The following is a 71,678-nucleotide window of genomic DNA, read 5'->3' as shown; positions in this document are numbered from 1 at the left end:
CTGTGCTAAAAGGTTAGGCTGTAAAGATATTAAAATGTCAATACTCACACAAAACAGACTTACAATGGACTCATTTTACAATCACTTTGATTACACAATTCATGTATCCTCTGTTGCTGTACTCTGTGTGTGTGTGTGTGTGTGTGTGTGTGCGAATGCGTGCGTGTGTGTGCCCAACATGGGGCTGGATCATGGAACCTGCAACCTTTTTTGATCATAGCCCCATGTTTCCACTCATTTAATAGCTGAACCGTTTCGTCATCAGATGTGGGAGTTTCCTAATGCACAGTGTAAAAATAACAACTGTGGAGGAGTTTATAAGTCATATGTTTGGCTTTGAGAACAGATTTTACCATCTACAGTCAAATCTTTCACCATCTACACACAGCACAGGGACCTCATTATAGACAATCATTACTGCAAAACTACAGATAAGTGGTTTTATAACTTTTAGCTATTGCTAGTAGAAGATTAGGACTCACAGCAATAAAGTTGTGAAGTATGCTGAATTTGGATGCTCTTTATTTAACACAACCTTTTTATTCATCTGACCAGTCTACAAAAAAATGGTCATCCATCATCTATTATTGACATTGCAACCAATATGTTAATATATTTAATGTTAATATATATTAATATATTTTTACAAATAAAAACAGTCAATGTCAATATTAGGTGCCTTTTATGTTATTAATTCTGAGTGTGTTCCTGCTCAAACAAACTTCTGTTAGCATTAGTACTCAGTAATTTTCATTTATTCTTTAGACCACTGATTCATCACAGGAGTTGATTCATGTACATAAAATAATATAACTCTATCATTTTCAAGGATACCTTAGAAAACCTGTGATCCACAATATGCCAAGCACAATATGCCAGTCTCACTAGCTTCTTAATTTTAGGCTTTTGTTTGCATTTTTCTGGCCTAGAAATTAGCTCCGCCCCCACCCAGAACAGCTGCTCAGCCCCACCCCCTTTTTAAAAATGCCATATGCATATGCAGTTTCAGCATTGCTGCTAGAGTCAGTGGGGGGAGTGATGAATGTTTTAATTGCAACTGTAAACTGAAAATTATGATCTGCTCCTTTACTGAAGGTCATGTAGAAGTGTGAATATTTGGAATATTCCACAAGTCACATGTTCAGCAGGATATTGCTCAACGTCCCATGTTCAACAGCTGCATCATCCAAATTTCCTGAAGATCATGCAAAGAAGGAAAATAAATTCTCCCATTCTTTTTCCCTTTTTTCAGTGATATTCTGATATTAATTGAAAAGGTCCCTTTCAACATACAACCTTCTCCACAAACTGTAGACTGAAAGCAAATAATTAATTTAAAACTTAAACACATTAGCATGTTCTTAATGCTAATTAATGCTAATTAACCACAATCTACAATAACTCTATGCTAAAACCCAACCTGTCAGGCACCCTGTAGAAAATGAGACTGTTGTCTGAGATGAAATGCTAAGGCTAAATAACATCCAGTTTTGGAATCACCCAGTTGGTTCCCGATCGGCAGCGAGGGTTTTTTTTGTTGTTGTTTGTTTTTGTTTTTTTTGAGAATCAGACCTTTTGTGGTTGGAAAGTGTGATAAGAGCACCAGCACCTTGTAGATGGAAAAAGGATGTGTGTGTGTGTGTGTGTGCGTGTGTTGTGTGAGTGATTGAGCACAGCTAGTACTGTGAATGAACAGTGTTTACACTTGAGACAACACATCAGTCAACACAGTGATATTAGTTAACATTTACAGAATACACACACACACACACACACACACAAACATACTATCAAAAGCACAGTAGTCATTAGTCAAAGCTATGAATCACTCATTTACGTTCACACACGGATACAACTACAGCATACCGCTGACTTTTTCTATATCAAACATCTCAGTCATACACAAGTCTCACACTGGGACTAACATGTTACCTCTGAAGAACGGTGCAGTGAATGAAGAATTCGAACTCTTCGCTTCCACCTGCCTCCCCTGACCCGGAGATCTCCTCCGCTTCCACCGCATCGCTGTACGCATCCGAAACACACACACACTCACTCACAGCCTCTCTCACAGACAGAAACTCATACTCACACACTAACACTGGCAGTTCATTCCCATGCCGCTCGATGTGTAAGAGTCAAAAAGAGTGTTTTATTTCCTCCTTTTGCTCTGCAACCTAAGAGTTTAAGTCACAGAGAGAAGATGCTGCTGCATGCATCTCCCTCCATCCCATTCCATCTCTGTCTCTCTCTCTGTCTCTCTCTCTCTCTCTCACTCAGATCCGCTTCATGCCTGTACATACACACTGCAGCAAATTCTGCAGTATCAGTTCTATGCCACATCTCTCTCACACATACACACACACACTCAATCACGAGCTAGGACTCTACTCCATTGTATAGCAATAAAATGCTTTTGCAATCCAGTACAAAAGGCAAATATGCCTAAAGCTTCCATAAACACACTAAGAGTAATTGCAAGGGCACTTAGGGTTTGTGTAAAAAGCTGACTCTCTCTTTATAGTATTATTAGCTCCATCAAGGGCATATTGCTGCAAACTCTCGGTTTATATTAGCATATCTTATAAACATATACAAATGTTTGAGAAAAAACAGCCGATAACAATTCTCAAGCTCTCGAATTTTTTCTTCCCTACTTTCCTTCTCCAAACACCCCAGAGAGTGAAAATTAGCAGGGAGGGAAGCGATTTTACAGGGAACAAATTTATAGGCTCCAGCAGTGAGACATTTTGAGTTTAGGTTGCGCTTCACTTCTGGAGGGCTATTCATAATGAAAACAACAAAATAACAAGGCATTAGCAAACCAAAAGCTGAGCAGCGCTCACGACTTTGAAATGTTTACCAACAGACGTAGCAGGGGAATGTGGAGCTGTGAGTGTGTACATACGCCAGGTCCGGCCAGGGCGGGGCTGAGAGGCCTGGGGCGCGCTGGAATGCAGGGGTGCCTTCACACATACGGTCCCCATCATGCGAGCAGAATTAAAACTCAGCGTGAGTTTCAGAGGCGGCACTGTTTGTTCTCTTAGTGCCCACTCACACCTCACTTCTCGTGCTGAGTAATGAAATCTGCCAACTCTGTGCAGCACCTTAACTGCATCTATTCCATATTACATCTAGTGTATAGAGACACTTTTCAAGGCATTATCAGAGGTATCTTCTCATAAAACACAGTTGGAACATAAGATAAGATGGAATAATGCAAGTATATCAAATCAGAGCACCAAAAAAGACATGGCTTCTATTTAAAGTACCAAATGCAGGCACTCATATAGAGCTAATCAGAGATCAGACTGACCACGTTCCTCTCCTCTCCTCTCCTCTCCTCTCCATATTTCATCTTTGTTTTGATTTCTTGCCCCTCCCTTCAAACCATTCCCTCCTCTCCGAGTCCACAACCATCTGGAAATAATTCCCCAACTATTACGACAGGCAGACTTGGCGTGTTTGTTGATCTTGACAAGGAGTTATTCTCTAATTAAATATAAATTTCTTTCCCTGTTAATGGTGTATTGATAAAACACCCCCCGCAATCATGTCCAGTCACAAAAAACTCTTTAATGTTGATCGTTCCTTGATGGTTCTTTGAATGGATAATGGCTCTAGATTTCTAATGCAGATTATACTTGGAACCTTTTCTAGATGGAAAACCCTCTGTTGCTCTTTCTTTATCTCCTAATCAACTTCGGTTCAAGTCTCATCCTCTAGAAAGTTTACTGAGCACTTGAAACAGTGATACTTCAGACATCTGAAATGGCAATATTTCAGACATCCTGCTAGCAGAAGTGAAATCGCACTGAAGCTCTTTTTTGCAGTTCAGGCATTTCTGCCATTTGATTGTCTATTTCCGTTATAGACACATGTGGAGGTGAGTGGGGCTGTTTTTTAAATCCCATTCCAGCCCGCTCCGCAGTTATTTCTCCTTGCACCCATGTGAGATATTTTTTGATAGACTTAAGGCCAACATTTCAATCCAAACAGGCTTCTGACCATAAATATAGGAAATCTAGATGCCGCCTCTGACAACATTTCACATGGAAATGGTGTTGTCTCTTGGTGGGGGGAGCCTCTCCAGATTGTCCCAATGAAGTTGAAGTGAAAGTGTTTTATAGGTTTCCCAATAGATGATGTGATTCTACATACATAGTCTTCTTTGTATAAGACCACAACAAAAACAGCAATGTCAAATGTCAAAGCTCTGCCATTTTATTTGAACGGACAACAATAAATGTGCACTTTTGCATATTACTGCTTGCTGTTTATGACCACTACATTGTTTGACGGACAGATACGGTCCTCCTACTGTTCTGAAAGACTATGAAAGCTCGGGGCTTTCAAAAGGTTGTTTCTGTCAGCTTTCAGATGCAGTTCTGGAGCAAGCCTTTTCATTGGTTCTTTTTCCCAAAATATATCTAACCATACCATGGGATCCCATTCCAAGTGCACAGATCTTCGTCTAACCTTTTACTAAGGTTTATATTATCACAATATTGCTTTGAGCCTTCTCAAGCGTTGCATTCAGATACCCTTCCATGTCTTTACAGGTGACATTTATTTACTTGTATTCACTCACTAGCATCCCATCTTAGGTAAACATGCATAAATATAGTTGCTCTTGTATATTAAAGAGTAAGCTGACTAACATGTCTATCATGTCACATGATGCTTGTCAACACAAACATGACTGTTAAGCAAAATAGTAAAGGTAATATAGACATGTTGTTCAGTTAATTAAACAATATGCTTCAATTTGCAAATGTATTTCTCAGACAACATTTCCGTCCACACCGTTTCCAGACATCCAGGAATTGCTTGTAAAGTGAACAGAATTATAGGCTTGTCTTTGCTGAGAAGTCTACAGGCGTGACTGCTTTCACAATTTGCCAAAATAAGGTACAGCTGTCTTCTGTTACCTTCTAAAGGAGACAGCCTTGATCTCAGAAGTGTATAATACTCTCTGAATAAAGCGCGGTGATATTTTGTCAATATTGCATGAAATTGTTACTGTGGACTAGATTGTAGCTGAAGACATGACGAGTGCTCACAATAATCACATTACGCATAGTGACGAGGCCTGCTTGTTATAGTGAAATAATCAACAACAGGGTGTTGTGATGTGTTACCACCCCAAAGTTGATTATTTTCCAATAACAGCGTGCCCTGAAGTGTTGTATTCCTCTTACACCACAGCAATTTGTCAACGAGTACAACTATTTATTTACTGAAGAACAAAAATTTTTCCCACTGGAATGTCGGCAAAACAAGTTAGCTCCTGTTATCGCTTATGTTATAGGAGCTATCAACTGCTCCTCCCTCACATCAATAAGTGAAGAGAAAATGATGTGAATTACAGCCAGCACTATTGTCATAGAAAAGTAATCAACACCTTCAGACCAATCAGTTTTAGGAATTCAACAGCACCGTAGTGTTGATATTTTTGATATACTATGCCGCATGTTCAGCACATGCCTTGTCAATACACACATTTTAAGAGCCAAGGCCTAAATAGTACAGTTCACTGAGCAATGTGCTCAGCATATGACTTAATCTAATAGAACGTATTATCTTATCCAAGAAATGTTTAGACAGGACCTCCTTTTAAAATCTATTTCTTTCATATGATGATATACATTACACATCTTTGTGCTTCTTGTAGATATCACTATGGGAACACTATGGAGAAAACCCTGTGTGTGTGTGTGTGTGTGTGTGTGTGTGTGTGTGTGCTGGTGAGGAAGGGTTGGGGAGGGATCCTAAAGGAAGCATAAGTCCGCTCTCTCCGATGATAGGAATCTGAGAAGTGGACAGAGTAAACACTGACCAGGATCCAGTGTGTGAGAGTATGATTTTTCCAAAGCACTGTCAAAATATGTAGAAGGGAAAAAAAAGGAAACAGTATTTGGGAAAGTAATGGAAAACCTGATACAGGGCCTACAAAAAAAACAAAAAAAAAAAACGGAAAGTACCCATAACATTCCCATCCACCTGACTGTTCTCTCTGCTCTCTTTTACAGTATGTGTAGCAAGACAGGACCAGGGCTGCATCAAGTAATCGACAAAATAAATAAAATTGGATAAAATAGTTGGCAAATAATGATTCATTTGGTCCATGTTATGAATCATGCTATAGTACGCACTATGCCACTTCACATCATAAGCAGTGAAGCTATCTGAGTCAATTAGTTTATGAGTAGTTCAACTATTTTTTTCTACCCTGTAGAGTTGATAAATATATTTTTAATATACAGTATGTAGTGTGTCAAGTCAACAATCACCATCCTGAGAGTCAAACCTATAATTCCAAGCATCGAAAGCTTTGGAGCTGGCCAGTGAATTTTAGCCTTTATTTTGAATTTGATTCTTCTGAATTGCAAAACATGTGAGGAACCTTTTAAAAAAAAAATCCTGATCAAGGTCACAGAAGGTCTGGGACCATATACCTATTTTTGGTATACTAATGGATTAATCATTAGGTCATTTTTGGAGTTTCAGGCAAAGGTTAACAGGGGAGCTGTAGTTTCCCTCAGACCCATCAGCTACTTTGTGGATTTTTCTATCTTTAAGACTGGATATTGCAGGAGCATAACGGCAGTCTGTTACATTGTTATAGCAATGTGTCAGAGTGGGAGTGGGAAGACGGCTGTGTTGCAAAGCTACATGGTCTGTGTCATAAGATCCAGAGCCAAAGACTGAGCAGCCAAGAGAATCTGAGGCACTGCCCAGAGCCCGAATGAGTTGCAGGAACAGGAAAAACAATCACATACTGCACATGTTCAGCATAAAACACACACACATGGTCTCCCTTCTGTAAAACCCTTGTGACTGCGTGCATACAAGAACACGAAGACTGGACTGGACTGGACAGTGCAGATAGAAGCGTGTGTTGTTATGAAACTGGTCCCGGAGGCCAAATGACTTCATAATCACGCTAATGTGGTTACTGCTATAGTCAACATGAGAGTGTAGCCATGAAAATTCCACTCCCATCCGTCAATCCCAAACATGACTTTCCCACGGGATGCCTGAGCGAGAGAGCAAGAGCAAGAGAGGGAAATGAACCTGTTGCGTAACTGTTTCTTTTCATTTCAGCTGACAAATTGATTCCTTTTGTGCTTGCTCTTGCATCTTTGGACTGGACATTAGGAGAAGGAGAAATCCAAAATCACAGAATAGAGTAGTTGGGAGAGTTTAGTGTAGCGCTGCATTAACTTGTTCTTGAGACATTCCTGTGCACATGATGCCTCAGTTCAGCTTGACTGGGCTTCTCTTGGCAGCTGGAACTCTGCCACGGCAACCAAACTCCCAGCCAAGAGAGCAACAGAGGCGCAAAAATGATTTAAATTATAGAAAAACGTTCTGTGGTGCACAAGAGGGAACTCGGGCATATGGCCAAGGCAGGAAGTTGTTAATAGTTTCTTCGGCATTTCACCTGAATTTATCTTTCCCACTAGAATGATTTCCCTCACTCTATTCAGACGCTGCCTAATTTTCCTCTCTCTCCCTCTCTCTCCCTCTCTCTACCACTCCCACTGTCTCTCCTATTCAGTCTTTCTTTCTTTCTTTCTTTCTCACTCTTATTCAATCAACTCAGAGTTTTCTTCTCCTCTGGTTCTCTCCATCTCATTGTAATTTACAGGAATACTCCAACTTTAAACCTCAAAACCTTATTCTAATGAGCGTATCGAATTGTTTTGCTTTTGTTCATTTTTAGTCAAATTCTTCAAAAAATGATGTCCAGTAGACTTCAACAAGTCATGTTTTAATCACATTTGGTTAGCATAGTTCACATATTTAGAGAAAAGTGATGTGTAGAGCCACACAACAATTCAAGGTAAATTTAATACCACAACTTTGGTATTTATTACATAGTTGCATTAGCAGTATCTGGATTTTTTTTCTGTGGTAGTCTATGCGAGGTCATTTCTGCTTTGTCTATAACTCTAAAACATCATACTGAATTATTTTTCTTTTTTTAAAACACAGGAGTACAACGATGATTTCCTGACTACTAGAAACACGCACACACGTGTACACACAAACCACAAGACACTCTGCTTAGCCAGACAAAAGTTATAGTAACAAGTCTGTGTTATGTCCAAGCCTCCTGTCACATTTATCTTTAGGCCTTTCACTCCATGCATTATTAATCTCAAGGCTAGACTCTCTTTAAGCATGCATGGCCTAAAGACTATAAGTGCTTCTGCGAAATTCTTGAAGGGAGAAAAACACATTTTTTTACATTTCTAATTTTCTACACTAAAAGAATAATGAAGGCTTGCACTGGTCATAGCACAAAGATATACCTTAGTACACGAAGAATACATTTTCGTATTAAAAGAGCATCTATATATAAATGAAAAATATAGTCCTGAGTCCATGAGCTCTCAGTCATCTCTGCATGTATACATGTTATATATATTGTTGGCATGATTTGACTCCATTTGTCCCCTTAGAGGGAAGACTCACTGCAAATCAACACAAAATTCTTCTAACTGATCAGTTTCATCCTATGAGGAAACATTTCTATCGTGATAGAGTGGTCTCTTCCAAAATGACTCCTCCCCCATCAACAGAGCATGGAGGCTCTGTTGTGCTTGAATAGTTTGATGAATTATATACATCATAAGCTATGACCTTCATGGTCACCAGATCTCGAACCAATTCAATGTCTACTGGAGATTTTGGACAGATGTGTTAGACAGTGCTCTTCAACACCATCCTTAAAACAATAACTGAGGGAATATCTTTTTGGAAGAATGGCATTCATACAGTTCCAGAGATTCGTAGAGAATCTATCAAGAAGCTATGCCTCATGCTAGTTCCGATTCCTGCAATCTACCTGCTCAACTGCAACAAGTTAAATGTAGTCTCACCACCAGATGCCTTGAATTCTGCAAGGATTCCTGTTTACAAAAAACTGCTCTTTTAAAATTGAAGACTGGAATGGTAAGAAACATTTATGGTATGATAACAGATGAAGCTGATACATCAAGCTATTTCACAAAGAGAATTAACAAAAAAGAATGACCAAAGACTGCTGCTGTAAAAGAATTCAAATTTTTGGCACGGGAAATTGCTAAAATATTTTTAAGCAGTTAAAATATTTTTCTTAAGCTCTTCAGAAGTCAAAGTATCAAAACAATACAGAAATACCACTCTTGCATTTTGCTTGGTATGCTTGTCCTGAAAAAAAATGAAGGAAACCCATTTAACAAATCCTGGCACTCATTTCAAGGTGATTTTTTTTTCATTAATATTATTATTATTATCAACAAATATCAACACACCAGGAACCCATCACATTCATAAAAGTATCTGTTTGTTGCCACCCAAATAGTTTTTCCTTAAATAAGCAAATGTTCCTAATATAGAAAGTGATTTGCAACATCAATGGCTAGACCTAGTCTAATAATCTTAACAATACTAATATTAACAGTCGATTTTTAATGTCACTTTTATAATGTCAGATTTATACAGTCGATTCAGCAAAAATGATTCCGCAGCTCTGCTCAAGGCTGAAGATTTCAAAACAAGGCATGTGTTAAAAGCCTGATCTATCAAGCATGACCTGTGTTGTGGTTGTGACACAAACATTTAGCTGTGCACGTGGGAGCCATCTACCAAACACATATTAATCCTTATTTGAATCTGTGCCTCATTTTTTCCCATCATACCCTACATGGCAGTGATTTTCTAGAAGGAATGACCAGCATCCTTAAAGAAGTAGAGTTGATTTCACAGCCGTGTTTTTGTGTATATGTTAAGGCTAAGTATAACGTGAAGGGATAACTGGCTGAATTTATGCTGCTCCTTCACCCCATGTCCTCATCAGATGCTGACACACAGTCTCCAGTGGGACATGAACTCCAGTTACCATGCTCTGAAGAAACAATCATCCCTGCCAAATAATCTGCTCCCTTTCAGGATCTGATTCAGTTATCTTGAACTTGTCTGAGCAAGTGAATTATCAGACAGTTAGGCTACGATCCTAAGTAAATACAGGTGGGTTATATTTTAACAAACCTAGTCTAGGCCTAATCATCATTCTTCTGTTCACCAGAGAAGTTTGATAAGCTCATGGAGATGCACTGGACTAAACTCGTGGTGATGCACTAACGCTCGATTGCATCACATGGCCAAAAGTGTGGAACTAAGGGCAAAGTTGGGGAGTTGCTTCCTTTGCTAAGACAAAAGGAAGTGGACAGAGGAAATATTCTGCTCTTCTTCAGCTTAGCAACACAGAGTAGCGTAGGAGGCGTCATAGTGATTGCATGCCAAAACTGTGGAGCAGAAAATGAAAAGAAGAATATGCACATGATTGATTTGACAGATGAACCTGATGGAGACGAATACGCTACAAGGAACATCCCGTGCAGTTTGTTTGCTGTTGATTATTATCTGACAAGAGTCCATTCAGCATGATTTCTGGATAGCTGTCCAGTGACCTCGGTGGCCACACAGATTTGTCTTGTTCATCGGAGTGAATCTCTTGCTTGTACTGAACTCTATGGCTATACAAGGTCTAAATCTTTTGTCGACCCATAATACAGCCTTGTGGCATTTCACTCTCTCAGCCTGGAGATTAGTTACAATGGAAATCCCACTGGAGCCAATACATGTAAACAGTACAGCTCTTGATTTTCATTAACACCACTCTGTGACTGGCCTCACCAGTTTGTTAGGACACTATTCATTCTGCTTAATCCTCATATCAAAAAAGTGTGCCTCAGAAGTAAAGCAGAGATACTTTGAACCATGGTTCTGAAGGAGGGATCTGGGGATCCTCAGTGGCCCAGAAATCGTCTAATATCGTTACAGCCGGGGAAAAGCCACAATTATCAGTTATTATGCCTATAAATAATGACAACTCACATCTAATGCCAATCTAAATAAATAAATAAATAAATAAATAAGTACATACATACATACATAATAATAATAATAATAATAATAATAATAATAATAATGGGTTGATTGTGTGGAAAGTACTAAGCGGTTCAGCTGTTAAGGGTCCCTGACTGTAAGAGGTTTGAGAACCCCTGACCTGGAGAGTGAGATTAATAGTCTTATTTATGAGAGGAAAAACTACTCTGGTGTGCTCATGCACATGTACTGTTTAAGGCAAAAGAAGCACGTACACACCACTGTTGCTCTCCTTTATGAATTCCCTTTCTCAGCAGTCTATAACAGATGAACTTGTGCTAAGAGAGCTGTATGGATTGTATATGAGTGCAGCTCAGGCTATAACGCAACAGGCTCATTCTGTAAACAACCATTTCCAGTCATGCCCAACTGCCATAAAAGTCACGCGCTCGCATACTTTTCCTATCTCATAAGCCAACAGAGTGAAGATATTTCATTACGACAAAACAAACACCGACCTTCAACTCGGTTTAACGGTGTAACAAGTGATCCATCAGAGCTCAGAGGCGTTTGAGTTGCAAGTAACAGAGCGCTGCTTACTTTTCAGCGGCGGCTTGCTGGCTGCGAGCGCAGAGACGTGTCTTTGCAAGCTGATAACTTTGCTCTCCAATGTTCCCGAGCGATGGCAAATGGACGCGATCTCTCCTTCGAGTTCCTCCAGGATGCTGACCGACTGCCTGCATAAATCGGAGAGCTGTCTGAGGATGGAGCACAGGCTGAAGCCGCACACGTCCGCCAAGTCCGTGAACGGGGCTCCGGCGCTCCTCAGCGCGCTTTTGCACACGTCCTTGGGCGCGATGATGCGCTTGCAAAACGGCATCTTCTTCTCTTTTGGTTGCTTATTAACTGCTGCAGTTTGCTGGAGGTCTGATCAGCGCGCGCTTTCCCCGCGCTCAACTCCGTGGCAGGCGCGTGAGCACAGTGCGGGCATCTTTCTTTGCGTTGCAGCTGATTGTCCACTGCGCGGAGCTCTGTTCAGCCTGCATGAGTCCAGAGACAAAGCTGCGAGGGAGGATTCAAAAGTCAGCGGCTTTGCAGGAGGATGCAGGCCAGCCACAGGTACAGGAGCTGCAGCCAAAAAGCGCATACTACCAAACTAACCAGCATGTCAGCTTTCTGACCTCTGAGGTAGGGTAGAACGCGGTTCTGGACGTAGCCACTGGAGCTGCTGTTATTCTGACACACTATTTAATACGGTAGTGTGCGGTCTGGATGTAAAAACACACACACACACACATACAAACACACACCTGAGACTGTGAAACAGTCCTCGGCTGCAGGCTGCTTTTCATGCCCAGTTGAACTTAACTGACTTTTGCGCACCGACTTTGCGCATGCGCGAATTCACACTTACGTGACCACTACTTTGTCATTCTGCTTCATCCTTAACATCAAGTACGTCGTCTGGCTTACAAACACTAAAAAGCAAACGTTTTCGTGCTTTTGTAAGCCAGATGTGCAGCTACAGCAGTTCAGATCAGCGGTAGTGATGAGTCCAAGGACGCTGATCAGCCCAGGAACCCAAGAACAAGGATTGTCAAGGAGAACCGAAATGATCCAGGACGAGGAACCTGGTGCTTTGCCCTTTTATTACAGGGTCCAAAATTCTTGCTGGTGCTGCTGGTTCAGACAGAAGAGTCCACTGGGATTACAGAGTAATCAGGTCTCCATATCTGCAGTCTCACACACACCTGAACAATTCTTCCTGAAGATCAGATTTTGTAGCATTTTGCAACACATCTCTTGCTGGATGAAAAAGCAACTTTGGCAACTTTAAGTTTTAACAGCTGCACTCCAAGACCGTAAATTCCAACACTGGAAAAAAAATGCACCCAGGTTCAACTGTGGAAAAAAAAAAAAAAAACATCCTCCAGTCCTAACACTCCACCATCCAGTCCAGATGTTGGCCCCTCCCAAAGCTCACATCTGCTGCATGTGTGCACCCCCACCCAAAACCATAACTTGGCTCACCTACATGTTTTGTTCATCTATTCTTACATTTCCCAGAACTGTAGGTTGCACAACGAGTTAAGCTAAGCAGCACTAAAGAAGAAGAAGAAGAAGAAGAGCAGGTAGATGAGCAGCATGTCTCATCAAGCATGTTTCCATCCATGCATGACTTTATGGAAGGGTGTCATGCAGCGATATTGATCAGAAACATGTGGGGGAACCGTGTCTGGCTGCTAGTGAAACATGACTGTCTCCATTGTTCCAGGTCCCCCCACCCCATTACGCACAGGCCAAACACGCAGGCAGAAATACTCCTAGAGGACCTTGAGATTGACCCCCCCGCACCCCCCTGCCCCCTCCCTTCACTGAAATGTTTTTCCTCTCATCTAGTTTTTGTCCAACCTTTTTCTTCTTCACTCTGTTTCTCTGTGCATATATATATATATTGGCCAAAAGTGATTCTGAAACCATAGAGCTCTTGTGTAATCAGATCAAAGGGCTGTGTTTTATTTTGCACAAGGGGGAGATGTGAGTGGTGCAGGAACAGTGCTGGAGTCTGGCAAGCTTCACGTTTCATTTTCAAAGGGCGCCATTGCACAAAAAAAGTCCTTTGACGAAAAAGACAACAGACCTGCTGCAAAAAGCATGTCAGGTCCATTCTCATAATAGATGCACTTACAACAATAATAATGCTTACACATTTAGGCCACCACATCCCAAGAGTGTAAATGTGGTTATGAGCACAAAGTATTGTAGCATAATGAAACAAAAATGCTTTCTAAAGCCACCTAGAAGCAGAAGCATATATATTAAACTCAAGGACACAAGATACTGTGTAGGTGTGTGTCTCTTACTCTGGACACAAGCCCCAACAGCGTGTTGGAGTGGGATGAGCCGAGCCATGCTGCAGCGCTGTGGACCATCAGGCCAAAGGCTGCAGGACAAACAGGCTGAAACGCAGCAGGACCCATATGGCCTGGAGAAGAGCCACAGCCAAGTGGAACACACACATTCACATGCAAGTATACATTCCTCCTGTGACGCAGCACCTCCTGACTCGTTAACTCGGCATATACTGGATCTTGTCTAAAGTAGCGTAGTATTAATTCTGCATGGATCTTTAATTATATGTAATGTGCATCCACACTCATCTTGGAGAAATAAACACACCCAGATTCTGACTGACATAAATTTTATGGTTACATAAACCCATACATAAAACATCAGTGTCCCTCTTCATCTCTGTGGGTCTTCAGCGGCTCACGTCAAGTTCCAGTAGAACATCACCTTTAAATGGAGTCTCTATGTGCATCTCATTCATTTTATTTCCCTTACCTTGTGTCGCTTCCACACTTCTTAGCTCCTTGCTCTGAGGAAATGAAATAGGGACAGGAAGAATCCAGGACAAACATATCTGCCTTGCTCACTGGAGCAACATTCTAAAGCAACTTCACTTATTGATGATGTAACAAATCTGCATTTCTGGGCCACATGCTGAGGGATGTAGGATTGAGGAGCTGAGGATTCAAAGAGGCATCAGGGTTATTGGGAAGCAGCCACTCACTAGGCCCTACTCAGCCTCAATCACTACAGTCTGTGAGCAACTGAACTTGATAACACCAGCACATACACCCATCAGCCATTAACATTAAAACTACTGGCAGGTGAAATTGATTATCTCATTACAGTGGCACCTGTCAAGGGGTGGGATATATTAGGCAGCGAGTGAACAGTCTATTCTCGAAGTTGATGTGTTGGAAGCAGGAAAAATGGGCAAGCGTAAGGATCTAAGTGACTTTGACAAGGGCCAAATTGTGATAGCTAGATGAATGGGTCAGAGCATCTCCAAAACAGCAGGTCTTGTGGGGTTTTCTGCTGGGAGACTTTGAGTCCTGGTATTCATGTGGATGTTATTTTGACACGTACCAACTACCTAAACATCATAGCAGATATAGTACACCTCTTCATGGCAACGTTATTCCCTAATGGCAGTGGTCTCTTTCAGCAGGATAATGCACCCTGCCACACTGCAAAAATTGTTCAGGAATGGTTTGAGGAAAATGACAGAGTTCCAGGTGTTGACTTGGGCTCCAAATTCCCCAGATCTCAATCCAATCGAGCGCCTGTGGGACGTGCAGGACAAACAAGTCCAATCCACGGAGACCCCACCTCACAACTTACAGGACTTAAAGGAGCTGCTGCTAACGTCTTGATGCCAGATACCACAGCACACCTTCAGAGGTCCATGACTTGATGGATCAGAGCTGTTTTGGCAGTACAAGGGGGACCTACACAATATTAGGCAGGTGGTTTTAATGTTATGGCTGATCTGTGTATGAGCTATTATGTCTAAAAAAACAAGACAAGGCTGAGCTTCATTTACTTTAGCTCACATTACAGCTTTCAAGGTGATGCAGCTCTCCTGAGCACATTTAACACAATTTACATTTCTCCAGATGTGCTCACTACCTTCTGGAGTGTCATGGTGACCCATTACAATACTCTTGTTTTCATTGTAAAGTGATGTGATTGCAATTTAACTTTCAACTTGCAAGTCTCTGATTTGTATAGGTGTTTGTAGCACTATAGCAGTACAACTGTTTTCATTAAAGGTGAAACATGACTTTTGGCCTCCTAATTTTAATATTGTCAACAATGATTTTTTTTTACTTTTATTGCCATATTAAAGCACAAGCTCCTTATACATTGTACTGCTGGTCTATTTGGTTTATACTGTAAATCTGTATATATTCCGTGACAGTCTAATTCTGTTTGTATTTGAGAAATAGATTATAAATCCATTCTGCATGACTTTTCATTTAGACTTACAGTTTACCGACTTCACATGTTGGACAGGTTTAGTAATTTAAGTGATCATTTTAGCCACTACTAAACAGTTCTAACGAGTACTACACCAACCCTAAGTCTAGCTATGGTTTGCTGTTGTGCACACATCTTGCATTCGCTGCAAAGTCAAGTAATGTCAATCAGCTCCTTCAACAAGGAGATTATTAAAATTAACTAAGTGGTGGATTAACTTCCACTAGGACATTATTAAACATGAGGGAATCTGTTAAGTTTCCGTGGGGACTCCTGGCCCGAGACATACAGCAATTCCCAAACTATTTAGAAAATCAGTTACAAAACTAGTTAAATTTTAATTATTTAAATGGTTTCACATATTTACTGTTATTGACAATTGACACTTATTTTTAAATCTTTTTGTATTCAACTTCAAATACTAAGCACAATTTAACTGTAAAGTATTATTGTTTATCCACGCCATGACTAAGCTGAATGGAGTACTAAACAGGAATAAAATGGTCCTTTAAGAGAAATATACACTTGTTTGAGCACTGTACATTAACTGTACATATTTTCAAAATTACTGCACCTGCAATATGTTATTAAATTAAGTTTAATGGACCAAAACTGTCACTACTGCATGCAATCTGACAAATTGCTTTGGTAACACTATGGCATATTGAAGAGCTGTGTACAAAACGTGCTGGAAATTAGATGTCTTTGCACAAATGCTTAATTTGGATGGCTTTTCCACCCAGCTTTCAACCTGTTCCTTGTCATTAGCACTAAAAGAAACATGAATAATTCAATATTATGCCATTATTGTTGTAAATATTTTTTTTTATTGAAACCAGGGTTTGGGGAAGCCAGTCATGAGTGGACTTAGCTGCTGCTCTGCTTGGCAGCCAGTCTCTTATCTCTCTCCTCAGCAATGGTCAGACGGATACCCTTTCCACGAGGAATGGACACCCATGGCTTGTTACCCTGGTTAAGTGAACAACCACACAAAAGACATGTTTAAGCAAATTACTATCAGCATTAAGAGATCAGCCTTCACAGCACTAATAGATACTAATAAGGTACTGGTTCATTTATATTACAACTGAACCTGGCTCATTATTTAAAAAAAAAAAAAAGAAAAAAAAAAAAAAAGGTATAAGAAATCCACTCAAATGAGCCTGTTTTGTGCATGTCCTTAAAGTTGCTCAGAATTGGATTATAGATGATGAATAAAGCCCATGATCACCTCTATTTTGTGTGACTTGTTTAAATTTTGATATCAAAAATATCAGCTTTAGTTTACAAACTGAATAAAATGCGTGCAGTAGAGGACATGAGACCAATGGGAAATCCAGCCAAAGAGCCAACAATAAAAATTCCTTACTGAGCCAACTTTGAACAAGAGCAAATGTAAGCAATAAAATAAAACTGAGTAACTGCAGAGCATTAAGCAGCTATTAACCAAAGACGTGTCCATTTCTTACTCACCTTGCCAATGACAAAGATGTTGGAGAGCCTGGTGGCGAAGCTGTTGCCCGTGCTGTCCTTCACGTGCACCACATCAAAGGAGCCAGGGTGCCTCTCTCGGTTGGTGATGACACCAATACGACCCAAGTTAGCACCGCCTGTCACCATGCACAGGTTACCTACGCCAAGAAAGAGAGACAGCAGACATGTTACTCAAGCAGAACACCAATGCATATTAAAGCTGTCTAGTTTTTGCAGGCAAAGCTCACACCAAATAATGCCAACATGGATTACAGTGGAACTGGATGTTGCTAGTTTGCACAAGTTTCCATTGGCTACTCATATCAGTACCGCGTGGCTGCAGTGCCCTTGAAGAAATAAGAAGTTTAGAAAGCAGCAAAATAGCAGTACTGACCGGTGTCAAACTTGATGAAGTCTGTGATTTTGCCAGTCTCCAGGTCAATGCGGACCGTGTCGTTGGCCTTGATCATGGGATCAGGGTAGCGGATGGTGCGGGCATCGTGGGTCACCAGGTGAGGGATTCCCTTAGTACCAATGAGGATTTTCTTCACCTTGCACAGTTTGTACTACAGACACACGGGGGGGAAAAAGTATTTTAATGCAAAATCAGAAACAAAACCTCTATAAAGTAGTAGATGCAAAGAAGTTGAGCATGGAGACTGGTGGAAATGGTGGCTCAGCAGTTAAGGCTCAGTTAAGCACAGCCAAGCTGCCCATTGCCACGTTGGTGTCTTTTAGCAAGACCTTGAACACTCACACCTGCTCAGTTGTATACTGTCTCAACTGTAAGCCAAATGAGCAAAATGCAAAAAAGCCAAACAAGACTGGCAACTTGCAGAAACAAACAAAATAGGTCCAATCATTTTTACTTCCAAGCAAGGGGTCAGAAATCAAGGCTGACATTAAAAAACACACAACCAATCCCACTTAAGTTGAATAGCTTTATTAACAAGCAAGTTCAACTAACATGTTAGGCCTGAACACCCCTGACATTAATGCCTTATCCCAGTTTCCTCATTTATAGCACTGAGTAGTCTAAATGTTGTAAATTAAACTCAGGATTTGGTTTACAGACACCCACAGTTGACTAATGTTATGCTAACACAGAACAGGGCTAACTGAGCTCACTGACACCAAGCCATGCTGATGGCAGTTGTGTCATCAGGACTCGAATTCATGATCTTATAAGTCCCACAGGAGCCGTTTTATCTCAGTTATAAACAGCATCTTACCCAAATTTGCTTGCCCCCCAACATGAAACACTACGACTGCTCACCTTGGCCTCCTCGTTGGTGATGCGGTGGACGGTGAAACGGCCTTTCACATCATAGATCAAGCGGAAGTTCTCTCCGGTCTTCTCAATGCTGATCACATCTGCAACCCACAACACAATATTGTAACAGTCCATCAGCTGTTCATACAACCCTCAAAAACCCAGGCCGTATAGTTCAACATTCTGGTGGTTATTTCACAAAGCTTGGCATCATACTACATCACCAGGTTTTGACAATGAATCAGATCGGATTTAATATCCTCTTGGCAATCCTATCTGAACTCCCACTAGGTGAATGACGATGGCTCCATTAAAACACCGCAACATGTGCCAGCCTTGGAGGAGGGACATCTAACAGCTCATCCATCTGTTAAACTGTGCTATCAAATTCAGCCATTACACACAAACCACTGATTTCAAAATGGCACCATCACATTGCTGAACTATGTAAACAACTGCAAATGGAAAACAACACTAAAACACTAATCCTGGTAATCTGCTGCATCATAAAGCTACTCTGCACATCACCACTAATCAGCAAACACTATCAGAGACTGAAGAATTTCAGACAACTCTGCTGAGAATTCTGTCTCAGGTTTTAATCACTGATGGATGCAAAAGTACCACTATTTAAAAAAAAAAAAAAAAAAAAAAAAAAAAAAAAACACCCTCAACTGCATCTTTACCTAATCAACAGCAAACTGTTGTTAAAATGCAGCCATATTCATTTGTCTTCACAGTAAAACCACGTTTGTCTAATACTGTAATCAAACTTTTTTAAATTTAAAATAATGTAATAAATAGATTCTTAACACGGCTATCATTGCTACTCATTTTTTTAAACTCTAAATGGTACCAGTTACAAGGTACACATACAGAGAGTATCACAGTTCATCCACATCTATGTCTACATACGAGGAGCAGTTGAATCTATGAACGCAAAAACCTGCACCTGCTTGGCATATTACCATTTACCAGTAATATTTGGACAGATATCATGTGAATGCGTCTTAAGTAATGTTGCCAGAGAACGTCTGTAATAATTATGATGCATTCACGTGGCATTAGCAATATCTGTATAAATCACAGAGATGGGAACGTCTTCACAACGTACACACAGCTATCACCGTGAAAAATTGTATTACATACACCTCATTTTAATATACACTGCTTTGATTTTTACTATAAGCACCAGAAACATAAGAATTTTATCAAAACCCACCTGTTTAAACACACGTCTCTGATAAGAGCATTTAAACATCATCTATATTTTATTGTTCGGCTTTTTTTTGGCAGGAGAACATAAGTGCAATATTAGTTTTACATGTGCAATACTTGTCACTTTCTTTTGTACTGTACTTTTGAAATCCCTATATTTATTGCTCGGTTTATTTTCATTTGTATTGCGGTGCTTTTAATTCAATTTTATTTTTTACTGTAATTTTCCTTAATGGCATTGGTTTGGGATTTTACCAACAGAATTTCATTGCATCAAACACAATGACAATAAAACTTTAAATCCGGTGAGAAAAAACTTCTACCGATCATTTTATAGAAGATAAAACATGACTTAAAAGTTTCCAAACAAGTGTGTGCGTAGTCCGTGAAAGATTACATAATTCAGATGGGACTAAAATCTGAGATACTTCTGTAATTATTACGTTATCCCACCTCCACATGTAAAACTGGTCCAATCTGAATAGGACTAATGACTCCTAGAGCAATGCTGAGATCTGACATGTACATAAAATGACCTCAGAGTTCAACTCTTTCTCACTTATATGATCTTATGAGTCAAGGAGGTTCTTGTAAGAATCTTGTACCATGGTTGGGCCATCAACTTAAATGCCTGCACATCACAACCCAAGTGATACTACCAGATATCAACTACTTAATTTCTACACTTTTACTCCCGTGACTACACCGGCTTACCCATAAATCCAGCAGGGTAGGTGATGTCGGTGCGGACCTTGCCATCGACCTTGATGAACCTCTGCATGCAGATCTTCTTGACCTCGTCTCCGGTCAGCGCGTACTTGAGCCGGTTCCTCAGGAAGATGATGAGGGGCAGGCACTCCCTCAGCTTGTGGGGACCGGTGGAGGGCCGAGGAGCCTGCGAGCAACAAAATACAGCACCACATCAGAGCCAGCTCACATTTTCCACATGAAAACTGCTTTATTCGACCACACACACACAAAACATCGTTATCAGTGTGGTCACGTAGAGCCATGTGGGGGAAAGAACACTCACAAACACTCCAGTAAGTTTGTCAAGCATCCAGTGCTTGGGCGCTGCGACGCGCTTCAGGTGCTTCTTCGGTCCTCGGGCCTAAAACACACAATAACCACAAGTTAATTTTAAGTGTTAGTCTGAAACCCTGTTTTCTTTTCATTTTCCAGAGCAGTTACTCAGAAGCAGTCCCGGCTAACGTGCTCAGCTTTCTCAGCACTAGAGAGCTAACTCATTAGCTTCATCCACACGAACACAGACACCAGCCAAGGCCTTGAGTGAAAAAACCGAGCAACACTCACTAAAATGACACTACTTTCACTAATATTTCGTCTTTTTACAGAAAAGACAAAACTACCAAAACTTTCAAGAGCAAAGAAAGAGTGAAAGTTGTAAAAACCTGTGTTAAGACGCCATGCAAAGCTAATATTTCAGCAGTAGAGAGCCACTGTACACTGAACCCGAGCAATTTCCCGTAAACATCTTTAACACAAAAATCTAACCAAACCACAATAATATAAGGATTTATGAACACACACTGTGAGGAAATATGATATTTTAATGCTTTGGTTGATTAATACTGTGTAAAACGTCTGATGATTATGGATGAAATCTGAAGAGAAGCGAAAAAAGAAATCTGCTCACCATGTTGGAGTCTGCGGAAAAGGGCCACCTACTTCCGGGGAAAGAAAGATATGCCGCACTACGGCTAGTGAAGAGGGACAGTCAGAGCGCAATGTGGGGCGTGCACGCGCTGCTGCCCTCTAGCGGCTGGGATCACAATCACGTTCAAACTCAACCTGCTGTTAATGAAGCAGGCATGTTTACAACTAAAATCTGTTTAAAAAAACACTTGTGGCTTGAACCTAAACTCTAAGATTTTTTTTAATTATTTACAGTAGACAACAATTTAAAAAAACACATTTTAAAGATTCAATTATTTGTATATAGGCTATTACTGTTAACCCTTATCTTCTGTCCAGCTCTACTTCTCTAACAAACATTAAAAATCATGTTTAAAATATTATTATGATCTGGGTTAGAGTTGTAAGGGAACAAACACACACACACACACACACACACACACACACACACACACACACACACACACACACACACACACACAGTCACACAGTCCTGGCCTAATGGACTTGCAACCCGAAGGTGAACCTGAAGGTTGTGGGTTCGAGTCTCAGGTCCGGCAGGGATTGTAGGTGGGGGGAGTGAATGGCCAGCGCTCTCTTCCACCCTCAATACCACGACTGAGGTGAGACCCTTGAGCAAGGCACCGAACCCCCAACTGCTCCCCGGGCGCCGCAGCAAAAAAGGCTGCCCACTGCTCCAAGTGTGTGTTCACAGTGTGTGTGTGTGTGTGTGTGTGTGTGTGTGTGTGTGTGCGCGTGCACTTGGATGGGTTAAATGCAGAGCACAAATTCCGAGTATGGGTCACCATACTTGGCCACAAGTCACTTCACTTCACACGCACACACATACACACACACACACACACACACACTTACCATTAAGGAGAAAAAGGATATATTGGATATATTAAATGAATAATATATCTGTATTATTAATTTCAAAATGTGTAATGAACTGAATATAAATGATAAAATGTTCTGGCTCATTCTGTACTCAGAAACTATAAAAAGTGCATAAAAGGCACTGATTTAACGAATGTACACAGGCTGCAAAGTTTGACCTTAATTCTGCAGATATTTTTGCTGCCCTTTATATGCTTTATATGTCTGTATGAACTATGACATTGCCCTTTCAGAGAAGGACATCCGTGATCCTACCTTCAAATTTATCCAAATCAAGGAATCACAAGGGACGGTTTATCTCCAGAGTACAACACTGAAAATAAACACTTCCCAGAAATAAACACTTCCCAGTATAAATTCCTACCTATGCTGCCCCCTCTTGATGAATCACATGTGAAGTGTGTAGGAAATATGGTGATACTGTGCTGAAAACATGACTCAAAATGTCTACTTTGTCTGATGTGAGTTGTTAGTGAGAATGTAAAATATAAGGAAGAGTGAATTTGGGATTTTTTTTATACATATATTTATGATATCTTGCCTCAGATATGTCAAGCTAGTGGTTTAACGTGTAATAGGTTTTATTTTTAGTCGGATATCTCTTCTTCATGAATGACAATCTCATCCAGGAAATAGCAGGCAGTCAGACAGAACAGCTTTGTGTTTATGATAGAAGATAAAGTGGGTCAGTGACTTATCTGTAAATGATGGCCTGCATGTTTGACCTCTTTCCTCATAGCTGCATTTGTGTTTGTCTTCTGTGCTTCATGTGAAAGCTGACAATGCCACATTTTTATTTCCAATATGTTATATATGGTGAGGTTATGTACTGTATATATATATATATATATATATATACTGTATAAACACACGCATACATACATACATACATACATATGTGTGTGTGTGTGTGTGTGTGTGTATTTATATATATAATACTATTACAGTTGTTGAACTACTAAATGTTTTCTTCTTCTCGCTTTCTGGTGTGTAAGCACAGACTAGCATGTGAATGAGTGGCTACATGGTGCATCACACATATACAGTTATAAAGATGTGCCATTGCAATTTTCATTATGTACTGAGATTAGACATTAAAAGTCATTAATGTCCACTAGATGGTAGTATATCGTATAACTTGAAATTTGTAAACTTTTCAATTCAAGGTGGAAGTGAAAGAAAAGTTCCTGTGTGATATTTAGTGCCTTAGTTCTTGATAGCTATGAGAGGATACCTTTTAAAATTTTCTTTTTACAACAGACTGATACATAACACTGAAAGCAGCAGCACAGTTTTCTGGTTATTTCTAAATATTGTTAACAAAAATGACACTAAACAAAACAGGACAGAAATTGATTTCTCTAATTACGACTTCTTGGAAATTCAGGTGACCCCGTTTTAAAAATCAAACACACTTCAAGAGACTTTGTCATCTGTAGCTGTAACAGTAAAGATTACAAATGTTATCATGGTATACCATAACTCTGGTACATCATCACACCCATAATCTCAACAGAGGGTGTGATGATAATTAGGCCGTAAAAAGTGTCATCAATAGTGTGTGTAATTTATTTTGCTGTTTTCTGCTGGGCCTTTCATTTCAGGTTCCATCCCATGATTATCATCAGAAGCAATAAAAATTACACTGAGTAAAGGTTTGAATTCTGTACTTTTTATTTACTTATATTTTGAAAAACAAAATAGCAGAGTACACGTATTTAAATATATCAGTAATCACATCTTTTGTAGAAAAATACACAAGATGAAGGGAAAGTGCTAAACAAAAAAAAAAAAAAAATACACAATCACCACTTATGATTCATTCAGGACTGTTAAACCGAAATAAAGAAATTACTCCATTATTTTATCAACACAGGTTCAACACATTATTTTATCAACATTAGTCAATGCTAAACAACAACGACATGACAGTAGAGTCTTTTAGATCGTTCCTAACATTTTTCTATTCTTATACAAGACAAAAACAGACACTTGATTAAACATGTACAGATATAGTGCTTTCGTAATAGGGTTCATATTCTAAACTATTTAGTTTGCGTGGAATAATCTGTCGAGTTTCTGCTGCTGTTCACAATCTTTCTAGACTTAAAGTGAGGCTACCAGTGGAAGAAATGGACACGTCCATCATTAATATATTTAACCATGGAAAACTGTCTGATAGATCGGGTTACCCCAGTGGAAAGGAGTCTTGCGATGACATGCATTTTGGAAAAGATTAGCCCATGCTGGTTTCAGGATCACCTTCCATTACTGAACAGATACACCACCCGGCTGCTCGTATGGACAGAACTCACAGATGGCAGGTGGCAATGGATGAAGCCTATCCACTAGAGACCACACGAATATCTTGTCTTTCAGAAGAAATGTATTGTGGATTCACAACTTTTATTGTAATTTCGACTTCAGGTGGTGAAGATGACCACTGAAGTTAAAAAAAAGGAAAAGTCACATATCCATGCAACTATGATACAAACAATCAGCCAGCTTCTGTAGGAGATGTTAAAAAAAAAAACACCTGGTAGCGCTTGTGTTGGGGGTCTAGTCCATGTGTGAAACTTGACTTAACTCCATGTCTGGTGACTTGTGAGAAATTCTTGCACCACTTTGAAACCAGAGCTTGGAAAGGATTATAACAAGCAAGACCTCAGTGTGAATAGCGAGAATGACCAAGTTTTAGTTTCAAGAGAGGCTCTCTGCTGGAGTCGTCCGAGTAGTCTTTTGATTGTGAGAGTACACGGTCACCTATACCTCTGCAGCTTGAACTTGAAGTCTTTACACATGAAGAGAGTCTTCAAAAAAAAAATTCTCACATTTTCATGAGCTATCCAACAGTGTCTCAGGTGCAAAAAGGAGGCAGCCAAAAAGTGATTGGGGACTTTCTTTTAGGGGGTCAGCACCCAGCAGGCACATCTGATATGAAGTCAAACTCATTCTGGCCCAGCCACAGCTCAGGAAGTTCATTAGCCCTGTCCAAACCGAGTTCCACTACCAGAGACATCAGGACGTCCTCATCCACTGGATCAGAATCTATGATGCCAGACCCTTGAGCCATCCCAGGGCCAGGGATTTGTGCTGGACTCATTGAAGCAGTGCCGAATCCTCTGTTGGGTCCAGAAGAGACTGTAGTAGAGGCAGTCAGGCTCTGATAGTGACTGTTGAGTTTCTGCAGCTGCATAGAGGCTATGAGGTGCTGGCTGGACTGCAGACAGAAGGGCTGGGACTTGGTGAGGCCTGGGGAGGAAGAGTGTAGATTGGGAGGGGGGTACTGTGGGCCAGTTTTGCCAGAGTTTGTGTAGTGCAGGAGGGTCAGAGAGTCACGGTCCTTCATGCTTGAGCTGGAGAGCAGCAGTAAGCTCATTACCCGGTGACACCTGCGACACAAAAAGAAGTTGTGCAAATAGTAATTATGAGATGGTTTTCCCAACACAGATTAACCCCAAACCAGAACTTTCAATATAGAATCCTGGTTGTTTAGTCCATTACTACAACACAGAATTCTCACTGATATTTAGTCCAATACTAGACCAGGTCTGTGACCAGAAATATGCTCCTGTATCCCAAAATATATTTGCTAACCAACAAGAACCCCCAGCTTGTCAGTTGAGTCATTCTATAATAAATCATGCTTTGTCAACTAAATTACAAAGCACTCAGTTGACTCTGGTAATTACTAAGCTGCACCTGTACATTCTTAATGGGCAGCAAATTATAAGCCCCAATCTTTGAGCAGTGAAAAGGAGCATTAGGAAGAAATAACATTAGTACACCAATTAGAATTTTTTTTTTTTTTTTTACAATTTTTAGTACAGCAATAATTTTTAAACAAGCTACCTATTAACATCTACAACCTATACCATGTACTGTGCATCATCAGTCCCCTAACAATTTGATAGCATTATAGAACAGAATATGCTGGGGGACCATTTATGAGCCTATGAATGGGGTAGTGAAGTCATGTGACCTTGTATCGCTCACATTGTGAGAGTCATGAGGCTGACTTTGAGGCACTTAATCATTTAATCATTCACATTGCCCCATTTCCCTGCATTCCTGTTTAGGCTCACGTTTTAGTGGAAAGGCATAATTGCAAAAGGCTGGCATGCAGCTGTAACAGGCCTCTAGCAAGGCGAGGAACACACAAGCTCATCTCATCAGCCCTCCCTGACGCCAACAGCTGTGGGGCATTCAGCTCAGGAGCTTCATGATAGGACATTGTGTGCATTATTCATTGCCTGGAAGCAGTTACATACATGGTTAAGCCTAACTTCATTAGCATTGACCAAATGGACATGGTGGTCCAGAGGGAGAATTTGTTGATCACTTGCAGTCTGTCAAACTGTAAACTATTGCATTCATTATAAAACATAACATATATAACTTTACTGACAATTTCATGTGCATTAACACGAGATTACTTCACTTCAGCACGAATGTAGATTACCTGTGATGAGGTCTATGACAAAAAATGTTCAATAAACTTTAAATAGCATTTCTTGTAGTCCTGCATGCCAGGATCTTTTCCCAAAGGAAACAATTCACAGTGCCAGTAATGTCACAAGCAAGACATTGTTTTAAGAACTGCTCTACCACCAGCCAAGTCTCTCTCTCTCTCTCTCTCTCTCTCTAAGTATCAATAGCCAATGAGATGGTTGGGATTAGTCAGTCATTAGTGGTGTCTGTTACACAATTAATTATGTTACAAGTTGAAGTTTGTTTCATTCACCAAACTAATATGAATACAATTTTCTGACCAATGGATCAGAAAACACACAGTGAAAATTGATAAGACAGTGATTCCTTTACTACATGAGCAGTATAAAAATATTTGAAGTTATCCATGTAGTAAAATAAAACATTATGACTTTTCTAACATATTCTTTCATCACCATAAAACTTTTCAAAAAGAAACTCTTACATATTCCAGCATCTTAACCCCTCTGATTAAAGAAAACAATCTGAGGACATAAAGCTGCAAATTCCCACTGGCAAATATATACACAAAAAAAAGAAAGAAAAGTTAACAGATGAATATCAGAGCTTCCTCACAGCTTCTTTCTATCTGTGAGAATTTACCTTTGAGAAAGTCAGCAGTGGGTTCAGTACCACACCGGATCCAAGGCTGGCTGCTGGTCACAAAATGACTAAATATCTGCAGGATAAATAAATGAGAAAAAAAAACATGCATTGACAAGTTCCTGTGAAAGATGCAAAGCTCGGTCTATACACTGCTGAAGACTTGTCTCTCTTCCCTCAGCACGATCAGTGAGTCCAGCTCCTCAATCAAAGGCACTAAGCCTAAATACACACACACACACACACACGGAGCGCGTTCAGTGGAGTCGGCTCATTAATGCGGAGCGGATCATTAGGACTGGACTCAAACACTATGAACACTCATTAGTTTCCATAGTTACTGCATGCAGCCTATTTGGTTGATATTTGCTATAATTTTGTAATTAAAAAGATCAGCAAAACAGACTACATGTTGAATAACATGTGAGTCACATGATATGAAAAATGAAAAAAAAAAAAAAAAAGTCCTACACTATCTCAGTTATTGGCTAAATAGCCTACTGTACTTTCCATACAATATATTAAAGTTAAACTGGGGAATCACTGATGTAATATTGTTATAGCTTTAAAACATGTTTTTAATTATTGCAGCCTTCTGAAATATAAATGCACATACTGCAAAGGCCAATATTGCTATTATAATAGAGAGTCTCCATGTGGGCCTTATGATGATGATAGCTGTGTGTGTGTGTGTGTGTGTTTTTTTTTAGGTTTGTTTTTCTTTTTCTTTTTTTTTTTTTAATGATTTTTTCATTAGGAAAGAAATCAGCTATATATTCCAAGCCTTAGCCTACAATATTAAATGGTATGATGATGAAGTAGCAATCCATGTCAATACAGATATCATAGGGAAGTGTTTTTACTACAGGTTCAAAGTCCAGTCCAGTGCTTTATCCGTGTTTTCTCATCGGCCACTGTGAAAGCGAGCTAAGTGGACAGATGCTGGCTATTCACACACACACACACACACACACACACACACTTTAGTAACGGCTCCAATAATAACCCAGTCAATAACTATCAAAAAAAAAAAAAAAGCTTCCAGACAATTGACACTGATTATACACTTGTGTTAATCAGCAGCACTGTCAGCAACACAACACTTCACAACAGTTGATTTTTCTTTCTCTCATTCCTATGCCTTGTCTATATGACTGTAACAGATACTCTTCTCCACAGGCACTGAGTGTCCAGTTTATTATAGATATGGGGTTGCAAAAAAGGGACAAACATAATGCAGCATCTAATTATGATTCATTTGCAGAATAGCTCCTAAATATATGAGTATGTCACGTTGCCTTATTATTAGCCTTATAAAGGATCTATAGCTCTTATTAGAGCAGCTATAATACTGAATCTGATCATGCTACTATAATGATTATAATCAACTTTGTGAAGTGCAGGGAGCCTAACAGATCTCTCTGAGTTATGATTAGAGGTTATTGTTGGGGTGGCAATCAGGGTGGCAAAGGATTATTTCACCCTGTAGACACACCCCCTGGACCCAGCCTGATATTCAGAGCAAAGATTTCAATTAGGGCTAATTTGATGAGCCTGCAGCCAATGGATAGTTGTATTTATTCCAAGCTGACAAGGGGTAATAAAAAAAAAGAATAAAATTGGTGCTAGTTTATAGTTACCCTGTAGGAAGCCTAATTTAGCTAATTATCATCATGTACTTTATAGGCTCTGTCCCAATTGCTGTGTAATGCATGTCAAGATAGTGCTGTTATTATTAGAGACGTTTAAAGAAAGATCTAAACCACATAAAATCAGTTCTAACAAGATTTCTTGATGGGGCTATATTCCCATAATGCACTGCTGTGAGGCATAAGGGCTGTTTTGACGGCTGTCCTAAACGGCACGTGCTGGTCATTTGTCTCAACAACCGTTAACTTGAATCAATCCTAAAAGGGTCTCTCCTAACAAACACTGGCGTTTGGGATCCATCCTGCATCTGGCACTTTGACTCCTGTAGTCCACACAGTTCACATGTAGATGAGGAGCAGAATGATGTCTCCTTTAGGCTACTCCTCTGGGGAAATGGGATGCAAATAAGAGAGACAGTTTACTGTTTGCTTGTAAACGCCCAAGACATGAGTCACAGGACTCTGTGCACAAAATTAGGACACATTCTAGGAAAATGCATTTGTTTTAATCTGTAAAGCAAACTTTAGAGAAAAGAAAACAGGGTGCATGTTGTAACATTTATTGATTGGCCATAACTGAGCATGTGTGTAAGAGAGAAACAGTCTATATGTGTGGGAGTAAGAGGCTGTTGCCCTGTAATAGAGCCAGATGAGCACTTTGCATAAACCCGTTGGGAAGTCAAAAGAGGAGCACGAGCAGGTGCGCACAAATTGGTGTGTGTGTGTGTGTGTGTGTGTGCGCCGTGTGAAAAAAAAAAAAAAAAAAGAACAATGCAAACCTGCAGAATAAACTGGCATTAGGCAGTGGGTTTGAGGGGGAGGACAAAAGCAAATAATATTTCAAAAATACAATAAAACAAAAGCAATAAAAGTGCAATAAAAGTATTTCAGGCAAATTTTGTGTTCATCCCTTAAATATCTCCATTTTATTTTCATCATTACAAAATTAGGTCCCACTTCTACCTACTTACTTCCACTTCTTCATAGAAGTCATTACATTACTTCTGCTGTCTCCATTTTCTCACAAATGACTATTCCCCAATCTGTAATATCTACTTATTCAATTAGTGTGAAGTCATCAGGCTTATTCTAGTGAATAGCTCATGAATTATGGGCAGTTGATTAAAATTAGAATGACATGGTAGTGCAGTAGGAAGCGTTGCCATCTCACAGTGGCCAGGGTCCCCGGTTTGAGCCTGAGATTGGGTTACTGTTGAGTGTGGAGTTTCACATGTTCTCCTTGTGTCCATGTGGGTTTCCTTCGAATTATCCCATTTCCTTCAACAAAGATATCCTTCAAAGATATGTGGTTAGGTGGATTGGCTATTCTTAATTACCCCTATGTGTGAATGAGTATGGATGGTACCCTGCCATAGACTGGCATCCCATCCAAAGAACTGAATGAATGTTTGAAATTAGGTTCTGCGGTGCAGTGGGTAGCATTGCCGCCTCACAGCTCCAGCGTCTTTGGTTGGAACTCAGGTTACTGTCTGTGCAGAGATTCACATGTCCTCCATGTGTTTCACATGTGTTTTCCCACTGTCCAAAAACATGCTGGTAGGTGAACTGGTGACTCTAAAATGCCCCTAGATGTGAATGTGTGTGTGCATGGTGCCCTGCGATTGACTGGTGCCCCATCCAGGGTGTATTCCCACCTAGTGCTCAGTGTTCCCAGGATAGGCTCCAGATCCACCACAACCCTCAGGATAAAGCAGTTACTGAAAAAAGCGGTTATTTGAAATGATCAAAGTGAGACTAGGAAACAAAAGAGATCATCAAAAATGGCCTTCCTTTGCAAACTTTATTTTTTTTACACCATGTGGTAGATCCCAGTCAGAAAACAGGGGTGAGAAAGTTGAGCATTTAGGCTATTCAGCAGTATAACAGCAAACTAGCTTCAGCACATTTCTGTGACAGTGAAAAATAACCTATCCCTCATCAGGGAATGCTGACAGAGAGCCATTTGCCCAAGATGATATGTCTGTAGACAGCAGACTAGTGGGCGTGTCTTCAAGCTGGACTGATGGGCGTGAACCCATACACGAACTCACAGACACACCCTTCATCTGTTTCTGAGTAGGCACCCAGGCCTCAAAAGGAATTTTATAAATGCATTCAAAAGGGAGAGAATTCTCAAATATCCTGTCAGGTTCATGTAAGGTGTGTGTCAAGTGTGTTAATTCATATTCACACAACTTAAAAGTGGGCAAAAGTATGTGGACACCTGACTATCACACCTGTTTATGCCCATTCCAAAGCCAGGGGCATTAACACAGTGTTGGCAGTCAATCAGTCGACACTTAAATGGAACTGCTAAAAAGGCGCTGGCACACTTTCTCCAGGTGGGAATGAATAAAGTCATTTAATTTCCTCCACAATCCATTAGCAGGTTAAGACTTTGAATATCAACGTACAATGAGCAATGGTGTTTTTTCTTACACTCTCAGAAATAAAGGTACAAAGCTGTACCTTTCCTTGTCACTGTGCTGGTACTATCAATGATACATCATTTCTACCATTAGTATTTATCTTTTCTTCAAAATGTGAATATAATTGAAGGTACCTGGACCTTAAGGACCATTCGTGTGCTTTAAAGATACACCACATGCATCTTCTTAGATAAATAACAGAGCATGTACTCTTGATGGTTCCACCCCAGTGACAAGGAAAAAACAGCTCACTACTTTTATTTTCTGAGTGTAGCCTTTAGAAGCCTTTATCATTTAAAAGACAATGTTTATATTCTGCTGTACATGTAAATTTATGAGTCTGTAGTATATTCAACTAAATAGTTTTTTTTTTTTTTTTTTTGGAGAAAGGATCCTATATACACATTTCCAGTACATAACTATCTTGGTGTCTGCCCTCCTCTCAACCCAATGGGGCTTTGTCGTTCTTTTATCCTAAAAAGTTGACCACAGAAATTTTAATGTCATTTCATTTGTTGACCGTTTGTTGCTTTCCCTTGCGGTATTTATAAAAGCAAAAATCCCAGAGACAGCTATCTTGCTGGTTTTACAGTCTGCTCTTTTTTTTTACTGTTGATCCATTTATGGCATTGAAATGGAATATCGTTTCTCAGTGCTAATAAACAAGTTAATGAATCACACTTGCAGTGCCATTAAAAGAAACCACAGCCACTGAGAAAACTATAAAGATTATAGGTGAGGAAAAGCAGCCCTGTTCCACATATGGCCATACCAGACTAACACACACAAAGCTATGAGACACACACACACACACACACAAACACACACACACACACACTTATCCTTAGGATTTTATTAAGAAAGCAATATTTACACTGCAATGTTAAAATCCACAGATTTTAGAAGAATAAAAATTCTTAAATGGGGCAACAGCATCAAACAAGTTAAGTTTCGTTGACCTACACTCTTCATTCTCATCCCTCTATCCTTTTTGTCCATCTTCCAGTTTCTGTGAGCATGCCTGGGTGGAGCAGTTTGTTATGTTTTTGGAGAGTATGAGTGTGTGTTGGCAGCATTATATGACTGACTCCATTTCACCAGGGAACACGGAGAGGCATACCATTTAAAAGAATACATAGAAAATAAAAACAAGCGACTATCTTTGACAACAAATTCAAACACTAAACATGTACTCCAACTTGAAAAGCATTTCTGAAGAGGATCCATGAAGATAACAAGCGATGGCTATCAAAACAAAAACCGCACTGACGGAAAAAGCACCAAATACCACCATTAAAATTCTTTCTTGACATGTTTTAGTCTAAGTGTATAGGATTGGCTAGGTCAGGTCTTGCTTTTCAATTCAAAATATCAATGGAATTTTAAAATTATGATAAAACCCTGTAGACTCTTCACCTCGTGACTCACTCTAACTATAGACTTCTCGCATGGGGCAACACTGGCCTGCTCATTTTCCCATTAAACAAAGCTCTTCGGAAACATTCGAGTAATGTTTTCCAAAACTCCACTCCGTTGATGGCTCCCACATACTGTCTTCATTAGGAGAGCAGAGTCTGATTTGGAAACATGAGCTTAGAGCCCAGTGTTAAACGACATTCTTCAGATTCCCTGTAAACAAGCAACAAAAAATGGGAGAGAAAAAAAAATGAGAAAGAGGATAAAACACGTTCTTATAGAAAACAGGGAACATTATCATGATTTGTTTTAATGTTACACCAACAGTGCTGGAGTAGTCATGAACAGAAAAATGCAAACTTTTCTTTGTAACACAAGTACTTATTTCAGTTCAAACGATCTCAGAGGAGTTGTCCAGAGCCTTTGACTCTTTGACTCTGTTTTTCTTCAAAAACAGGAAAAAATGTGACTTTAACTCATTCCAATGCTTTATTCCCAATAAAAGGTAGACCAGTTCAATCATAAAGTAGGTTAATAATACTTTTAAAGGTTACAGTACTGATCTGTTACTTACAGGAATTATATAAGGAAAGGAAATATGGTGACATTCTAGTTAATTACTAAGATAACTAGCAGCACGTAAACTGCAGCCGATCTTGTTGTCTTATCTCACACTGACACTTTTCATAGCCAAAGTTCACACCTTGTCAGAATGGAAATATCCGGGTTATTATATTTCCTGGGGAGGCAAAAAGGCATGCAAATATGACGGTATGTAAATCGACACTATTTGAGCCTCCTGTTTTGATTTGCATGACACTTAACACGTGTTGAAAAGGACATCCCTGTTGCCCTGGCCCGCTGGCGTTTTCATAACATTATGCCTGCCTAAGCAATGAAAAGCAGCTAACGAAGCTAATATGAAGTCCTGCGTTAAAAAAGGGAAACACTTCCACATTTCTGCCTGTGGAGCAACAGAAGTGATTGGCACGTCCTGTTTCCTATTACTCACAAGTCATCTTTGTGTAACTTTTTCAGGCAGCTGTTTAAGGCTACATGACATTATTGGTTACGCATGAGACCACAAATTCCTTCAGCTCGGATGTAACGTTGTTATAAGTGTTTAAAGTGTGCTAACTACACCCTTACATCTGTTTGGGTTTTCATTAGTTAGCTCAGTGGGGCTTTTAGTTCTGATTTGTCTGCAAATATCAGTTAAAAATTCCAACAAATTTTCATTGATTTTTCATTTCAACAGCTTTCTGAATAGTACAAGAGTTTTGTGTGCTTTAGTTGTTTTCTTCATTGTAAGTACAGCACACTATAGCTCACTTTGACTGTGGGAATAGACTGTTAAAAAAGGAAAGCAATAGAATAACGGTTTTACTTTTTTACTGGCTACATTATTTCCCGTTTGTTTTGCAGTACATAGCGCTCACACAGCCAACATTTCATTAGTCAGTCCTGCTGTTCTAGCTTATGCAAGGCCACAGTCAACAGGGATTTCAATTGCTCTAGCAATGCACTAACTGGGGATTAGCAAAATCAACCATGTGTGGTGTTTAAACACTTTTTTGTTCTCTTCTCCCCCCTCCATATAGTCGAGGGCTCAGAATCTCATAAATGTTCCCCAGATGTGCTTGGAAACCCTGCTAATGCGTAGGGGCAGAGGGCCGAGCCATTTATTACCTGTGTTAATCAATCGCAGTTTTTAAAGAATTGTTTGGCTATGTCTAAAACCACTTAGTACCACACTAAACAGTTTGCCAAAACAGCACCAGAAGCATACTGTTTTGACATTAGTATAGTGGTTTGCAGTATTGGCCCCTTGGATGAATGAATAGCCTGTTTGCAGAGCATGTGGGCTAGTGGTTATCTCGTGCTGCCCCGCTGTGTGCACTAATCTCATGGGTTTATTTTCTCCTCCGCACTCCAGGAAGTGGTATTTCACACCACCTCTGTGAACACAGCACACACAACATAAATTAGATAATAAACAAAAACTTCAAATCCTACCACAGCTAATCAAAATGCGGTCTGGCTGATATAAGCAGGAGACTTCTGCAGCAGAGGCAAATCAATTACGGATCTTTGTTTTTCCCCAAGAAGTGGTCATGGGACGGCCAGATGGAATGATACAGAAGTTGGTAAAACATGTACAAGCCAAAGTTTATTTCTAAAGCCCGAAATCACAGGCGGATCACAGTTGTGTCACAATGCTGTCTCCTCCCAGGCAACACCTTACACCATCCATGAAGGGAAAAAATTCACAAAAACTTTTAGTGGAAGAAATGGAATGGAAGAAACCTTGGGAGGGGCAATTTTACACCACAAACTGCTAGGCTCCAAGGCTGACACCAACTCAAATGGCTTTCATTTACTCCATGATCTCATTAAGCACACTTAACCAAGTAATCCATTTCATTTTCTCCCTGACACAGCGTAGATTCCGCTGCCATGCCCAGCACTGGTCAAGCAGCAGTCCATTATTCTTTAGAAAAGCTCTGTCTTGTTTGAGGTTTCCAAGGGTGGGGAGGCTCAAACACTGGCATGCGATACTGCCAACCTACTCTTAGCCGGGACACAGAGGCCAGCTGTTACACCACATTCTGCTTGCCTGGCACTGGAGATGTGTGAGAAACCCGGGCCCATACCCACATGGGGCAAACTGCATGACCTGGACAAGATTTGACAGTGTAACTACATCACCTGTTAGGTGTTTCTACCTTAGCAATGAGGCACTGCAAACAGGGGGAAAAAAAAAAAAAAAAAAAAAAAAAAAAAAATCACACCTTGTATTTGACACTTTTCATATGCTCCATTTAAAGCTGTCCAGATGGTCAGATCCTACAATCAATGTATGTGTCTACAGACACCCTGGTTAATTCAAAGCAGCCACAACCAGTCTAAATAGAAGACATGAGTGGATGTGACTAAAGACACAACATGGCAACACTGCAGGGGCCTGCCACAAAACAGACCAAAGATCACGACTCCTCTGTACTATGCACTGCTGACTAGTATGAATAGTAACAGCAGACTGACCCCAGATCTGTTCATATAGGATATGCACAACATGCCATTTCTAAAGCTTAAGAAAGAAACTGGAAAGTCTGCAGCTTAAGCCCTTTTTAATTAGTCTCTGGTGGCATGGCAGGGAGGGAGCACAGCCGCTACATTGTACACATACCACATGGGTACTAAATATAAGCAGAGGCTGGCACCGATGAAAACTAACATATTTTTCTGATCCGAGTTTGCTTTTGCTTTCTAATAATGCTCAAGCTTAGAAGCTAAAGTAGTAACTGCAACCACAGTGGACCCAGCTGTCTGAAATGTAAATCAAACATCTGTTGTTTCTACAACTTTTAGTTTTTGTAATTAGATTTTAAACAAGCCTGAATAGATAGCTTATTGCTGCCTATAATGATTTCTCAAAATTCCTACAGTAATACAGAGGGAAGATTTGCTGTTTACAGTCTGGTCAATTTTCTTGTAGACTGAAAATAACTGGGCCCAAAATATAATGTACAGATGTAAATGTGTAACATATAAACATATAAATAATGCTAGTCATCACACAGGCCAAGTCGTAATCTGCTGCAGGTTCTTGAAGGTCAGCTTAAGTTTTAAGGGTGCCTGTGACCTCTGCATGACCTTTAGCTTAATGAGTATGATCTAACGTGCGAGCAGACATTAACCAGAAGTGAGCTGAGAGTGGGAGACAGAAATACAAAGGCATACAGTGTTCGGTTAAATATATACTGAAGGTAAAGCAGATGAAACGATCACTGTTGAAGCGAGGATTGTTCTTAAATTGACTTTTACTGGCATAGGCAGCCGTTCATTTCCATTTTCAGGCAGTTGAGTTTCAAAGCCTGAACCCAGGCTAAGTCCAGAGTGGTTTTATTCCAGTCAGGCTGGTCCCAAAGGGAGTGATGTGTTCAAGACAAAAGAGCATGATGATGTTTGTCACCCATCACAAACACACACACACACACACACACACACACACATTCCACAGGAGACGAAAAGCTGGAGCAGGCATTCCTTTCTAACAAGTCAACCACACAGCAGTGGCTCAAACCCGGCTTGGTTATATACACCCAAAACACTCATTCATGGAAACAGAAAATATCACTGTTTCAATCCTAAACATACACAACAACTATGCTGACCATAAAGAAAGGAAGAGAACAAAAGAGATTTAAAGAGAGTGCCTATGAATGCATACCATACTCTGTCTGGAACTATTCTTAGGGTCTCACTAAGGATAAGCCTTGTTTACATCCTGGGGATATCAAGCCTAGATATTTTATTCATTTCCTTGATTGACTGATGCTAGTGGTAGTAGTGGACGGGTGGCCATGATTAGTTCAGGAGATTTACAGGATCGTAGAACAGGGCAGAATATTTTTGAGTCAGAAGGGACAGCTGAATGAATGAATGGCATATGGAAACGGGCATTACGCCATTCAACCGAGCATCAGTGACTGTCTACATAAACAGACCAAATGTTCTGGACTTTATATCCAGTTCCTTTGAAGAGACCAAAGTAATTCCATCTGTAGAAATGGCACTGCTCTGAGGTGTGCAGCAGGGGTGCAGTGTGGGTCCATAACAGTTGTGTTTGGTGCAGTTCTGGTTGTCATCACAACAATTACCTTTGATAGTGCTGATGGTCCGCTCCAACTGCTGGCTCTCGTTGCGATCGGGTCGGCAGCTCGGGCTTATCTCCAGAGTGTAATCCGGACCGTATTCCGTAAAGAACTGCATGAGAAATAAAAACAACTGTTGCTCAGAAAGCAGAACATTCAGTCTGGAAATCCATCTGCATGTTAATTCAATAAACTTTTATTCTGTTAAAGCTTCAGTATGACTGATCTCAGATTTTCACTGATGCTTTTTATGCTTCTCATAGCAGCAAGTATAAATGCCTTATATATCTGGGGCCCATGCATCAATAACCCAGTAGATACAAGTGTCTGTTATATCTCCATTTCAGTTTTAATTTAAATATAATCTGTGTCTAAAATGATAACTTCCAAGAAGGTAGAAAGAAGGAAGAACTATAAATGTGTTACTAATAAAATCCAGCCCCTGCAAAGTTTAAGCAATGGGAAGAAGTTACGCAAACAATTATCTAACTGGTACTGAGATTTACATTTTAGAGTGTGCATTTCAACACCAGCGTTTTAATGTGATCTATGAAAAATAAACTCATTTCCCTCTGCACACACAGATACAGCGACACATTCACATACATTCCAAATGGCCTGTAGATGGCTGTTCTCTTTGTCATCTCACCCTGTGCCTGACCTCTTGCTTTTGAAGGCCAGCCAAAAAGCAGAAAAACTTCCCCTTATTGTGCAATAGCAACAGAATTCCAATTAACGATGCATTATGTTTTTCAAATGGAAACAATATTGGCTGTTCAGTGCTGCTGTGCTAATCTGAAAGACATTGACCGCTTTGTCTATATATCGCTTTGAGATATATTTGGCATTTGTATTGGACTAGCAGCAGAGTGGGTTGTGTGTTAGTTCAACTCTGCTTTCAATTATCTCCTGCTTGTTTATCCGGCTTACCTCCGATCCCAAGGCGCTTCAACATGCAAGGGATTATAGAACCTCAACAACACACACACATACATATATATATAAAACACATGCACATACGACCAAACACATACTCTATATATACACACACATCTTAATGTGCATACAAATCCACGTTTATATGAACAAATACACACTTAAAATATTTCACAAGCACAGTCATTTACATACAGTGTAGCTATCCCCATTACCACTTGCTAAACTGCATGCACGTATACATACACACTCCTGTATTTTCCCATGAACTCAAGCTTTCCCATGAAGATCACGCTGAGACAACTCTGTCCGCTTCACCGCTGGACTGTTTGGTTTGGACCACATCAAGACCACTTTGAAGAACAAGCCGAAGCACAACAAACGCACATAGTATTTGCATTTTTTTAGTGTGTGTTACATTTGCTGCATATTGGTGTCTGTTAACGTCATACTATATGCTTGATTTCTTCCCGAACTAATACAGAGTACTTAGAACTAAAAAGAAACAAAATGTTCTTCGGCTTTAACCGAGTAAGACCTACAAAAGCAGTAGCTAAAATCAGTCACATCTCTGTAAACCTTGATGGAGACAAACTTTCGAAATGCTTCACAGGACATAGGTTCATAAAACACAACAAAGGTCAAGTTTCTCTTCTCAACAGGACAAGTCACACAGGAACAGCCATTGGAAACCCACATAGAACCCCAGAACAATACATTTAGCACAGAGGTCAAAACCCTGCTCAAAATCTCATTGTCCCTCATACACTTGTGCAAGCTGGTTTAAATATCAGCTCTTGGCTTTGGACCTCTAACCCTCATGTCACAACACCAGGCCTGCTCTGTAACTGACTTCCTCTAGACTTGTTTCCTGCATTTATCCCACTCCAGGAATTGTGGGAGCCAGCCATTTCCCCAACGGGATGGCAAAGCTTTCCCAGCCACACAGTCCTATGTGGTAATCTGAGGTCAGATAGTGAACTGTAGTGTCTTTTCTATTGACAGATGTGAATGAATTTACACAGAACAGGTACTAAACACTGTGATGTACAGCCAAAGTTCACAATGAAAGCAAACACGTCAAACAAAAAGGCCTTGCACTTGATAACAGGGGTGTGATGAATATCACAATGCGTCAAGCTTCCTCTCTCCAGACAATACAGGAAGGGGATTCATTGAGCTGGTTCTGGCTGTCTGTTTCTTAGTGTTCCTTGTAGATTTACCTAGAATTCGTGCTGGATGTGACACATGTAAACATGTCTGAATAGCCTAAGCAACTTGTGCTACCACCACAACAATGTTTTAAGTAAACTAGTGCCTGTACAAACTAGAACATCACTGAAACATGGGGACAAATGAAGTTGGGCCACCTGTAATTATAACACAGTTTACTTGAAAATGTGACAAGACAGTGGGACAAACCGAATAAACTGAATATTTGTGTTTCTTCTAGTTATCCAGGATGGTCTAATGACTGTGATTACTGTACACACTTTTACCATAACACTGTTGCAGATTATGATTATTTAATAGTACTGCACTGTTGAATTCTTGGTCCTGATTGGTCAGAAGGTGTTGATTAATTTTCTATAGCAGCAGCTCTAACAGTAGTCCCCGCTATAAGGAAAATCACAAGTTTATATTATTGCGTTCATTCGAATACATTATTGTTTCTATAGTAACAACGTGCACTAGGATTTGGTGTACACTGGTGTATGGTGGATGCTCCATATAAACTCAATATAAAGTTATTAATATGGTGAAGCTTTCTGTAAGGTGACATTTATTTATGATTTTTAGAAGGAGTCTCTAGTGTCGGTACTTTTTAACACACGAAAGTCTTCAGGGCAGTGAACACTTTGCTTTCTGGTTTCTTGGTAACATGACAAGCTGCATTTTTTTGTCCTATTAACTTCAAGTGAGGGGGAAAAAAAAGAAAAAAAAAGAAAAGAAAAAAAAAAAAAAAAAAAAAAAAAAAAAAAGAGATGCTCATGAGGCAATGGTGCTATTTACAGAAACTAAATTGTGTCATGGTTGTTCCATAGCGTTAAACATTTATTTATTAAAGAATTTAATGTAATTCTTTAATAAATAAAAAATCATAAGTGTTGGCAAATTGCTGTGCTTGTAAGTGGAATAAAACAAAAGTGGAAAAAATAAAAGTGGAATCAGGAGATGTCATTGTTGATTATTTTCCTATGACAGCATGTTCCATTGTGTTTTATTCTGTACAACTAAAGTTCATAACCTACAGAAAGTCAAAGTGTTTGATATAAATCCTCCTCTATGAAGAAAAAGAAAACATGGTGAAAAAAATACAGTCACATGGACTGAAACACTGGTTGAAATGTAAGCGTAACTGCTATGTGAGACAACGACAAATGCTTCAGAAATGCTTTTGATGTGAATTAGCATTTACAGTTGAATATAGATTCATGAAGAAATGATATGTTCATGCTCATACCTTCCTGACTACAGAGAGAACACGATACATTTCTTCATTGTTCTTCACCTGTTAAAATACGGTTTAGATTATTGCTGCATAGTACACTGCACATTCTGCACATTACATCCCACAGGTTCCAGATAAGGTTTATCTGAGTGTGTCAATAAATCGCTAAAAATATAGTTACAAATGAATTCTAATCAAATTATTACTGGCTAATCTTTAACTGTGTCAGATCAGTGTTGCCCAGTTTCAACATGTTGAGAGGCATATTGCAATAGTGATGTATAATATTACATTTATAGTATGCTATTCTCTTCAAACTCCACTTTCTACTTAAACTTAAAAACAGGAAATCAACCCACGGTTAAGGGGCAAACCCTCAGACAACGCAAAAACATCACGTCGTCTAGTCTTACTGCCTTCCTCTACAGCACCACCTCTGCATGTCTGTGTGTTTGTGTGAGTGTGAATTGGCATGTGTACCACAGTACTGTGTGGAGACAGACTGGGAGGTGGAGAAGCGGCGTAACCGTCGCCAGTGTTTGGTGGAGCTCAGAAAAGACCAACCACTAACAGAGAATGCACGCAAGCACACAGCCGAATGCATCAGCACACGTACACAAGATTTAGAAATAAATGCTGAAATGTTATCACACGTTACATAACAACTAAAAGTGGATGGTGTGAGCCTCTTTATATCAGCAAACCAAAATCTGTGATGTGTTACTGCCATACTGTCCTCTTCATCTAACTGCATTCCAATTATTCAACAGATCCAAATGTACCACAAGGGTAAAACGGTCAAAAGGATTTCTTTGTATGTGCAGCTCTCACACTCTATTCACACCTAATTCTCTTCGCCCAAGAACCAGCACAAACACTAGAAAGTGCGGTCCCTTTTATTCTGCGAGCTCATCCCAGGAGGGCCAGACCCCCCTTCCAAATATCATTCACATGGGACAGGAGTGCTTCTAATCCATTTAGCAATGTTTGACTAGCATAGCCACAGCTGTCCTCCAGTGTGTGTGTGTGTATGTGTGTGCGTGTCTGTGCATGTGCGCTGCATGTATATAACCTCAGCTTGGACTTGTAACATGTGTACTAACTGTATAGTTTTCTGTATGAGGTTGACTCTTCAGTCTCGTTAGAACACATGCTGTTTTGTGTGTGTGTGTGTGTGTGTGTGTGTGTGAGAGAGAGAGAGAGAGTGAGATCGCACAATAGAGGGAAATGGTGCTGATTGTCCAGCTCCCGGTCTCTAACACCCTCAAACTTATATCGGACTCCTCCCAAACTCACCACAAAGTGAATGGAGAGAAAGCAAGCATGAGTGTGTGTCTGTATATAGGAGAAAAGGAGAAAGTGTGTGTGAAAGACAGATGAATACGGGAAAGCAATGAAAACAGACCGAGAAAGGCTGAGTAATGGAGTGAGATTATGGTGAGGGGGAAACACAGGGCTTGCTGTTTGTTATTTCACTGGGCTGTGCTGGGAACAGCTCAGCGGAAACGAGCAAAAACAAGGCCTAAAAAAAGAGGAGAGAGGATGTACACATGCAGACGGCCCGCTGAACAGCGATGGCCATTTCCACCCAGGGGTCACAGCGGACTGCCTAACGCCATGGGTACAAAAACATTATCTGCTTCTCTCACTTATCACTGATAGATAAAGACAAAGCCTCGTCTAATTTTACCTAGACGGTCAGTCAGCTGAGGCTTATTTTTAGACTGAACTTAGGAATGCGACCATTTCCTCATAGTAAAATTATTCTAATTACGAACATTTAACCTCTTTCATTTTGTGAACCTCAAATGAAACATGAAAGAATCTAAGCTGAAATTCAGGGAATAAAATAACAAACTGTGCCTCTAAAGACACTCTGGACAGGGCAGAATCTTCTATCAGGGGACTTAGTCTGGCTCATAGAGAGAAAAATGATGAAAGGAGGGAACTGGACTGCTCCAAAACTCAATAATGTTGCTTACTCAGGCTGTATGTATGCAGAAAGGCATCCAACCATATCCAATGCTGCCGCCTTCTGAGATCCCTTCATCTGGCTGAAGGCGAAATAAAGGCATCCTTCATTTTCCTACATGTTCCATAACAGTTTCCTCACCATCACAGATATCACAGTGCTGCCTTCTAGGCCACTGCCTTATAAGACAGCACAGGCAGTAAAGGATCAAGGCAGCTACACCTTCTGTTTTGGACACAGCTTGATACTCCAGCTCTGTGATAGGTCAGGTGCACATAGTGCATTATGGGAATGCAGACAAGTATCTGAAACAGCAGGGAGCCAGGAAAGGTTCATGTCTGTTTGTTACAGGCATAAACTGATGATTTAAGACTTAAGAGACTCAGAACAAATTTTGTAAACTGAAAAGCAGACTTTTGTCCACATCAACTGTAAACCATAAAGTATTTGTGAGAAAATGCTTCATCAAACTCATGAGCTACTGCCTAAATAAAAGGAAAAGAAAAGACAGTTCTGTCCTCGGCTGGGGTCTAGCTATATAACCCTCTGTTGGCTTTCCATTTGGTCATCTGCCTGTGTGAGTGTGTGGAGCTCGACTGCTTGAATGAAGCTGTTGTATTGCCTACTTGAGTATCTCTGCCTCTTATTGTTTCCACTGTTGGCAGGGCAAAACATAGAAAGAGTCTCCAGCACTGAAAGAAAGACAAGTAAAGTAGCGTTCCATGCTTAAATAGCTTTAGACATTCGGTCAGTTCTTTACACTTTATATAAGCTTTATATCTTTATGTGTTTCTCTTTTACCAACTGTCCATCTGATCATCTTCTCTGAACTTATACTACAGCTAAAGAGTGTTTTGTTTGGCCTGGATGGACACACAATAGTGGCAGGGAGAGGGAGTCTGTGCATGCGGTGGGGGACTCTTGCTGTGATTTGAAAGACTGAAGGGAAAAAAATAAAAGGGACTATGAGAAGGAAGGGGGGGGGGGGGGGTAGATGGGAAATGAGGAGAACAGAGAAGAGCTCATAGTGTGTACCTCATATGCTGAAGTTTAGACAGGCAGAATTGGGGTTAAATATAGTTTAAGCAAAGGAAGGTCACCTCTAATGGGAAAACATCTATACAGTTAAGGAATATTATAATGACATAACAAGACATGAGGCTGGACTGTCCTAAAGGGGCTGGGCTTAAATGCTTCCCATGATACAAAATAAACTATCCCATCAATATTCCTAGATACAATACCCAATAATTAATAAAGTGATTATCTTGGCTGTACAGTAGTGCTATAATGCTAATAATTGACTATAAACTATAATGTCTTTATAAGGTGATATTGAGCTTTATGTTTATGTTTAAATTTAATCAAAGTAGTTAATGGAAATTATTCCACAGCACTGGTGAATGCTCAGTTATGATTAGTCAGATTAATTTTCTACAACAGCACAGCTCAGACAGTAGTCCTGGCTGCAGGGTTTATATTAATGCACTAATAATATTTTAGCTTTTCGGTAATAAAAACTTACACAGGGACCTGTATATTTGATGTTCCACATAATCTAAGTCTAATAATAAACAAAGAGAAAAGAGAAAAAAAACAGAGGCTGGTGAGAGAACGTCTGTTTATAGCCGCTATAAAGTAAGTGACAAAGAACTAACTTATTTTGTGGATGTTCCACAACATTAGACATAACTATAATGAATAAAAAGTATGATGTGTTGTTGTTTAATCAATAGAACAATTGTATTCAGCGAGAAATTGGTGTGTTTATAAGTGGAATAGAACACTTCTGGACATGCTGTTACTGGGTGGGGATACATCACATCATTCCATCATTCATTATTTTTGTATAATATCATGCAGAATTGTGTTTTATTCCCTATATAGACACGATCGGATAAAGCACAACTACCCCCAGATGCCTTCTATTCCACTGCATGGTCAGTCCACGTTTATGCAGTCTTATTTGAGGTGCTTGGCCAATAATGAGGTCAAAGGTCAACCTCTTGCCAGAGTTCAGGTTTGAAGAAACAAGAGCATCTTTTCTTTAGCTGACCATGAAAGCGCCCTCTATAGTGCTAAAAGACCCTCTTTGTGAGTGTGAGAGGGAGAGAGATATCAACCTATCACTGTACATTCAAAAAGCTCTTCCATCCTGCTACCCTCCCCTACAAACACTGTGTCTCCGGCTCTCTCTTCTGAAGAAGCAATTATGTGGGAATTTACAATCCTTCTTCTCCAAAAAAATCTCCAGCCTCCAAAAAAAAAAAAAAACCCTTCCTTTCAGTATGATGTGTGCACACACATGCCCTCTCTTTCTCCAAGGAAAGAGGAGAGAGGGAGAAAAAGGTTGAGGAAAGAAAAGCACAAGCCCCTCTCTGTCAGGCGGCAGGGACAGAGTGGTATTGTTAAGACCCCCTTCACACTGAGCACACGCTCACACGCTCACACGCTCACACACACACACACACACACACACACACACACACACACACACACACACACACACACACACCCCTCCTCTCTGAATCACATGAAAACAAATGCTTTTATTGAGAGGCGCTCGGACATCTTTGATTAGAGCCAGTGACTCAGCAGAGAGAGAGAGAGAGAGAGAGAGAGATATGGAGTGAGGAGGGGATAGAGGATGGAGGGAAGAAAGAAGATTTTCAGGTAGTGTTGAAAGGAAAGAGGGGACAGGGTCTTACCTCGTGGTCTGGTATCTCTGAGGATAGAGTCTGTTCCAGGACTGTCCCTGTCAGATAGGTCCAGCAGCGGGCAGTATTGGCAAGGTTATACCCACCTGAGAGAGAGAGAGAGAGAGAGAGAGAGAGAGAGAGAATCTCAGCAAAGGGCCTTATTGTACTGCTGTAATTACTACCTTTCATCCAATGCTTAGTCAGCCAGGTCTGGAGTTCAGAGCTCTTTTCAAAATGGAATAAAATCACAAAGTTTACTTTCTTACCCCCTCATTTAATCACACACTAATAAACTTTTTGGCCGTGGCTTCAACCTGGCAACAGGAACAAGAGGCAACCAGCAGGAACGGACAAACACACTCAGCGTCTCTGACATGAGCACGTCTTTGAGCTTTTGTTACGCTTGATCAACTTGACTGCTTAACACTAATGCATAAATGTACTTAAATGGACTTCCACTTATTAACACAAACAAACACACTGCTGTATTGTCATGTGATCGTGATGAGATTCCTGACAGCTAAACTATCTCCCATTGAATCTCCTTTAAAGATTTCAATGCCGTCTTGAAGCCCAATAGACCAGCTAGCGGCATTCAAATTGTGGAACTCGTCTCCATCTTGGAGATGCTGGGACAAAATAAGCAGACTGGGCTTTTAGCTGAACTTCTTCAATAATAATAAATGTAATATATAACTTGTTTATGTGCTTATATTCTGTGTTGATTAGGTGTAGCTGGTATCTGTAGAGTTGATGTATCAGGAATACCAGTGTACTAAACACACACTAACCTCCTCCCAGCAGCAGTGTAGGTAACTTCCACTCCAGCACATGGCTCAGGCACTTGCTCACCCCAACTGGAGTCATGTTAAAGGAGCACATGGGGTCGCCAGCCATGGTGTCCGCCCCTAACTGCATCACTACTGCTTCAGGGTTAAACAGCACTTTCACTTCCTGTATGACACTGTCAAAAACAAGAGGCTCAATAGTTGTCCATACCAGCTGCTCAGTTCAATCTGCATTTACCAGCACAAACTTGTAGGTAAATCAGCACTGCAGTTCTCTGTGAGGAAGGGCAGCAGCAGACCTGGTGAAGACCTGGAGGTAGCGATCGTCTCTGATTCCGTCCTCCAGAGGCACATTAACAGCATACCATCTGCCCTTCCCAAGGCCTGTGTCGGACACATCACCTGTACCTGCGGAAATGAAAACAGTACTAATAACACACACTGTAGATGAGCAGGATTCCTGGATCACCAGAGGACGACGCTACTCTCCATCACACCTTTTCACTGGTATGCTTGTTGCCTGCACTGACTATCTCATGTGTCAACATTAAACGTTAATGTCACTGTAAAGATTTTATCACAATATACTACATTACCATAAAACTTTGTTAAAAATTTCAAACAAGTCTCATGTGGTAGCAATTTAAAACACTCTTCAACCGTACTTCACATCCAGCGTGTTCTGGATGAGCGATTTCTTTAAAAATTGTACTCAAATTATAATTTCCTTAGAGTATTTAGTACTTTAAAATGTTATATATATATATATATATATATATATATATATATATATATATATATATATATATATATATATATATATATATATATATATATTTCATCTAATTAAATATGGATTTGTACTCATTATTATTATTATTTATTTTTTGAATTTGTGATTATTATGCAATGGAAGCCCTATTGTGAACATGACATTTGTCTTCACAAGTTACATAAAACACTATCTAGGCGCTTTAGAGACAGCTTGATCATTTATTAAGGAGTGAGCGGTCTAATATAGAAACACAGCCTTAAAGTGTCGGTGATAATATTGTGTGTTGAAGTCGTGGTATATTGTGCCATTATCAGTGCATGCATGCTGGGCATGATGGGTGGGATGGGTTATGGAGAACAGCAATGGGTTCAGATTATATTCTTTCCAGTGCCAGTGCAATAACATTTGGTAACTGAATGTAAGCAGAAAAAAACACCACATTAGCTCAGTGGCTGAAATGCTGGTGCTGGCCCCTGTTGTGCACTATTCTCCTCAAGTCAGCAAAGCCATTGTGTCAAACTATCAGATCGGTAATCAGACTCTACGGGCACTGATGTGGAGCTGGCTGCTCCGAGTTTGGCATCAGTTAAAACATGGCTGTCAATTTAGTGAATTAAAAGGCAGGCTGATCTGCGCTGAAGCAAAAGAAGCATGCTGAACCAACCTGGGAAGAAGCCAGGAGAGAACTTATGCAGAGACACAGTCATCACTTTGGAAGTGAAGCTGAAGGCATCTTCTACGCCTGCACATCAGACCACAGATCAGATAATGAGGAGACTGTCCATTCAAAAAAGGAGGTTTAATAGATTAATAACATCATAAACTATGCTTAGTAAACCTACACTTCAGCTACTGCATCTAAGAAACTCACTGCATCAGTTAATTAATAAATATTACAGAGATGAAATTGTGGATATAACAGGGAGGAGTTATTACCGTCACCATGGTGAAGGTCCACATCTATATAAAGCACTCTCTCATACTTCTCTCGCAGTTTAAGGATCCCCAAAACAGCATCGTTCACATAGCAGAACCCTGACGCCTCGTCCCTACACACACACACACACACACACACACACACACACACACACACACACACACACACACACACACACTTTGTTTAGCAGTGACCTCTACTATCATTGCAATATATCAGAAATAGAACTCCCAATGCTCTTCTCTTGGCTTATAATTCAAAGTAAATTTTTCACTTGGTTAAATGCCTGGCTTATACAAAGATGTTCTAGGTTGATATTTAAATATTTAACCTCTTTTTATTGATACAACACATTTGGAAAAAACAGTGAATGAAGTCATAAATGGTAAAGGACACTGGCATAATATACGCAGATTACGGGGTATATATTAATGCATTTTATCATTTTGATAGTGATAACTTACACAAGGACCTGACAAGATGATTTTTTTGTCTTATTAACGTCAGTAGAAAGAAAAAAAGAGAAAGACTGGTGAGGGAACAGCTGTTTATAACTGTTATAATGTAAATTTAAAATTGTTTGCATTGGCAAATTGCTGTCGTGTAAGTGTAATAAATCACCTCAGGACATGCTGTTATAAGAAAATAATCAACGACGAGATGGTGCCATGCAGCCGAATGCAAAGAAACATATAGGCTTTTTCCAGAGGATGTCATTCAATGCTCTTAGTATCAAAGTATTTTAAATGTCTAACAGTTTTTCAGGATGATCTCCAGACCTCCAAGTCTCCAAGTCTATTCTAAACTTGATCTCCAAGTCTAAGACAAGCTCATGACAAAATGTAGAAAGTATTTTGATCAGAAGCCGTCGAATATATTGTACTACAGACAAAGACCGGTCTACACGGTCCACAGCTAGCACTCTAAATATCTGAGCACTGTTAATCTTCTGTCTGAGTAGTGGAGAGTTCGATGGGGCATCTCTGACCCCATCAGCCGGGACAATCAAATGACTGTCTATAAGCACAAATTAGAGCTTGATCTTTTTTTTTTCCTGCAATAGCAAAGTAGCAGCAAAGCATTTAAATGGTGAGCTACAGACTTTACAGGGTGCATTTTAACTTTTAACTGATTTTGACAGTCAAAATAAAGAGATCTATGTGAGAAAGATAATTAGTTTAACTAAAAAAAATGCTAGGGAGTATTTAATCTGTTGACCCTGTAATTGTTTAAAAGGTTAACAAAATAGGCTTGCTGTGTCTTCTTACTTTTTGGCATGGTGCCAGCCTCCTGCCCAATTGATGGCAACTTCACACTTTCCATCCAGCAGACACTGGGCGGCCGTCAGAGTGGCTCCACCAACTGCAGCCGCGTACTCGAATATGCCCTCCACCACTGGACAATCATACCCTGGGGGTGGCAGGGAAACAATAACCACAGAGTCCCACTCAAACCAGAAGATCTGGCGGCTGCACTCTTTTCTTGTTCTCTTCACAGAAAAAAAAATGCCCATCCCCACAATGAATATGAAGTGCCAGCATGTCAAAAAAATCTTAAGCACACATGGACAACATCCAACATAAATTCAAACTCTCACCATGCTGACTGACTTGAACTAAAAATGAACAGGTTTTTAAGAGATTTTGGCCTACACTGCCCTCTGGTGTCTGAAATGGGAAAATCACATGATACCATAATGCACATGGATTTACTTTTTCATTCATCTTCAGGAACTACTTTGTCCTGGTCAGTGTTGCGGCGGATCTGGAATCTAAACAGGAATACTGGGCACAAGGCAGGGATACACCCTGGATCATAGAGAATTCCAGAGCATTACACACACACACACACACACACACACACACACACACACACACACACACACAACTGAACACCATCCCATTCTCTTTTGCACATCTCTGTATTCACTCCCTGCATGTTTGCTGCTACAATATTTATAAAATACTGTATTATAATTTTTTATACTCTCTACCTGGCTGCTACCTGTTATGTTCATATTTATAGCAACTTATATTGTTACTCTTTTGCACTACTGTTGTATCTGATTCACTTTCTTGCTAGAATTGTGTATTAGTTGGCAGTGCACTGTATCTTACTGTGGCTATTGTCCTGTTTTGGTAGTCATTGTTCTGTCTTGTGCTGTCTACACATGTCTGCACATGCATTTTATATAAAAAATATGTAGTCTTTTGTAGTTCTGTGTTGTTTTATGTAGCGCCATGGTCCTGGAGGAGCGTTGTTTTGTTTCACTGTGTACTGACTAGCTGTTTATGGTTGAAATGACTATAAAGCCATTTGACTTGACTTGACACACTCATACATTCACGCACACTAATGACATGTTTTTGGGAGGTGGGAGGAGCCTGGTAAACCTGGCGGAAACCCACACAGACACAGGAGAGAACATGCAAAGCTCCATTTAGATTGCAACAGAACCATAAGACTGACCCCCTGATACCACCGTGACATGGCATAACCTGTGTATGTGGAAATTGCATTTTTTTGTTATGTGGAAACTTAATTTTAAGAAGGAAAATAGTCCAAAGTATAAAGGGGCAACATTTGTTTCCTGAGAGTCATTTCATCTTAACATTAAGGGATTAAGATTCAAATGCCAACTACTCCATTATTAAAGCCAGGGACTCAAGACAAGTCCTTCTTCGTCATGATGCTACAAAATGCACCAAACAATAATGTCTACATAGATTGCCTTGGACACGGTTCCCCTGTGATGTTAATGCGTCAGACAACTGCTATCTTCTCACAGAAGAACAGAAATACAGCACCGACTGACAACTTAGTTCCAGAATCGCTAAGCATATCACAGATAATTCGATATAAACATATTGAATGTGTTTCAGGGTGGAGTTTTCCTGTAGGCCATCTACTCCTATGCACAGTTCATACTTCAGTAAGTACGGTCCAGTGCTGATGAGACAGGGCTGATGGACATGGTAGTGGACAGTCAGATTTGTTAGTACATCTAAGACAAACAGGTACGTAGGGATGTTCCAAGAACATTAAACAACATAGAATTTGTTTACATAAATGCAGAAATTCTTACCCAGCCCAAAATCCACAGACTGAGGATCATCATTGTCTCCATTCTGGCTGATCTTGTGCAGATGCTCGAGGTAAGAGTGTGTATGAAACACTGCCATCTCCTCCATCGTAGCCACATGAGGCTTAACCACACTGTAACGTTATTCAGAATATTACAGACACAGGCTAAAGAGAGATCATCAATCTCACAATCTCATGAAACCAGCCACGAATTAGCTGTACCTTTCCAGGTCACTGGTGTGGTACCCTCATGTGCACAGCTTTTTGTACTTTTTCTGTGTATTTTGTACCTGGAAATAATGCATGCAGTGTACGATTAGAATATTACTCTAAAAGCTAAGGTACAAGAGTGCTCCTTAAGGTCCAATTATGCATCTTAGTTCATTTAAATGTACGTTACATTCACATTACCACACACACTAAAGGTACAAAAGGTGTACCTGTGAGAGTAACACCCCCGTGACCAGGAAAGGGACTTTGGTACTTTTTACTGAGAGCGAACAGACTCCAAACCTAATTACGCTGATGTTAGGAAAGGCCTTTTCTAAATGAGATGATTATATACACACATATACATATACATACATTATATACATTATATATATATATATATATATGTGTGTGTGTGTGTGTGTAAATGTTTCAGCAGTGGGTTATGTAATAACAGTAATGTTTTTAATCTAAAAATAGACTAATACAAAACAGATAACACACTACACCTTCCAGTGTCCAAATCAGGACACACACAAACCTCATATGATTTAATAAGCCATAAGCTTCAATCAGAGAATGCACCATACTCGCCTGGGGAGATAAACACAGAAAAATAACATTATATTTTAAAAGTTAACACTGAAATTACAAACTAAATAATTCTTACTCTTCATGTATAAGCAGTATGTGAGATCAGGAAGCTGTAAAATAGCTCATAGCTAGCTACACATCCTGAAGCCTGGAGTAAGGAAGCTCGCACCGAGTCAACACTACATCAATCCTGGACGTTGCTAATGACAACTCGCACTCTTTTGGCACACTATATAGTGCGGTGGTGCGCGGTTGAGGACGTTGCCATGGTGCTCACAGTGCAGTGGAGATGCTACTCACTCGGTTTGGGACTTTTGATAGAGAGTCGCAGGTCTCCACATAGTCCGGGCTGTAAATATACACCACGCTGCGTTTGGTGGGTTTCCCATCCTTAGAGTCGCCGCTGTCGCACATTTAACACCTCACCCTCAAAACTAGTGAAGTCAGGATTCAAAAAGAAAAATAACTCAGGCGCTATCTTGAGGGGTTTAAATCCAATACCACCAATATCACCGACTTCCGGTAGGTAGTGCTACAGGACTTCAAAATAAAAGCCAATTTCTTTACAACACAAAAACGCTAAAATAATCTTAGCGCCATATCTAAAATGTTTTCCATAGAATGCACGTTTTCCATAGAAACTTAATGTGTATTAATGCTAGAATACATACAAAAGACAGTAAACAGAATTTAATCTAGACCTTTTAGCACTCTGTGGTCTAAAATAGGATAAAGAAATTTGAATAAATAAGTAATTTTTGTGAGGTCATTTTATTTATTTTTATTTCTTACGAAACAATTTTAGTAAATAAGTGAAGGAAGGAAAGCACAGTAACACGTGATCAGCTACGTATATTACTCTGCTGCGGGCAAATAGCCTATTTTTTCTTGAATATTTACTTGAGAAAAATAATTTTGCAGAAATCTATAGGATTTATTTTCTATATTTGATTATACGCTTCTATTATTTTGTAATGTAAGGTCCCCTCTGCATCTCATAGTTCGGCAATTTCCTTGAACTAGAAATAAGGCCCCTCTATATTTTTTATTATCCATTAGCATCCATTTCAGGTGAAAAGAGTGAATCTGGCAACCCTTTCCTCAGGCTGCTGTGTACAATGCGCATGCTCAGTTTCATTCTTCTTGGCTACTTCAGACTGTCGATGTGGCTGTGGAGCTTTTTAACCCGAGTATTTATGAGTTCAGCACTAAATAAAGTCGTCATGGAAGTTTTATCTTTATGTGTATTTTTTATGTTGAGCTTTGCAGTAGCGGAACAGGAAGAAAGGCTTCCAAATAAATGTGAAGGTACAACAACGAGTGAGAGAGAGAGAGAGAGAGAGAGAGATGAAATGCAAAGATGTGTTGATGCTTAAAGTTAAAACGTACAGTAATAGAAAACTGTAAAACTGTAAAAAAAAAAATTTTTTTAGTAAAATTATTTTGACATTATATTACATTATATCTGCCTTCCTTCTTCGTCTCTCTAATGTCAATCTATCAATATTCCTTTGCTGTTCATATATATGTTTGTGTGTGTGTGTATATATATATATATATATACATATATATATATACACACACACATACACATGTCTGTATATATGTGTGTGTGTGTGTGTGTATATATATATATATATATATATATATATATATATATATACTTAAAATGAACTATAAACTATTAAAATCCATCATAATTAACATTATTGCTTTATAATGTGCATTCTATGTTCTTTCTCTTCTTTTAGTGTGCAAGTTTTTGACAGTAGAGCTGCAGGTGGCTTTGGAAAAGAGCGGCCGCTCCAAAGAGGTCCTGGAAATCGGAGAAGTGCTGGACACTGGAAAACGCAAGCGCAAAATTAAGTACAACACCTCGTAAGTGCACCATAGTGTCACTATCTAATGGGGAAAGCTGAGGAAACTTGGCTAGATGAACGGCAGATAGATTGGATTGTTAATTGCATCTATTTGTAATCTATATTGAAATCATACGAGTGTATTAATGGTGCTCATGTGTTGATTATGTTTTTTTATTACAAGGGAAACGAGATTAACAGAAGCTGTGGACAATATCTGTGAGGGAATACTGCAGTACAGTGTTCATGCTGAGAGACCTGGGAGCCTTCGATATGCCAAGGTGGTTTAACATCTCGACTCATTATTGCCACATCTAACACAAGGCTAAAATTTAAATCTTGTATACAGCTGCGTCCAAAAGTCTGATACCACTAGTGAAAATGCTTCTATATTTTAAATTTAATATAAAAAATTGCATTACAAATTGTATTATCAGCAACAACTTGAGTGAAAATTAGGATCTGAGAAATATTTACATGAATTTCAGTTTCTTAGTATTTGGTACATCCACTTTTTGCTACAATGACAGAGTGAACTGAAACTGGTGTGGACTGAAACAGGTTTTTGTAAAACCTGATAATGCATGTTAGATCAAATTCATCGGAACACGTGCTTCAGTGGAACCGGTAATGCTCAGGGAAAATCCTATCTTTTGTACAAAGGCATTAACATTTTTAATATTACAAATTTCCTTAAATTTAAATAGTGATCTAAAAATCGCATCTTGAATATTGAACATTCAAGATATTGAATGTTTCTTTTTTCTTTTTTTTTTTTTTTTTTTTTTCCAAATAATAAAACTTTGTGAATTTCCAGTTTTGCAAGAAGAAAAAAAACTCCAAGATTTTCAAAGTGCTCTCAGACTTTGGGACCCCACTATATATGCAACTGATCCAGTGGATAGAGATGAGAAAATACCGGAATATTCCTTTAAATTAGCAATCAACAGTCTGGAAGGCACAAAACAATTGCAATCAGGGATAAAATAACCAAAAAAATAAATAATTGGGATGTTAAGATGCTGTAGAATGTGTGAGCACAGTGATATAATATCATCACCAGACTGAACCGCTCTGTTTAGACAGATGGATACATAGGCTACTGTATTACTGTATGTAGTAGGAGGTGGGATGACAAATGACAAAAATATCATATTATGATACTTGAAAACATTTGTATGATACAAGACAAAATACCTGATATCACAAGATATACAAGATACATGATATCACAAAGATATTGCGATACCCACAATATTACAGAAAGGTGTAGTGTGACATAATTGATGACGATAGTGATATTGTATTGTGATACTGTCCAGCCCTAGGACATAGTTCTTCCATACTGTCCTCAGATCAAAAAGAAACTCTCCTCACGCAGGTTTCTATCATGCACCTGTGGTGAGAGTCAGTTTATTTCCTCTCCAGTGGGCGATGAAGACTGATTTAAACAGATAGAGCCACAACATTCTGTTTATCAGGAGCAGATAATGGATTTAAGAGTTTATATGGTGAGAGTTGTGTGTCATTGTGAATGTGTGTGTTTTGGGCAGGGCACCAGTCAGACCATGAACACACTGAAGAACTTGGTTAATAAGGGGGTGAAGGTGGAGCTAGGTATCCCCTATGAGCTGTGGGATGAGCCGTCCGTGGAGGTGGCAGACATGAAGAAACAGGTAATAACCAGCTCCTGAAAACACCTCCAGTGAATGTGTGTTTTTAGTTTGTTCACACTTTCGTGTGTTGTTTGTCTAAGAAATGTGTGACTATGGAACAGGGTTGTGTTTTTGTAACCAACAGCAAGTGTAAGCTCCAGTGTGACAGCATGATAGAGGTGTGTTTCTAACCAACACTGTATATATTTCAGCGTGAGACTGTGTCAGAAGGCGAGAGGGGCGTGCACAAGGTAACACATGCTATTATGTTTCAGTGTGAGACCATGTTGGAGGAATATGAGGAGGTGGTAGAGGACTGGTACTTCAATCACCAGGAGGAAAGACTGGAGAAATTCCTGTGCGAAGCTCATGTCTTGAAAAATTCAGAGACAGGTGAGAGAAAACACACTAATGCACACGCACACGTGCACACACACACACACACACTGTGTATTGAATAACAGAGTGAAAAGATATTTTTTCTGCCACAGCTTGTACATAAAGTAAAATGTTTTCAAAACAACAAAAAAACATTAATTTGTAGTTTCACTCTGGCTTTTTTAAAAGCTTGATGTTACATTTATAAAGCAGTTAATTATTCTGAATGATCATTTTGCACTTCAAAACTTTGTTTCTCTCTAAATAAGAGAAATATGAGTGGAAGGATATCATATACAGTCAGGTCCATAAATATTGGGACAGTGACACAGTTTTGGTAATTTTGTCTCTGTACACCACCACAGTGGATTTGAAATGAAGCAGTCAAGATGTGACTGAAGCGTAGACTTTCAGCTTTAATTCAAGGGGTTTAACAAAAATATTGCATTAGGAATTACAGTTCCTCCAATGGAGTTCCTCCATTTTCACAGGCTCAAAAGTAATGGGACAAACTAATATAATCATAAATATTAGGATTATTTTTATTACTTGGAGGTAAATCCTTTGCAGTCAATGACTACCTGAAGTCTGGACCCCATGGACATCACCAAATGCTGAGTTTCCTCCCTTGAGATGATTTGCCAGGTCTTTACTGCAGCCATCTTCAGTTGCTGCTTGTTTGTGGGTCATTCTGCCTTCAGATTTGTCTTCAGTAAGTGAAAAGCAGCTCAGTTGGGTTGAGGTCAGGTGACTGACTCGGCCATTTAAGAACATTTAATTTCCAAGCTCTTGGGCTGCTTTCACAGTATGTTTTGGGTTGTTATCCACCTGTACTGTGAAGCGCTGTCCTATCAGTTTTGCAGCATTTGACTGAATCTGAGCAGAAAGTATAGCTCTGTACACTTCAGAATTCATCCTGCTACTTCTATCAACAGTCACATTATCAATAAACCCCAGTGACCCAGTTCCATTGGCAGCCAAACATGCCCATGCCATAACACTGCCTCCACATGTTTGACGGATGATGTGGTATGCTTTGGATCATGAGCCCTTCCTTTCCTTCTCCATACTTTTCTCTTCCCATCATTCTGGTACAAGTTAATCTTGCATCAGAACTGGTCAGGCCTTTTTTAGAGGTTTTTTAGGAAAGTCTAATCTGGCCTTTGTGTTCTTGAGTGTTACCAGCGGTTTGCATCTTGAGGTAAACCGTCTGTATTTACAATCATGAAGGTGGCTCTTGATTGTAGACTTTGACAATGATAGGCCTACCTCCTCCAGAGTGTTCCTGACTTGGCTAGATGTTGTGAAGGGGTTGTTCTTCAATAAGAAAAGAATTCTGCAATCATCCACTTTAGTTGTTTTCTGTGGTCTCCCAGGCCTTTTGGTGTTGCTGAGCTCGCCAGTGCATTTCTTCTTTTTAAGAATGTACCAGATTGTTAATTTGGCCCTCCTAAAGTTTCTGCTATCTCTCTGATAGGTCTGTTTTGGTTTTTCAGCCTAATGATGGCCTCCTTCACTTGCATCAACACCTCTTTCGACGGCATATTGAGAGTTCCCATGAACAGCTACCAAATGCAAATTCAACACTTGGAATCAGCTCCAGACCTTTTATCTCCTTAATTTATCATGATATAAGGAGGAAACAGGCCACAGCTGGCCATGAAACTGATTATCAGTCAACTGTCCCATTACTTTTGAGCCTGTGAAAATGGAGGAACTCTGTAAAAAATGGCTGTAATTCCTAAACGGTTAATGCAGTATTTTTGTTAAACCCCTTGAATTAAAGCTGAAAGTCTACGCTTCAGTCACATCTTGACTGCTTCATTTCAAATCCACTGTGGTGGTGTACAGAGGCAAAATTACCAAAACTGTGTCACTGTCCCAATATTTATGGACCTGACTGTATTTAGGCATATTAATAATTTTCTGAACTCATTTACACTGAAAATGCTATGCAAAATAATGTGATCCCATAGACATATAGACATCCACATTGCATTTTTTCTGTTTACTCTCCACTTTTTCAGAATGTCTAAAAGAGGTGTGGAAAGGAGACTTGGGTGTGAAGGGATCAACTGTAGAGTCGGAAAGCGAGCGAGAAGAAGATGGTCAAACACACGACGCAGGAGAACTCTAAAAGCAGAAACATGGCTGACAAACTGCAACAGCTGGACTTTTCAGTCTTCCTTATAGAATGCCTCCTGAGAAAGAAGAGTCATCCCTAAACACCAGTGAACTGGGAGAAGTGTTTACAGGAACTTTATGTACGCTGGTACTAGACAACACTACAGCGCATAATGATTTACGTGCAGAAAAAAGCAGCCACCTGAAAAAGAGACAGTGACAGTGTTATAGCCAGTAAAGTGCTGTACCTCACTGTCTCCACTCTTTTGTAAAGCAAGGACTTTTCTTTATAAAATGTTTATTATGCAATGCTGCCAGTAACGAAGTCACTCCATAGTGCCTTTATGTTATATACTGCCTCAGTGTTATGTTCAAGATCTGAACACACACAAGCCATAATGAGGGTTTGTATTTTTCTCAGTGTTCAGTTGAATTACGTGTATTTTATGGTTTTGAATAAAGTATTTTATAGTTGCATTGTAGATTTTGTCTTCATAATATTTTTCCTTTATAATTCCAGCTATACTTAATATATTCTATACAATATAGAACATGAGGTTTAACTTATTAGTGTTTTTCAACCCTGACTGAAATCCTTTCTCTTTCTTTCTTTCTTTCTTTCAAAAATCTGTAATTGGAGACTTGGTGATGTTTTCTGTGAAGAGGTATTCATTTAGCATTTTTGGAAGGAGTCTCCAGTGTTAGCACTTTGAATCAGTTCAAGGTAAATCTGTAACTTTAAGTTTTCACACACAGGAAGGTCTTCAGGAAGGAGAGCATTGTAGTTTCTCTGTGACATGAAAAGCTGTGGGGGTTTTTCTTATTAACTTCAACAGAGAGGCTGGTTAGGGAATAACTCTATATAGCTGTTATCACATAAGTATTCACAGGAACTAACTTGTCTCATGGACACAAACACAACATTAAACTTAACTATAAATCAGTAAAGAATAACAAGTCATACTTTTAAGTTATGCAAAATTGTAACTGTTTGCAAATTCGTGAGGTTGTACGAGAAACAAAACACTTTGGGAGGTGCTGAAACATAAGGGAGGTAACACATCAGTCCACCATCACTGATTATTTTTCTATAACGACATGCCATGTTGTGTTTTATTCCTTGTATATCTGATACTTTGTGGAAAACTAAAATGATCTCAGCTGAAATACTGTTGATGTCTCAGGAGATACAGTGTGTCCAGTGTGGCTTTTATACACACCTGGTTGATATTATGTGGGAAATATACACAATTTTTCGAGTGGTATATATATATATATATATATATATATATATATATATATATATATATATATATATATATATATATATATAAATCTAAGTAAAAATCAGCTGTGGCATTATCAGTATTTTGGAGCATCGCTGCTATTTTTGATAATGTACTTGTACATAATGATATATGAATATGAATAATGATATTTTGGCCACCAGGAGGCAGTAGTGTTCTAATGCTTTAGAAGTTTTGCTCTCCCATCTGATCCAGATAGACTTGTCAGTTAGCACTTGTAATATTTGCTGCCCCTGCTGCTCCTGTGCATATGGTTAGGGAAGTGAGTGGCCTTATGGTGGGACATTTTATAAATGTAGAAGCAGACTTACACCTGACACTTCATGTCTATGTGCACATTTGTGTTGCTACGTAATGAAAGCTGCATTAAAAATAATGGGTAAGTGCATGGCATCTTTCAGCATCAGCTCTGATTAAAGCAACCTGTTATTGCTGAGAAATTATTTATTTGGAAGAGGTTCATGATATAATAATATTTTTAATATCACTATTATTTTGGAACAATCTGATATATTATATCTGATAAATTATGTTGCTTTACTATCTGGATGACTGCGTTTTCCATTCAGTTATGAAGACAACAGACTGCACTTTCTGTTAGAGCCTTTCAGGTTTCATTCTACTGACAGTAATTTCCTGGCTTTTTTTTCTTGAATGTGTCTCATAAGATAAGAAAACTGACTTTATTAATCCTGAAGGAAATGTTTGTTTCAATTTTTGTTTGAAAAATTTTGTTTAGAAAATTTTGATTTCTTAAAAAATACATGTGTAAATATAAATCTATAATAGGTAATAAAAATCGAAATATTCTTTATAACTGTACATGTGCAAAAATCCTATAGACTCAACAGTAATGCAGGATTTAGGCTTTAGGGAATCCTTCCTTGCAGAAAGGGTGCAGTCTGATTGCCTCTGGGAGAAAAGACATACTTGCTAAAAGATAATGTGCTTGCTTTTACTTACTATCATTTATTTCTCTCGTGTGGAATAACGTCTGCATCCTATTCATAGTGCCTTAGAGTGACTCTTGCTGTGACATTGATGAAATATAGGATTATCTTTTCCACATTTCTTACATACCACTGAATATTTATTTATCTTTTGTAAATATTTGAAGTTGAAATTTGAAAATGAATTGTGGCTTCATCTACTGTTAAAGCGCCCCACTTCCTTTAGCTCGGTCTCAGTAGTATTTTTTCCTCAGGTCACTTACTATTATCCTTCAGGGACTGGGGAATTCCAGTTCATTTTTGTGACGAGTGAAGCTGACACAATTTAATCCCTCACCCGCAGGGAAATCTGCTACATCCATCTCTCTAGACACCTCAGTAATTTATCTACATAATGCAAGTGACACCTGCTAGATTTGTTTTGGAATTAATGACAGGAAAGGACAGAATAATTTGCACTGATAGAGTAAAATCCTCACTAATCCTAACCCTGGAGGTTTAGTCCTTTCACTTAGTGTGTGACTAGGGAAATCATGAATGAGTCTCCAGGACTGGGACTGAGCAACAATGTGTTACGGAATGTGTTACAGAAGATTTCTTTGCATTATGCTTTTAAAATACACTGTTAAAATTGACTCGTGCTTAATTAATTGTATCAGTGTTGCACAGTGGCACAGTGGGTAGCGTTTGTACCTCACAGTTTCAGGGTTCCTGGTTTGATCCTGAGCTCAGGTTACTGTCTGTGTGGAGTTTCACATGTTCTTGTTGAATCTGTGTGGGTTTTCTCTGCGTTCTCTGGTCCCCTCCCTCCAGAAAACATGCTGTTTAGTGAATTGCCCTTATGTATGTCCTGCAATGGAGATATTCCCACCTCGTGCCAAGTGTACTCTGGCTCCACTACAACCCTGACCAGGATAAAGCAGTTAATGAAGAATAAATGAGTGTTGCTCATAACAGTTAAGACTGCAGCGGAATGTAATGTGTTTTACAGTTGCATTCTTCTACCATAATTTAAAAAAAAACATTTTTTTTACAGTTGCCTACTTCTATGTTTTAAAAAATGTAAAAAAAAAATTAAAAATCCACATCAGGTGGAGATCTGTGGAATAACCACATGTATTCGATCTGTTGCTACAATAATATTGTTCCGATTAAGTCAGGGACAATAAGTACAGGGATGGGATGGGATGGGTGGTTGAGCCTGTTTTAGGGTTCTGATGGCTTCTGACAGGATGCCATAATGTCCTAACCAGAAAATGCTGAATCTGCTTCCCCATGACAACTGGTCCTTTGGACAGGGAGTGAATACAGTATTTGTAGCATCAGTGGTCACATGGAGGTAATTGGGTCTTCATTGTAGACAGAGTAAAATAGGATTACGGCAAATAGATTAAAATATATGGTTCTGTTGCAGCAGCACACTGTTCCTGCTCTTATTACTGTTTTTAGAGATCTCTAGTTGGAGACCAGACTAAATGTATTTCAGTGCACTCCAATGCCTATAACACAGATAGATCTAGCCTTGAGATTTATGTATGAATGATAGGTACTTAAAAGAAAGAGCAAATAAAGCAGAATTTCTGAGTAGACAAAACACAAGCTTTATAATTAGAATGCTTAGATGCTTCTAATGGGATCTCCAGGACTAATTATCTAATTTTCCCTTGTTTTTCTTTGCTTAATGGCTAAACATGGGCACATATACATTCAGGTTATGCAATAAATCGATCAGTGTTTCCACATCCTCACTCTGTGAGCTGTGTTAATTTGAATCACTGGAGAAAAGGTAATGTTTGATGCATTCAATAATTATTCATATACCATAGTTTTGCATATGTTTTTACTTTGAATAAATAAGATTAGAGTAAAGCATTACTAGCATGCATGAATTTTTGTTAAGTATTCTTCATTTATTCACACTTTCTTGGAAATGAAAGTTGTATTTGAATAGAAATAATTCATGTGCTCACTGAAAAAAGACTTCTTAGCAAGTGGAAATATTTTTGAGTAAAGATAAATTTATCTACTATTTCTCATTATGAGATTACAATGAAACATTTGTATATTAAGCATTTTATAATTATCATGTTTTCAAGCATTTACATCTTTACATCTTTCTAGATGTAAATGATCGAAATTGCAAGTTTGAAATATAAAAATAGTTTGAAATAAACTGAATAATCTTACATTTGTTTGATCATAATCTTGAAATTAGAAATATTATATAAATTCAACTACATTCAAGTTGATATATTTGGAAATATCATTTTACAGTTCCGATGATTATTGTGGAATTGAATAACTTTTATGAGAAATAGAAATTAAAAAAAAACACCAATTGCAATACTTTGCAAACCTGCTTGATGTAACACAGCACATATTTTCCCTTACTCATATAAGCTGGCTCATTGTAAATAGAAATCCTATGAAAGTTGGCTTTAGTGGACAAAGTTTTATATATTATACAATTTCCAGTGCAGGGCAACTCCTGCAGGAGCAGGAACAGGAAACACCAGCATATGATATTCATCAGCAATTAAGTCAGGCTTTCTCCTGTTTCCTTTTTTTGACAAACTACACTAGATCCACTTTAGTGATTTACTACTCACTAAACTTCCACGTGTGATTAGGTGTGATTTTGATGTACTGGAAAGCTTTATTTGGAGGTGCTACTACAGCTGACTTGATTAACCTCCAAGAACACACACTTTCACCAGAATATGGCTGTTTTACACATATCGGACACCCACACTGATGTGTTTATGATGATGAAAAGTCATACCATCTAGAGTAGGCTATGACATGCTGCTATGATGAGATCTTCTGTGAGTCAGTATGAATACTGCCTTTCTGCACAAGTTTGTCTTCAGAAGAGAATGTACTGTGAAATGCAATTCAAAACACTGGGACATTGTTTTGTCTGTCTTCTGCAAAAAAAATAACACTAGAGGGCAAGCTACAAGCTCTTGCAAAAAAAAAAAAAAAAAAAAAAAAAATCCACCCTTTAGTTTCCCTCTAGCAGTGTTTGTGCTTTTCTCCATTCTATTATTCTCTCTAGACTGAGATCCTCTCCTTTAGGCACCCTGTGTGTTTGTACGGTCTCTTGGATAACTTTAAATCGGAGTTAGGACTGAATACCAAGGTAATTGCTCTTAGATAATGTTTTCTTTGTCTAGGCATGGATTTGTTTTGATATCAATACTGTGGAATTTCCCTTCACATGTTGCATACTTTCACTGACTGGTCTCAAATGTTGTGAGAACGTTTCCATGTAATTAATACTAACATGCTTCACAATGCCACTCCAATCAGCAGCTGCCCGCCATGGACTCACATTGTCATTTGCCGTAAAGAAAAAAATAGGCTCTCACTGCATTGCTTGTTCCAAATCACGCGTAGCTCTATCTTGTTAGGGCACGAATAATTTAAAAATGAAATAGGATTGGAAAATGGGCATCACAAAAGGGGAAAGGGAGGCAATGAGATTTGTGGGGAAAAAAATTGTAAGTCAGTGTTGGGGTTGTATTAATTTCATATCTTATGAAATTAAATAAAACCCAGCCACTTGGAATTTTTCATGAGATCTGTTTGTATCACTCACTGTTAAAAATATGCACAAGGTATTTTGGAGGCAGAACAACAAATTGTGCTGGATAGGAGAACCTGTCTCAGCACATTGTTTTGTGATTGCAAAGCCTTTCTACGTTTTTCTTAAAATGTTCGGATCACAAACCAGCTCCAAGGAGGACCAGCTGATTGCCTTAAATATCTGGAGTTTGCTGACACAGTAACCACAGTAGCTCCACAGTCATCTCCACCTCACTTGCTCTTTCATAGTGTTCCTGACTTTCTCTATCAGTCTCAGTGGCTGGACTTTCTCCTGCTCCTCTCCTCCATCACACAGTGCACCTTATTTCCACACACGCTGCACACTATGGCTTCAAGCTCTGCCTTGAACCTAGCTCAAGCTTAGCAGCTTCATGTGATGCACAATCATCCTGCCAATTCAGCACAGTTATTATACTTGTCTCTTATCCAAGGATATCAAAGTCTAAACTGCACTGCTCTAGTGCGTTAGACCCACACACACACACACACACACCTGGGAAACAGTCCTCAAGGGAAGTCATCAATCAGCTTTATGAGACTGCTCTGGGAAAGTGGCTTCATCTCTCCTCTCTCAGTTCATTTGTTTCTTTTTCCTTCACATTTCCTTCTCTCTCTCTCTCTCTCTCTCTCTCTCTCTCTCTAGTGTATGAGCTTCAATCATGTCAGCTAGCTTACTCCAGGGATTGCACTGTTTGCTCAAGTGTTCTTTCAGGCAGTTGTGCGTTTAACTGACACCAGAATTAATGACCACGCGTCTGTCGCTTCAGAATCATGCCGTCGTGCCCTTAACCTACACACATGACCGGAAAATGGCTTTGGGCAAAGCGCAAATGATCCTCTGTCGAAAGTACAGTGGCTAAAATTGCGCATTGCGCACTGCGCATTTTTTTTATGGTTTTCACTTCCACCTGTTTAAAACGCGCGCCTGCAACTTCAGAAGCGTTAGCAAAGTGTGTGTGTGTGTGTGTGTGTGTGTGTGTGTGTGTAAGTGTGACGTCACGGCGACAGTAATGGGCGCGCGCGCTGCTTGCTGTGGCACTATTGATCACAGACCCTCTGAGACGCAGGCGGAGCGGCAGCGCGGCACATGGTAGGAGTCACTGTTTTGACTGTTTCTGTTATTCCTCTTGATCATTAAGCAGTGTAGCTGGTTTATGGCCTGTTATGGGCTTATAGCAGAGTGGAGGCTTTAAATATAGAAGTGCAGGAGCGAGCATTGACCAGCTGATTGGTGGTGAAGCAGCAGTGGGGCTGAAGAGTCTCCCTGAAGTCAGTCTAACTCTCAGAAAGCCCAAGAAGCAGTGAACTTACAGCCTTAGACACAGCAAGGTCAATACACAGGGTGGATGATTTATTAAAAACATGGATTTTAAAAAATGATATACAGCACTTTCTAACCAAGAATGTGGATGTGGAAGTCTGGTGATATTGCTCTGAAGTATTGGATTGAATATAAACCTGAATATAAACCTCGGATAGCTATTAATATAATCTTATTAACCAATTAAAAAAAATTAATATCTTTCTAATTTCTGTGTCGTTTTCATCTCGATTGCTTTTAAACTTTCCTTATAAGAGAATCTGTCGAAATTTTCAGAAGACTTATCAGGGCCAACCCTAATATGATCGAAAACAACAACAACAACAATAATAATAAGAAGAAGAATAAGAATAATAATAAGAATGTTTCTAATAATAATAATAATAATAATAATAATAATAATAACACTGTGTCTAATAAAAATAATAATGATAATAATAATTATGAGAATAACAACAACAACAACAACAATAATAATAATAATAATAATAACACTGTGTCTAATAAAAAAAATATTATAATAATAATAATAATAATAATATTGTTTATTATTGTTGTTGACTAAAAAGTGGAAGCAACAAGGCCTCTGAAATAACATTTTTTATTTTTCACTTATTGTGAAATCAATAAAGCAGACGTATAATTTGATATAAGTGATAGAGACTGAGATATGATGAATAAAATAAGATGTGATGAATTATTATTTATGTTAGGAGAATTAGGCCTAACTGTTTTGTAGACAGAGCTGAAGGTTTTGAGGATTTCGCTTGATTTTGCTGAAACTCACGCGTTTGTTGATGCGTAAAGCGCAGATGAGTTGCATGTGGCTGCTGTTATTTAGCTGAAATGAAGCCGTGGAGACACATGTGCAGGGTGAAGCCGTCATTTTAATGCTCATGTGTTTCGTTGTAGAGATGAGAAATGATCTGAAATAGGAAGCACACGACATAATTACTCTAAATAACTCTTTGCAAAAACGCATGAAGGTTACTGAAATGCTTTCTTCATCAGAAAGCTAATTATATTCTTAGTTTGATTTAGGGCCCTAATTATGAAATAGTTGTTTTCAAACTATTTGGAATTACTCGTCAGGAAATAAGTGTAAGTGAGCTCCAATAATTCCTGTGACATCAGATTAATGATGTTTGCTTTGGACACCATGTGGAGGTTGTTTATATAATCTGATTAACTGGGATGATGGTCTCACTTTCAAACTATGGGACAAAACAGAAAAACAGAAGACAAAAAGCAGTCTTTGGTGACCTGTGGCCTGTGTAGGTGGCCAGCTGCAAGAGGCTGATGTTCTTATTAAAAAGGCAATTTCCGTTTGCTTTGCTCTGGCTCGCTTTTGCACAGCGCCACATGTCGGGTCACCTGCTCCACCCGACTGGTTGTGATTATCCAGCCATAAAGGCGAGTTTTTCATTAAATGATCATTATAATGATTGAGCAGAGTTACAGTTAATTCAAATCCCAGAGCAATATCAACATATAAAAAAAGGGAAAAAAGCAAAAAGAGAAAGAAATTGCTGTAAGTGTCTGAAGACATGCTTTTGACGGCTTTTATTGATTATGTTCTATTAGTCGGATGCGCATTTGCGGATGGGTGTCATTTCAAAGTTAATGATGCTTTCTGGAAAAATGGCCACAGGACCCTCTTCTGAGTGTTATTAACATTTAAGATCGTAACTAGCACATGTGCCTTGAAGCTTAAATGAGGTGGAACCGATGTGCAGGTCTGACAGCTCGGCCTGATTTCACTGTGGAAATGTTGTGCTTGGCATTTAGGAAGGAAGCTCTAGGGCGATTTCATGTGCATCTGTTTTTCAGTTTTTCAACACTGACAGTAGAGTGAAAACTCCCAAGCAACTTTCAATGCCAGGGCTCCTAATCTAGCGTGGGAGAGTGTATGATCCTCTCTCTCTCTCTCTCTCTCTCTCTCTCTCTTCCATATGGTTTCTCCTTCTAACTTGAACCAGGCCTTTGTTTAGTTAAACTTATGAACAGTATAACTCAGTATATCCATGGCATATGCGGATTGAGAATAATATATGCGCCTCCAGCAGATGAAGGTTAAGGGTTTGTCTGAATTAGGACTTGCAAGACAGCATGAGCATCTATTTGCAGGTTGGAGATTTATGAGTCTCATGTCTGGACATGCTTATTAAGAACATTACTTCATGGAGCAAGTCTGGATCCTCCACGAGGTTTTGGCTCATATGAGAAGTGTTGAAAGAGGGGGCTTAATTACAATCGACATTTTTCACACTCCTAATCAGAGAAAAACTTGGGTTTGGTGTTTAATGTGGTTGCTATTCGATCAGTATCAGCGCCCTTGATGCAAACCATCGTACCCTTTCTCAGGAGCCGTAGAGGCCGCAGGCGACGTGTGTGTCTGTAAGATAGACGGGAGCCTCCAGCTAAAGATATGAGCGAAAATAATCCATTTTCTGAGGCCTGTCAGGTCACTGTGTCTCTAAAATTAGATTAATGCACCTGATGCACAAAGTGGCCGCTGTGCTTGGACCCCGAGGTCCTCTAGAGTTTAAACTTTCCGAGGACAACTAAAACTATCAAAGGTGTTGGCAGCAATGTGTGTTTATTCATATGGTTAATTATAGAAGGGGTTCTCTGTTTTCCATATATTTCTATATAGGGACTGTAATGTGGGGTGGCTTTCCTCAGTTTACTAGTCGTGAAATAATTACATGTTCCTTAAAGAGTTCCTTAAAAACCTTAAAGAGATTGTAAAAGATGTTAATCCAGATCATTTAGCCTGTATATTCAGCCACTTTAAAATGTTATGTGAATGCTCTCTGGGGCACAAAGAAATTTACAGAAGAGTGCAAATGTTTGGATCCTCCATGAGTTTATGGGTGAAAAGATATGTAAAAAAATACACCCCTGTTTTACAGTTTATGTACAAAGACTTCCAAGTATTCAAATGTGGGTGCATTTTGTAATCCAAAACAATAATCCAAAACATATAACACAGAAAAGAAATAGTTTGGAAAGTTAAAAGCTCCAGAGATCTGATTTAAAGAAAACTATGTAGGACATCTGGTATAGTTTTAACAGATATATCAAGAGAATGGGCAAAGATTGGCAAATTAGGAACAGAGATGTCAGGAAGAATCGAAGGCGAATATTACAATGTCCAAAGAGTGTCCAAAAAACTGCTTAAAGCACGTGAGCATATAATTTATTAGAGAATATTATATCGCATTAAAAATGGGGCTGCAGATGTTTCTAAGATATACACCAATACTTCAGTTTTTTTGTTACTGATTATTATTACATTATTAATATCTTAACATATACTATTTGGGTAGCTATTTTTGTTATTTGTGATAATCAAGAACCACACGTGAAACATGACTGAAACAGTAAATGTCTTGCTGGTTAAATTTACCTAGTTAAACTTACCTCTTTTTCATTTGCTCCTAAAAGCCTACAAAATTTTTTGCACTCGGTTGAACCGTGCACTTCTGTTTTGCTTACTAAATTGTTTGTAACCTGTGTAATGTGACTGAAATACCTTAATTATTAGTGCATGTATTTTTCTGTTAAAAAGAAAACATTAAACATGCAGCGATGTATTAATACCGGGGTGTTTTCCCAATCCATCATCCAGTTTGGCGCTTCCAGATCTGTGCTGTAATTCCCTCTCTGTCCCTGCTCCCTGCTGCCAGCACTGCGGATCAGCTCAGTGGCTCCATGACGAGCTGTGTTCAAGAGCTATGTTAAAGCTGGACAACAGTGCCAAATCTCAGCAATCTGTCAGACAGCAAGAGCTCCCTTTAGCATGGGAAGACCTGCATAGAGCACGGAAACTGACAGGTATCCAGGTCTCTTCAAGTTCAGCCAAAATGTGTGTAAAATCCATTTCAGGGAGAATGGGCAGGAGAGGGACTTGTGCGAGACCTCAATCTCGTAAATGAATAAAATAGCATATGTGGGCCTGAATGGAGCTCGTTAGTGGTCTATAACTATGTAACCATCTTTAACTATTCTATAAAGTGGTCTTTAAACTCTTGAAGTTATGCCTATAAGCCTCTGGCGAAAATGTGCTTTTTTAAACAGGGTAGGATACTAAGCTTAGAAAAACAGAGAAAAGAAATAAATAAGATTTATGTTTACACAAATAAATAAATCAGATAATACTGTAGCATTAAATAAATAAATATCATGTGTTGGTCTATGTGTTTATAGGCCTAGCCAATTGAAAAATTTGTTTAAAAAAAAACATCCAAGATGTTTCTATATAACTCTTAATAAGATTTAAATGCAACTCGAAATTAGTTCAATGTTAATGAAAATTACAACACAAGCTATCCTAAACCAAAACATATTTTGTAACACCATAGTATACAAACATCCCTTCATTTATGGGCTCATTTTAGGCTTAACTTGTGTGGCCGACATAAGACTTTTATGTATGTCTTAAGATAAACAAAACTATTTTTGCCAATTTCTCCTTGACGTCGTGATAACACATCGTGGCTCTCAGGCTACAGAAAAAGCCCTTCTCATCTTCAAAGTCCGCTTCAGTCGAAGTGTCTCAAGTATCTTTCTCCTGTCTCGCACAGAGTGTGAATTTATGGAAAGAGAAGGATAAATTGTTGAAACCACATCCGCACTGCTGGAATGGCCATCAGGCGAGACCGTACTAAAACGGTGTGTATGTGGCCTTCAGGGAGTGCAGCGAAAGTCCAAACTCACACTGCTAGAGCACTACTAATCCATCGACTCCACCGAGACTTATAAACAGTATTTCACTAATCAATCAACAATCTAATAGAGCTGAGTACAGGCACAAAATACACAATCATGCCCTCTACATGTACACCTGCTTATTATGTCAACTGTGTACCTCAAGCCATGAATAGCTGACATGTTCAGACCCTGCTCACTTTCTGGTCTAACTTACCATCTTACTCATCAGGAAGCTGATACAGAGACGCCACTGAGATATCCGAGAGCCAATTAATCAGACAGTCAATTAAAGACCGATGAGTTTGAGGCAGCGCGACACGGTGTTGCCAGATTGAGGGGTTTAACCTAGTTTCGTTAACACTGAAATGCACAGTATATATATATTCTATACTATTAAGTACAGAGGTTTTAATACCATTTCAAGACAAAAACAACAACAACAACAACAACAATTTCACCATCATCAAATAGTTTATATTAAGATAGTAATGTTGAACAAAAATTATGTTAGTGTAAAGCATCAACAAGCATAAACATATGCAGAAAAATCTGACAGTAGGTCAACTTTTATAATTTTCAAAACATAATGAACCATCTCAGCTTCTGTAGGAGTCTCTGTTGCTGTTTATCCAAAAACACACATATATGTAAATTATTTATCTGAAGGCAGCTCATAGGACCAGAGTCTAGCTACAAGGCTAGAGACATTAGTTCAGAAAGGAAAGAGTTTAATAGACTTATTATAAAATTTTTTTTACCCTCTTCAGTCATGTTAGCTGCTTGGCTGGACTTTTGTAAGCAAGGAATTTCATGTAGCTGGACCTCTACAAGTTTTAGTTGCGTTATATCTGTCTGAGTTATAACTAATCTGTAATCATTTGTATGCTCTGCCGTTTGCCTTCTTAAAATCAGACAGGGTGCTGTTAAAACTCGAACGTTTTTCGTATGGTTACTTTTATTTTTTTGTTGATTTTGACATTGTTTTCGATTGCTGACTGTCGTGGGATCGGGATAAATAAGGTCAAGCCTATCTGGCAACCCTACAGATGGCACACATCTCCTCTCTCTCTCTCTCTTTCTCTCTCTCTCCTACTGGGCCCGTTTACACAGGCCTGCTGACTCTGCTGTCAGTGTCACACGCTTGTTAGGACATTAACGGCATTTAGGGATAGTCCAAGAACGATAGGAGCAGGTGATAAGCAGAGAAAGAGAAGAGAGAAATCAAAAGCCCTTCATTTTTAACATAACTTTGGGACAGTGTTTCCAAAAATGCTCCAAAAACGAGGAACCACATACAGCTGACTTCAGTGTAGATCTTATTATCTACCTACTTCTTTGGATGTTACAAGTATGGCTTTGTGATTAGCTAGTTTCGCTTGAAAAAAATTGCACTGGGATATTTACAGCCAAACATAGATAATATATAAAGCATCTAAGAATCTTTGCCAGGAGTTCAAAGACAACAACAAACCTGGGACTTTCACAAAAGCAAGTATTATAGTATCAGGTTTTTTGATCAAAAGGGAGAGATGCATACAGGCCTCTCCTTTTTTAAAATAATAATACTATATAACAAAATATTTTAAATAATTTGTTGAGAAAAAAATGTTCAGAATGGTGTATGAAGCTGCAGATGATTATAAAATGTCTGAGAAAGTTATAGAGATATATATTTTTAAAAATAATAATTAATTAAAAGTTACATTGAGAATACCTAGTATTTGGGAAGCAGTGGGTAAATTTCTATAAAATCTCTAAGAGAGAATTACTATACATATAATTTATATTGTGAAAATACTAAATAAAACATCCACAATACCTGTTGTGCTACT

At 39.2% G+C, this 71,678-nt stretch overlaps 6 protein-coding genes across 12 annotated transcripts in view; 2 read left to right on the top strand and 4 right to left on the bottom strand.

The window, feature by feature from the left end:
- Positions 1-12,812, bottom strand: part of nhsl2 (NHS-like 2) — a 72,800-nt gene extending 59,988 nt beyond the window's left edge. Inside the window, exon 1 of one of the 3 annotated variants that reach the window (XM_026936255.3) lies at positions 11,482-12,812. In XM_026936255.3, the coding sequence (XP_026792056.1) occupies positions 11,482-11,761 (280 nt within the window). In that variant the 5' untranslated portion in view covers positions 11,762-12,812. Of the gene's footprint in view, positions 1-1,932; positions 3,383-11,481 lie in introns of those variants that run through there. The other 2 variants (XM_026936257.3, XM_026936258.3) reach the window with 2 other exon arrangements.
- Positions 12,813-16,515: 3,703 nt separating this feature from the next.
- Positions 16,516-21,398, bottom strand: rps4x (ribosomal protein S4 X-linked). The gene is made up of 7 exons (XM_026937097.3): positions 21,333-21,398; positions 20,709-20,786; positions 20,390-20,570; positions 18,461-18,558; positions 17,579-17,750; positions 17,185-17,342; positions 16,516-16,680 (listed from the first exon to the last, which is right to left on the bottom strand). The coding sequence occupies exons 1-7, from the start codon at positions 21,333-21,335 to the stop codon at positions 16,579-16,581; spliced, it is 792 nt and encodes a 263-aa protein (XP_026792898.1). The 5' UTR covers positions 21,336-21,398; the 3' UTR covers positions 16,516-16,578.
- Positions 21,399-23,884: 2,486 nt separating this feature from the next.
- Positions 23,885-27,557, bottom strand: cited1 (Cbp/p300-interacting transactivator, with Glu/Asp-rich carboxy-terminal domain, 1). Of its 3 annotated transcripts, XR_003404009.3 has the most exons (3): positions 27,329-27,557; positions 24,771-25,626; positions 23,885-24,677 (listed from the first exon to the last, which is right to left on the bottom strand). XR_003404009.3 is itself a non-coding variant. In XM_026936564.3 (2 exons), exon 2 carries the CDS (start codon positions 25,611-25,613, stop codon positions 25,146-25,148), a length of 468 nt encoding a protein of 155 aa, XP_026792365.1. In that variant the 5' UTR covers positions 25,614-25,626; positions 27,329-27,557; the 3' UTR covers positions 23,885-25,145. The 3 variants fall into 3 exon arrangements, 2 of the variants coding, with proteins under 2 accessions (XP_026792365.1, XP_026792366.1); XM_026936564.3 differs by having other exon boundaries at positions 23,885-25,626; XM_026936565.3 differs by lacking the exon at positions 27,329-27,557 and adding an exon at positions 26,697-27,287 and having other exon boundaries at positions 23,885-25,626.
- Positions 27,558-32,244: 4,687 nt separating this feature from the next.
- hdac8 (histone deacetylase 8) lies at positions 32,245-52,475 on the bottom strand. 2 transcript variants are annotated; one of them, XM_026936560.3, is made up of 11 exons: positions 52,228-52,475; positions 51,875-51,927; positions 51,125-51,255; positions 49,308-49,449; positions 48,039-48,151; positions 47,767-47,844; positions 46,627-46,735; positions 46,331-46,503; positions 45,549-45,643; positions 37,487-37,592; positions 32,245-33,035 (listed from the first exon to the last, which is right to left on the bottom strand). In XM_026936560.3, the coding sequence occupies exons 1-11, from the start codon at positions 52,339-52,341 to the stop codon at positions 33,013-33,015; spliced, it is 1,137 nt and encodes a 378-aa protein (XP_026792361.2). In that variant the 5' UTR covers positions 52,342-52,475; the 3' UTR covers positions 32,245-33,012. The 2 variants fall into 2 exon arrangements, with proteins under 2 accessions (XP_026792361.2, XP_026792363.2); XM_026936562.3 differs by lacking the exons at positions 51,875-51,927; positions 52,228-52,475 and adding an exon at positions 52,004-52,163.
- Positions 52,476-53,030: 555 nt separating this feature from the next.
- On the top strand, positions 53,031-58,425 carry cnpy4 (canopy FGF signaling regulator 4). The gene is made up of 6 exons (XM_026937076.3): positions 53,031-53,235; positions 53,679-53,805; positions 53,971-54,067; positions 55,340-55,462; positions 55,717-55,834; positions 57,847-58,425. Exons 1-6 carry the CDS (start codon positions 53,046-53,048, stop codon positions 57,954-57,956), a joined length of 765 nt encoding a protein of 254 aa, XP_026792877.3. The 5' UTR covers positions 53,031-53,045; the 3' UTR covers positions 57,957-58,425.
- A 6,332-nt stretch (positions 58,426-64,757) lies between these two features.
- Positions 64,758-71,678, top strand: part of ntn5 (netrin 5) — a 16,071-nt gene continuing 9,150 nt past the window's right edge. The window contains exons 1-2 of one of the 2 annotated variants that reach the window (XM_053233479.1): positions 64,861-64,899; positions 68,765-68,970. Coding sequence is in view for 1 of the 2 variants with exons in the window: in XM_026936111.3 (XP_026791912.3) it covers positions 64,820-64,899 (80 nt within the window). In the remaining variant the exon portion in view is untranslated. Of the gene's footprint in view, positions 64,900-68,764; positions 68,971-71,678 lie in introns of both variants that reach the window. The other variant, XM_026936111.3, reaches the window with a different exon arrangement.

The sequence above is a fragment of the Pangasianodon hypophthalmus genome, chromosome 4, assembly GCF_027358585.1.
Source record: "Pangasianodon hypophthalmus isolate fPanHyp1 chromosome 4, fPanHyp1.pri, whole genome shotgun sequence".
NCBI lineage: Eukaryota > Metazoa > Chordata > Actinopteri > Siluriformes > Pangasiidae > Pangasianodon > Pangasianodon hypophthalmus.
Note: the sequence above shows the minus strand (reverse complement) of the source record. Positions and strands in the feature narration are given on the sequence as shown.

What these genes read in the sequence shown, in the direction of transcription:
- rps4x (XM_026937097.3), bottom strand. An exon ending in ACAAACTTACTGGAGTGTTT is followed by an intron (nt 20,571 to 20,708) that starts GTGAGTGTTCTT and finishes TGTTGCTCGCAG; the next exon opens with GCTCCTCGGCCCTCCACCGG. An exon ending in CTTCATCAAGTTTGACACCG is followed by an intron (nt 17,343 to 17,578) that starts GTCAGTACTGCT and finishes TTCTTGGCGTAG; the next exon opens with GTAACCTGTGCATGGTGACA.
- cited1 (XM_026936564.3), bottom strand. Translation starts at nt 25,613, where the DNA reads ATGAGCTTACTGCTGCTCTCCAGCTCAAGCATGAAGGACCGTGACTCT.
- hdac8 (XM_026936560.3), bottom strand. Translation starts at nt 52,341, where the DNA reads ATGTGCGACAGCGGCGACTCTAAGGATGGGAAACCCACCAAACGCAGC. An exon ending in GGCTGGCACCATGCCAAAAA is followed by an intron (nt 48,152 to 49,307) that starts GTAAGAAGACAC and finishes GTGTGTGTGTAG; the next exon opens with GGACGAGGCGTCAGGGTTCT. An exon ending in CTCTCCTGGCTTCTTCCCAG is followed by an intron (nt 46,736 to 47,766) that starts GTTGGTTCAGCA and finishes TCATTTCCGCAG; the next exon opens with GTACAGGTGATGTGTCCGAC.
- cnpy4 (XM_026937076.3), top strand. Translation starts at nt 53,046, where the DNA reads ATGCGCATGCTCAGTTTCATTCTTCTTGGCTACTTCAGACTGTCGATG. An exon ending in AAAATTAAGTACAACACCTC is followed by an intron (nt 53,806 to 53,970) that starts GTAAGTGCACCA and finishes TTTTATTACAAG; the next exon opens with GGAAACGAGATTAACAGAAG. An exon ending in GGAGCCTTCGATATGCCAAG is followed by an intron (nt 54,068 to 55,339) that starts GTGGTTTAACAT and finishes TGTTTTGGGCAG; the next exon opens with GGCACCAGTCAGACCATGAA.